Below are 72089 nucleotides of genomic sequence, written 5' to 3'. Positions count from 1 at the left end.
TAGTGTCTCTATGAGGTGAACTACTGTAACAGTTCTGTGTGTTATAGTGTCTCTAGGAGATGTACTACTGTAACAGTTCAGTGTGTTATAGTGTCTCTATGAGGTGAACTACTGTAACAGTTCTGTGTGTTATAGTGTCTCTAGGAGATGTACTACTGTAACAGTTCAGTGTGTTCTAGTGTCTCTCTCTATGTAGTGAACTACTGTAACAGTTCAGTGTGTTCTAGTGTCTCTCTCTATGTAGTGAACTACTGTAACAGTTCAGTGTGTTCTAGTGTCTCTCTCTATGTAGTGAACTACTGTAACAGTTCAGTGTGTTCTAGTGTCTCTCTCTATGTAGTGAACTACTGTAACAGTACAGTGTGTTATAGTGTCACTAGGAGGTGAAACACTGTAACAGTTCAGTGTGTTATAGTGTCTCTAGGAGATGTACTACTGTAACAGTTCAGTGTGTTCTAGTGTCTCTCTCTATGTAGTGAACTACTGTAACAGTTCAGTGTGTTCTAGTGTCTCTCTCTATGCAGTGAACTACTGTAACAGTTCAGCGTGTTATAGTTTATCTAGTAGGTGAAATACTGTAACAGTTCAGTGTATTATACTGTCTCTAGGAGGTGAACTACTGTAACATTTCAGTGTGTTAAAGTGTCTCTATCCTGTTGGTGAACTACTGTAAAAGTTCAGTGTGTTATAGTGTCTCTATCCTGTTGGTGAACTAATGTAACAGTTCAATATGTTAAAGTGTCTCTATCCTGTTGGTGAACTACTGTAACAGTTCAGTGTGTTATAGTGTCTCTAGGAGGTGAACTACTGTAACAGTTATGTGTGTTGTAGTGTCTCAATGAGGTCAACAACTGTAACAGTTCAGTGTGTTTTTGTGTCACTGGGAGGTGAACTACTGCAACAGTTCAGTGTGTTATAGTGTCACTAGGAGGTGAACTACTGTAACAGTTCAGTGTGTTATAGTGTCTCTAGGAGGTGAACTACTGTAACAGTTCAGTGTGTTTTAGTGTCTCTAGAAGGTGAACTACTGAAACAGTTCAGTGTGTTATAGTGTCTCTTGGAGGTGAACTACTGAAAAGTTCAGTGTGTTATAGTGTCACTAGGAGGTGAACTACTGTTACAGTTAAGTGTGTTATAGTGTCACCATCCAGGAGGTGAACTACTGTAACAGCTGTGTGTTATATTGTCTCTAGGAGGTGAACTACAGTAACAATTCTGTGTGTTATAGTGTCTCTATCCTGTTGGTGAACTACTGTAACAGTACAGTGTGTTATAGTGTCACTAGGAGGTGAAACACTGTAACAGTTCAGTGTGTTATAGTGTCTCTAGGAGGTGAACTACTGTAACAGTTCAGTGTGTTATAGTGTCTCTATGCGGTGAACTACTGTAACAGTTCAGTGTGTTATAGTGTCTCTAGGAGATGTACTACTGTAACAGTTCAGTGTGTTCTAGTGTCTCTCTCTATGTAGTGAACTACTGTAACAGTTCAGTGTGTTCTAGTGTCTCTCTCTATGTAGTGAACTACTGTAACAGTTCAGTGTGTTCTAGTGTCTCTCTCTATGTAGTGAACTACTGTAACAGTTCAGTGTGTTATAGTTTATCTAGTAGGTGAAATACCGTAACAGTTCAGTGTGTTAAAGTGGCTCTCTCTTTGATGTGAACTACTGTAACATTTCAGTGTGTTATAGTGTCTTTATCCAAGAGGTGAACGACTGTAACAATTCTGTGTATTACAGTGTCTCTAGGATGTGAACTACTGTAACAGTTCAGTGTGTTATATTGTCTCTATCCTGTTGGTGAACTACTGTAACAGTACAGTGTGTTATAGTGTCACTAGGAGGTGAAACACTGTAACAGTTCAGTGTGTTATAGTGTCTCTAGGAGGTGAACTACTGTAACAGTTCAGTGTGTTATAGTGTCTCTATGCGGTGAATTACTGTAACAGTTCAGTGTGTTATAGTGTCTCTAGGAGATGTACTACTGTAACAGTTCAGTGTGTTCTAGTGTCTCTCTCTATGTAGTGAACTACTGTAACAGTTCAGTGTGTTCTAGTGTCTCTCTCTATGTAGTGAACTACTGTAACAGTTCAGTGTGTTATAGTTTATCTAGTAGGTGAAATACTGTAACAGTTCAGTGTGTTATAGTGTCACTAGGAGGTGAACTACTGTAACAGTTCAGTGTTTTATAGTGTCTCTTGGAGGTGAACTACTGTAACAATTCAGTGTATTATACTGTCTCTAGGAGGTGAACTACTGTAACAGTTCAGTGTGTTATAGTGTATCTTGGAGGTGAACTACTGTAACAGTTCAGTGTGTTATAGTGTCGCTATCTTGGAGGTGAACTACTGTAACAGTTCAGTGTGTTTTAGTGTCTCTAGGAGGTGAACTACTGTATCAGTTCAGTGTGTTATAGTTTCTCTAGGAGGTGAACTACTGTAACAGTTCAGTGTGTTATAGTTTCTCTAGGAGGTGAACTACTCTAACAGTTCAGTGTGTTATAGTGTATCTTGGAGGTGAACTACTGTAACATTTCAGTGTGTTATAGTGTCTCTATCCTGTTGGTGAACTACTGTAACAGTTCAGTGTGTTATAGTGTCTCTAGGAGGTGAACTACTGTAACAGTTCAGTTTGTTATAGTGTCTCTTGGAGGTGAACTACTGTAACAGTTCAGTGTGTTATAGTGTCTCTAGGAGATGTACTACTGTAACAGTTCAGTGTGTTCTAGTGTCTCTCTCTATGTAGTGAACTACTGTAACAGTTCAGTGTGTTCTAGTGTCTCTCTCTATGTAGTGAACTACTGTAACAGTTCAGTGTGTTGTAGTTTATCTAGTAGGTGAAATACTGTAACAGTTCAGTGTGTTAAAGTGTCTGTCTCTTTGATGTGAACTACTGTAACAGTTCAGTGTGTTATAGTGTCTCTTAGAGGTGAACTACTGTAACAGCTCAGTGTTTTATAGTGTATCTTGGAGGTGAACTACTGTAACAGTTCAGTGTGCTATAGTGTCGCTATCTTGGAGGTGAACTACTGAAACAGTTCAGTGTGTTATAGTGTCTCTATCCTGTTGGTGAACTACTGTAACAGTTCAGTGTGTTATAGTGTCTCCAGGAAGTGAACTACTGTAACAGTTCAGTGTGTTATAGTGTCTCTAGGAGGTGAACAACTGTAACAGTTCAATGTGTTATCGTGTCTTTATCCAAGAGTTGAACGACTGTAACAATTCTGTGTATTACAGTGTCTCTAGGAGGTGTGTTAAAGTGTCTCTATCGAGTTGGTGAACTACTGTAACAGTTCAGTGTGTTATAGTGTCTCTAGGAGGTGAACTACTGTAACAGATCAGTGTGTTATAGTGTCTCTTGGAGGTGAACTACTGTAACAGTTCAGTGTGTTATAGTGTCTCTAGGAGATGTACTACTGTAACAGTTCAGTGTGTTCTAGTGTCTCTCTCTATGTAGTGAACTACTGTAACAGTTCAGTGTGTTCTAGTGTCTCTCTCTATGTAGTGAGCTACTGTAACAGTTCAGTGTGTTCTAGTGTCTCTCTCTATGTAGTGAACTACTGTAACAGTTCAGTGTGTTCTAGTGTCTCTCTCTATGTAGTGAACTACTGTAACAGTTCAGTGTGTTATAGTTTATCTAGTAGGTGAAATACTGTAACAGTTCAGTGTGTTAAAGTGGCTCTCTCTTTGATGTGAACTACTGTAACATTTCAGTGTGTTATAGTGTCTTTATCCAACAGGTGAACGACTGTAACAATTCTGTGTATTACAGTGTCTCTAGGAGGTGAACTACTGTAACAGTTCAGTGTGTTATAGTGTCTCTATCCTGTTGGTGAACTACTGTAACAGTACAGTGTGTTATTGTGTCACTAGGAGGTGAAACACTGTAACAGTTCAGTGTGTTATAGTGTCTCTAGGAGGTGAACTACTGTAACACTTCAGTGTGTTATAGTGTCTCTATGCGGTGAACTACTGTAACAGTTCAGTGTGTTATAGTGTCTCTAGGAGATGTACTACTGTAACAGTTCAGTGTGTTCTAGTGTCTCTCTCTATGTAGTGAACTACTGTAACAGTTCAGTGTGTTCTAGTGTCTCTCTCTATGTAGTGAACTACTGTAACAGTTCAGTGTGTTCTAGTGTCTCTCTCTATGTAGTGAACTACTGTAACAGTACAGTGTGTTATAGTTTATCTAGTAGGTGAAACACTGTAACAGTTCAGTGTGTTACAGTGCCTCTACCCTTTTGGTGAACTACTGTAACAGTTCAGTGTGTTATAGTGTCGCTATCTTGGAGGTGAACTACTGTAACATTTCAGTGTGTTTTAGTGTCTCTAGGAGGTGAACTACTGTATCAGTTCAGTGTGTTATAGTTTCTCTAGGAGGTCAACTACTGTAACAGTTCAGTGTGTTATAGTTTCTCTAGGAGGTGAACTACTCTAACAGTTCAGTGTGTTATAGTGTATCTTGGAGGTGAACTACTGTAACATTTCAGTGTGTTATAGTCTCTCTATCCTGTTGGTGAACTACTGTAACAGTTCAGTGTGTTATAGTGTCTCTATCCTGTTGGTGAACTACTGTAACAGTTCAGTGTGTTAAAGTGTCTCTATCCTGTTGGTGAACTTCTGTAACAGTTCAGTGTGTTATAGTGTCTCTAGGAGGTGAACTACTGTAACAGTTCAGTGTGTTATAGTGTCACTAGGAGGTGAACTACTGTAACAGTTCAGTGTGTAATAGTGTCTCTAGGAGGTGAACTACTGTAACAGTTCAGTGTGTTATAGTGTCTCTTGGAGGTGAACTACTGTAACAGTTCAGTGTGTTATAGTGTCTCCAGGACATGAAATACTGTAACAGTTCAGTGTATTATAGTGTCTCTTGGAGGTGAACTACTGAAAAGTTCAGTGTGTTATAGTGTCTCTATCTAGGAGGTGAACTACTGTAACAGTTCAGTGTGTTATAGTGTCACTGGGAGGTGAACTACTGTAACAGTTCAGTGTGTTATTGTGTCTCAATTAGGTCAACTACTGTAACAGTTCAGTGTGTTATAGTTTCTCTAGGAGGTGAACTACTCTAACAGTTCAGTGTGTTATAGTGTATCTTGGAGGTGAACTACTGTAACTGTTCAGTGTGTTATAGTGTCACTATCTTGGAGGTGAACTACTGAAACAGTTCAGTGTGTTATAGTGTCTCTATCCTGTTGGTGAACTAATGTAACAGTCCAGTGTGTTATAGTGTCTCTAGGAAGTGAACTACTGTAACAGTTCAGTGTGTTATAGTGTCTCTAGGAGGTGAACAACTGTAACAGATCAGTGTGTTATCGTGTCTTTATCCAAGAGGTGAACGACTGTAACAATTCTGTGTATTACAGTGTCTCTAGGAGGTGAACTACTGTAACAGTTCAGTGTGTTATAGTGTCTCTATCCTTTTGGTGAACTACTGTAACAATACAGTGTGTTATAGTGTCACTAGGAGGTGAAACACTGTAACAGTTCAGTGTGTTATAGTGTCTCTAGGAGGTGAACTACTGTAACAGTTCAGTGTTTTATAGTGTCTCTAGGAGATGTACTACTGAACAGTTCAGTGTGTTCTAGTGTCTCTCTCTATGTAGTGAACTACTGTAACAGTTCAGTGTGTTCTAGTGTCTCTCTCTATGTAGTGAACTACTGTAACAGTACAGTGTGTTATAGTTTATCTAGTAGGTGAAACACTGTAACAGTTCAGTGTGTTACAGTGCCTCTACCCTTTTGGTGAAATACTGTAACATTTCAGTGTTTTATAGTGTCTCTTGGAGGTGAACTACTGTAACAGTTCAGTGTATTATAGTGTCTCTAAAAGGTGAACTACTGTAACAGTTCAGTGTGTTATAGTGTATCTTGGAGGTGAACTACTGTAACAGTTCAGTGTGTTATAGTGTCGCTATCTTGGAGGTGAACTACTGTAACAGTTCAGTGTGTTTTAGTGTCTCTAGGAGGTGAACTACTGTATCAGTTCAGTGTGTTATAGTTTCTCTAGGAGGTGATCTACTGTAACAGTTCAGTGTGTTATAGTTTCTCTAGGAGGTGAACTACTCTAACAGTTCAATGTGTTATAGTGTATCTTGGAGGTGAACTACTGTAACATTTCAGTGTGTTATAGTGTCTCTATCCTGTTGGTGAACTACTGTAACAGTTCAGTGTGTTATAGTGTCTCTATCCTGTTGGTGAACTACTGTAACAGTTCAGTGTGTTAAAGTGTCTCTATCCTGTTGGTGAACTTCTGTAACAGTTCAGTGTGTTATAGTGTCTCTAGGAGGTGAACTACTGTAACAGTTCAGTGTGTTATAGTGTCTCTTGGAGGTGAACTACTGTAACAGTTCCGTGTGTTATAGTGTCTCTAGGAGGTGAACTACTGTAACAGTTCAGTGTGTTATAGTGTCTCTTGGAGGTGAACTACTGTAACAGTTCAGTGTGTTATAGTGTCACTAGGAGGTGAACTACTGTAACAGTTCAGTGTGTAGTAGTGTCTCTAGGAGGTGAACTACTGTAACAGTTCAGTGTGTTATAGTGTCTCTAGGAGGTGAACTACTGTAACAGTTCAGTGTGTTATAGTGTCTCTTGGAGGTGAACTACTGTAACAGTTCAGTGTGTTATAGTGTCTCCAGGACATGAAATACTGTAACAGTTCAGTGTATTATAGTGTCTCTTGGAGGTGAACTACTGAAAAGTTCAGTGTGTTATAGTGTCTCTATCTAGGAGGTGAACTACTGTAACAGTTCAGTGTGTTATAGTGTCACTGGGAGGTGAACTACTGTAACAGTTCAGTGTGTTATAGTGTCGCTATCTTGGAGGTGAACTACTGTAACAGTTCAGTGTGTTTTAGTGTCTCTAGGAGGTGAACTACTGTATCAGTTCAGTGTGTTATAGTTTCTCTAGGAGGTGAACTACTGTAACAGTTCAGTGTGTTATAGTTTCTCTAGGAGGTGAACTACTCTAACAGTTCAGTGTGTTATAGTGTATCTTGGAGGTGAACTACTGTAACATTTCAGTGTGTTATAGTGTCTCTATCCTGTTGGTGAACTACTGTAACAGTTCAGTGTGTTATAGTGTCTCTAGGAGGTGAACTACTGTAACAGTTCAGTTTGTTATAGTGTCTCTTGGAGGTGAACTACTGTAACAGTTCAGTGTGTTATAGTGTCTCTAGGAGATGTACTACTGTAACAGTTCAGTGTGTTCTAGTGTCTCTCTCTATGTAGTGAACTACTGTAACAGTTCAGTGTGTTCTAGTGTCTCTCTCTATGTAGTGAACTACTGTAACAGTTCAGTGTGTTGTAGTTTATCTAGTAGGTGAAATACTGTAACAGTTCAGTGTGTTAAAGTGTCTGTCTCTTTGATGTGAACTACTGTAACAGTTCAGTGTGTTATAGTGTCTCTTAGAGGTGAACTACTGTAACAGCTCAGTGTTTTATAGTGTATCTTGGAGGTGAACTACTGTAACAGTTCAGTGTGCTATAGTGTCGCTATCTTGGAGGTGAACTACTGAAACAGTTCAGTGTGTTATAGTGTCTCTATCCTGTTGGTGAACTACTGTAACAGTTCAGTGTGTTATAGTGTCTCCAGGAAGTGAACTACTGTAACAGTTCAGTGTGTTATAGTGTCTCTAGGAGGTGAACAACTGTAACAGTTCAATGTGTTATCGTGTCTTTATCCAAGAGTTGAACGACTGTAACAATTCTGTGTATTACAGTGTCTCTAGGAGGTGTGTTAAAGTGTCTCTATCGAGTTGGTGAACTACTGTAACAGTTCAGTGTGTTATAGTGTCTCTAGGAGGTGAACTACTGTAACAGATCAGTGTGTTATAGTGTCTCTTGGAGGTGAACTACTGTAACAGTTCAGTGTGTTATAGTGTCTCTAGGAGATGTACTACTGTAACAGTTCAGTGTGTTCTAGTGTCTCTCTCTATGTAGTGAACTACTGTAACAGTTCAGTGTGTTCTAGTGTCTCTCTCTATGTAGTGAGCTACTGTAACAGTTCAGTGTGTTCTAGTGTCTCTCTCTATGTAGTGAACTACTGTAACAGTTCAGTGTGTTCTAGTGTCTCTCTCTATGTAGTGAACTACTGTAACAGTTCAGTGTGTTATAGTTTATCTAGTAGGTGAAATACTGTAACAGTTCAGTGTGTTAAAGTGGCTCTCTCTTTGATGTGAACTACTGTAACATTTCAGTGTGTTATAGTGTCTTTATCCAACAGGTGAACGACTGTAACAATTCTGTGTATTACAGTGTCTCTAGGAGGTGAACTACTGTAACAGTTCAGTGTGTTATAGTGTCTCTATCCTGTTGGTGAACTACTGTAACAGTACAGTGTGTTATTGTGTCACTAGGAGGTGAAACACTGTAACAGTTCAGTGTGTTATAGTGTCTCTAGGAGGTGAACTACTGTAACACTTCAGTGTGTTATAGTGTCTCTATGCGGTGAACTACTGTAACAGTTCAGTGTGTTATAGTGTCTCTAGGAGATGTACTACTGTAACAGTTCAGTGTGTTCTAGTGTCTCTCTCTATGTAGTGAACTACTGTAACAGTTCAGTGTGTTCTAGTGTCTCTCTCTATGTAGTGAACTACTGTAACAGTTCAGTGTGTTCTAGTGTCTCTCTCTATGTAGTGAACTACTGTAACAGTACAGTGTGTTATAGTTTATCTAGTAGGTGAAACACTGTAACAGTTCAGTGTGTTACAGTGCCTCTACCCTTTTGGTGAACTACTGTAACAGTTCAGTGTGTTATAGTGTCGCTATCTTGGAGGTGAACTACTGTAACAGTTCAGTGTGTTTTAGTGTCTCTAGGAGGTGAACTACTGTATCAGTTCAGTGTGTTATAGTTTCTCTAGGAGGTCAACTACTGTAACAGTTCAGTGTGTTATAGTTTCTCTAGGAGGTGAACTACTCTAACAGTTCAGTGTGTTATAGTGTATCTTGGAGGTGAACTACTGTAACATTTCAGTGTGTTATAGTCTCTCTATCCTGTTGGTGAACTACTGTAACAGTTCAGTGTGTTATAGTGTCTCTATCCTGTTGGTGAACTACTGTAACAGTTCAGTGTGTTAAAGTGTCTCTATCCTGTTGGTGAACTTCTGTAACAGTTCAGTGTGTTATAGTGTCTCTAGGAGGTGAACTACTGTAACAGTTCAGTGTGTTATAGTGTCACTAGGAGGTGAACTACTGTAACAGTTCAGTGTGTAATAGTGTCTCTAGGAGGTGAACTACTGTAACAGTTCAGTGTGTTATAGTGTCTCTTGGAGGTGAACTACTGTAACAGTTCAGTGTGTTATAGTGTCTCCAGGACATGAAATACTGTAACAGTTCAGTGTATTATAGTGTCTCTTGGAGGTGAACTACTGAAAAGTTCAGTGTGTTATAGTGTCTCTATCTAGGAGGTGAACTACTGTAACAGTTCAGTGTGTTATAGTGTCACTGGGAGGTGAACTACTGTAACAGTTCAGTGTGTTATAGTGTCTCAATTAGGTCAACTACTGTAACAGTTCAGTGTGTTATAGTTTCTCTAGGAGGTGAACTACTCTAACAGTTCAGTGTGTTATAGTGTATCTTGGAGGTGAACTACTGTAACTGTTCAGTGTGTTATAGTGTCACTATCTTGGAGGTGAACTACTGAAACAGTTCAGTGTGTTATAGTGTCTCTATCCTGTTGGTGAACTACTGTAACAGTCCAGTGTGTTATAGTGTCTCTAGGAAGTGAACTACTGTAACAGTTCAGTGTGTTATAGTGTCTCTAGGAGGTGAACAACTGTAACAGATCAGTGTGTTATCGTGTCTTTATCCAAGAGGTGAACGACTGTAACAATTCTGTGTATTACAGTGTCTCTAGGAGGTGAACTACTGTAACAGTTCAGTGTGTTATAGTGTCTCTATCCTTTTGGTGAACTACTGTAACAATACAGTGTGTTATAGTGTCACTAGGAGGTGAAACACTGTAACAGTTCAGTGTGTTATAGTGTCTCTAGGAGGTGAACTACTGTAACAGTTCAGTGTTTTATAGTGTCTCTAGGAGATGTACTACTGAACAGTTCAGTGTGTTCTAGTGTCTCTCTCTATGTAGTGAACTACTGTAACAGTTCAGTGTGTTCTAGTGTCTCTCTCTATGTAGTGAACTACTGTAACAGTACAGTGTGTTATAGTTTATCTAGTAGGTGAAACACTGTAACAGTTCAGTGTGTTACAGTGCCTCTACCCTTTTGGTGAAATACTGTAACATTTCAGTGTTTTATAGTGTCTCTTGGAGGTGAACTACTGTAACAGTTCAGTGTATTATAGTGTCTCTAAAAGGTGAACTACTGTAACAGTTCAGTGTGTTATAGTGTATCTTGGAGGTGAACTACTGTAACAGTTCAGTGTGTTATAGTGTCGCTATCTTGGAGGTGAACTACTGTAACAGTTCAGTGTGTTTTAGTGTCTCTAGGAGGTGAACTACTGTATCAGTTCAGTGTGTTATAGTTTCTCTAGGAGGTGAACTACTGTAACAGTTCAGTGTGTTATAGTTTCTCTAGGAGGTGAACTACTCTAACAGTTCAATGTGTTATAGTGTATCTTGGAGGTGAACTACTGTAACATTTCAGTGTGTTATAGTGTCTCTATCCTGTTGGTGAACTACTGTAACAGTTCAGTGTGTTATAGTGTCTCTATCCTGTTGGTGAACTACTGTAACAGTTCAGTGTGTTAAAGTGTCTCTATCCTGTTGGTGAACTTCTGTAACAGTTCAGTGTGTTATAGTGTCTCTAGGAGGTGAACTACTGTAACAGTTCAGTGTGTTATAGTGTCTCTTGGAGGTGAACTACTGTAACAGTTCCGTGTGTTATAGTGTCTCTAGGAGGTGAACTACTGTAACAGTTCAGTGTGTTATAGTGTCTCTTGGAGGTGAACTACTGTAACAGTTCAGTGTGTTATAGTGTCACTAGGAGGTGAACTACTGTAACAGTTCAGTGTGTAGTAGTGTCTCTAGGAGGTGAACTACTGTAACAGTTCAGTGTGTTATAGTGTCTCTAGGAGGTGAACTACTGTAACAGTTCAGTGTGTTATAGTGTCTCTTGGAGGTGAACTACTGTAACAGTTCAGTGTGTTATAGTGTCTCCAGGACATGAAATACTGTAACAGTTCAGTGTATTATAGTGTCTCTTGGAGGTGAACTACTGAAAAGTTCAGTGTGTTATAGTGTCTCTATCTAGGAGGTGAACTACTGTAACAGTTCAGTGTGTTATAGTGTCACTGGGAGGTGAACTACTGTAACAGTTCAGTGTGTTATAGTGTATCTTGGAGGTGAACTACTGTAACATTTCAGTGTGTTATAGTGTCTCTATCCTGTTGGTGAACTACTGTAACTGTTCAGTGTGTTATAGTGTCTCTATCCTGTTGGTGAACTACTGTAACAGTTCAGTGTGTTAAAGTGTCTCTATCCTGTTGGTGAACTTCTGTAACAGTTCAGTGTGTTATAGTGTCTCTAGGAGGTGAACTACTGTAACAGTTCAGTGTGTTATAGTGTCTCTTGGAGGTGAACTACTGTAACAGTTCAGTGTGTAATAGTGTCTCTAGGAGGTGAACTACTGTAACAGTTCAGTGTGTTATAGTTTCACTAGGAGGTGAACTACTCTAACAGTTCAGTGTGTTATAGTGTATCTTGGAGGTGAACTACTGTAACATTTCAGTGTGTTATAGTGTCTCTATCCTGTTGGTGAACTACTGTATCAGTTCAGTGTGTTATAGTGTCTCTATCCTGTTGGTGAACTACTGTAACAGTTCAGTGTGTTAAAGTGTCTCTATCCAGTTGGTGAACTTCTGTAACAGTTCAGTGTGTTATAGTGTCTCTAGGAGGTGAACTACTGTAACAGTTCAGTGTGTTATAGTGTCTCTTGGAGGTGAACTACTGTAACAGTTCAGTGTGTTATAGTGTCTCTAGGAGGTGAACTACTGTAACAGTTCAGTGTGTTATAGTGTCTCTTGGAGGTGAACTACTGTAACAGTTCACTGTGTTATAGTGTCTCTAGGAGGTGAACTACTGTATCAGTTCAGTGTGTTATAGTTTCTCTAGGAGGTGAACTACTGTAACAGTTCAGTGTGTTATAGTTTCTCTAGGAGGTGAACTACTCTAACAGTTCAATGTGTTATAGTGTATCTTGGAGGTGAACTACTGTAACATTTCAGTGTGGTATAGTGTCTCTATCCTGTTGGTGAACTACTGTAACAGTTCAGTGTGTTATAGTGTCTCTATCCTGTTGGTGAACTACTGTAACAGTTCAGTGTGTTAAAGTGTCTCTATCCTGTTGGTGAACTTCTGTAACAGTTCAGTGTGTTATAGTGTCTCTAGGAGGTGAACTACTGTAACAGTTCAGTGTGTTATAGTGTCTCTTGGAGGTGAACTACTGTAACAGTTCAGTGTGTTATAGTGTCTCTAGGAGGTGAACTACTGTAACAGTTCAGTGTGTTATAGTGTCTCTTGGAGGTGAACTACTGTAACAGTTCAGTGTGTTATAGTGTCACTAGGAGGTGAACTACTGTAACAGTTCAGTGTGTAGTAGTGTCTCTAGGAGGTGAACTACTGTAACAGTTCAGTGTGTTATAGTGTCTCTAGGAGGTGAACTACTGTAACAGTTCAGTGTGTTATAGTGTCTCTTGGAGGTGAACTACTGTAACAGTTCAGTGTGTTATAGTGTCTCCAGGACATGAAATACTGTAACAGTTCAGTGTATTATAGTGTCTCTTGGAGGTGAACTACTGAAAAGTTCAGTGTGTTATAGTGTCTCTATCTAGGAGGTGAAGTACTGTAACAGTTCAGTGTGTTATAGTGTCACTGGGAGGTGAACTACTGTAACAGTTCAGTGTGTTATAGTGTATCTTGGAGGTGAACTACTGTAACATTTCAGTGTGTTATAGTGTCTCTATCCTGTTGGTGAACTACTGTAACTGTTCAGTGTGTTATAGTGTCTCTATCCTGTTGGTGAACTACTGTAACAGTTCAGTGTGTTATAGTGTCTCTAGGAGGTGAACTACTGTAACAGTTCAGTGTGTTATAGTGTCTCTTGGAGGTGAACTACTGTAACAGTTCAGTGTATTATAGTGTCTCTAGGAGGTGAACTACTGTAACAGTTCAGTGTGTTATAGTGTCTCTTGGAGGTGAACTACTGTAACAGTTCAGTGTGTTATAGTGTCACTAGGAGGTGAACTACTGTAACAGTTCAGTGTGTAATAGTGTCTCTAGGAGGTGAACTACTGTAACAGTTCACTGTGTTATAGTTTCTCTAGGAGGTGAACTACTCTAACAGTTCAGTGTGTTATAGTGTATCTTGGAGGTGAACTACTGTAACATTTCAGTGTGTTATAGTGTCTCTATCCTGTTGGTGAACTACTGTATCAGTTCAGTGTGTTATAGTGTCTCTATCCTGTTGGTGAACTACTGTAACAGTTCAGTGTGTTAAAGTGTCTCTATCCAGTTGGTGAACTACTGTAACAGTTCAGTGTGTTATAGTGTCTCTAGGAGGTGAACTACTGTAACAGTTCAGTGTGTTATAGTGTCTCTTGGAGGTGAACTACTGTAACAGTTCACTGTGTTATAGTGTCACTAGGAGGTGAACTACTGTAACATTTCAGTCCTGTTGGTGAACTTCTGTAACAGTTCAGTGTGTTATAGTGTCTCTAGGAGGTGAACTACTGTAACAGTTCAGTGTGTTATAGTGTCTCTTGGAGGTGAACTACTGTAACAGTTCAGTGTATTATAGTGTCTCTAGGAGGTGAACTACTGTAACAGTTCAGTGTGTTATAGTGTCTCTTGGAGGTGAACTACTGTAACAGTTCAGTGTGTTATAGTGTCACTAGGAGGTGAACTACTGTAACAGTTCAGTGTGTAGTAACAGTTCAGTGTGTTATAGTGTCTCTTGGAGGTGAACTACTGTAACAGTTCAGTGTATTATAGTGTCTCTAGGAGGTGAACTACTGTAACAGTTCAGTGTGTTATAGTGTCTCTTGGAGGTGAACTACTGTAACAGTTCAGTGTGTTATAGTGTCACTAGGAGGTGAACTACTGTAACAGTTCAGTGTGTAATAGTGTCTCTAGGAGGTGAACTACTGTAACAGTTCAGTGTGTTATAGTTTCTCTAGGAGGTGAACTACTCTAACAGTTCAGTGTGTTATAGTGTATCTTGGAGGTGACCTACTGTAACATTTCAGTGTGTTATAGTGTCTCTATCCTGTTGGTGAACTACTGTATCAGTTCAGTGTGTTATAGTGTCTCTATCCTGTTGGTGAACTACTGTAACAGTTCAGTGTGTTAAAGTGTCTCTATCCAGTTGGTGAACTTCTGTAACAGTTCAGTGTGTTATAGTGTCTCTAGGAGGTGAACTACTGTAACAGTTCAGTGTGTTATAGTGTCTCTTGGAGGTGAACTACTGTAACAGTTCAGTGTGTTATAGTGTCTCTAGGAGGTGAACTACTGTAACAGTTCAGTGTGTTATAGTGTCTCTTGGAGGTGAACTACTGTAACAGTTCACTGTGTTATAGTGTCACTAGGAGGTGAACTACTGTAACAGTTCAGTGTGTATAAGTTTCTCTAGGAGGTGAACTACTGTAACAGTTCAGTGTGTTATAGTGTCTCTAGGAGGTGAACTACTGTAACAGTTCAGTGTGTTATAGTGTCTCTTGGAGGTGAACTACTGTAACAGTTCAGTGTGTTATAGTGTCTCCAGGACATGAAATACTGTAACAGTTCAGTGTATTATAGTGTCTCTTGGAGGTGAACTACTGAAAAGTTCAGTGTGTTATAGTGTCTCTATCTAGGAGGTGAACTACTGTAACAGTTCAGTGTGTTATAGTGTCACTGGGAGGTGAACTACTGTAACAGTTCAGTGTGTTAAAGTGTCTCTATCCTGTTGGTGAACTTCTGTAACAGTTCAGTGTGTTATAGTGTCTCTAGGAGGTGAACTACTGTAACAGTTCAGTGTGTTATAGTGTCTCTTGGAGGTGAACTACTGTAACAGTTCAGTGTGTTATAGTGTCTCTAGGAGGTGAACTACTGTAACAGTTCAGTGTGTTATAGTGTCTCTTGGAGGTGAACTACTGTAACAGTTCAGTGTGTTATAGTGTCACTAGGAGGTGAACTACTGTAACAGTTCAGTGTGTAATAGTGTCTCTAGGAGGTGAACTACTGAAACAGTTCAGTGTGTTATAGTGTCTCTAGGAGGTGAACTACTGTAACAGTTCAGTGTGTTATAGTGTCTCTTGGAGGTGAACTACTGTAACAGTTCAGTGTGTTATAGTGTCTCCAGGACATGAAATACTGTAACAGTTCAGTGTATTATAGTGTCTCTTGGAGGTGAACTACTGAAAAGTTCAGTGTGTTATAGTGTCTCTATCTAGGAGGTGAACTACTGTAACAGTTCAGTGTGTTATAGTGTCACTGGGAGGTGAACTACTGTAACAGTTCAGTGTGTTATAGTGTCTCAATTAGGTCAACAACTGTAACAGTTCAGTGTGTTTTTGTGTCACTAGGAGGTGAACTACTGTAACAGTTCAGTGTATTATCGTGTCTTTATCTAGGAGGTGAACTACTGTAACAGTTGAGTTTGTTATAGTGTCACTATCTAGGAGTTGAACTAATGTAAAAATTCTGTGTGTTAAAGTGGCTCTCGGAGGTGAACTACTGTAACAGTTCAGTGTGTTTTAGTGTCACTATCTAGGATGTGAACTACAGTAACAATTCTGTGTGTTAAAGTGGCTCTCGGAGGTGAACTACTGTAACAGTTCAGTGTGTTTTAGTGTCAGTAGGAGGTGAAATTCTCTCACAGTTCAGTGTGTTATAGTGTCTCTATCTAGGAGGTGAACTACAGTAACAATTATGTGTGTTAAAGTGGCTCTCGGAGGTGAACTACAGTAACAGTTGAGTTTGTTATAGTGTCACTAGGAGGTGAACTACTGTAAGAGTTCAGTGTGTTATAGTGTCTCTATGAGGTGAACAACTGTAACAGTTCAGTGTGTAATAGTGTCTCTCTCTAGGAGGTAAGAAACTGTAACGGTTCAGTGTGTTAAAGTGTCTCTAGGAGGTGAACTACTGTAACAGCTCAGTGTGTTTTAGTGACACTAGGAGGTGAACCACTGTAACAGTTCAGTGTGTTTTAGTGTCACGAGGAGGTGAACTACTGTAACAGTTCAGTGTGTTAAAGTGTCTCTATCTAGGAGGTGAACTACTGTAACAGCTCAGTGTGTTATAGTGTCACTAGGAGGTGAACTACTGTAACAGTTCAGTTTGTTAAAGTGTCTCTTTCTAGGAGTTGAACTGCAGTAATAGTTCAGTGTGTTATAGTGTCTCTAGGAGTTGAACTACTGCAACAGTTCAGTGTGTTATTGTGTCACTTGGAGGTGAACTACTGTAACAGTTCAGTGTGTTGCCGTGTAACTAGGAGGTGAACTACTGTAACAGTTCAGAGTGTAATCGTGTGTCTATCTAGGATTTGAACTACTGTAACTGTTCAGTGTGCGATAGTGTCTCTCTCTAGGAGGTGAACAACTGTAACAGTTCAGTGTGTTATAGTGTCTCTATGAGGTGAACTACTTTAACAGTTCAGTGTGTTATATTGTCTCTATGCGGTGAACTACTGTAACAGTTCAGTGTGTTATAGTGTCTCTAGGAGATGTACTACTGTAACAGTTCAGTGTGTTCTAGTGTCTCTCTCTATGTAGTGAACTACTGTAACAGTTCAGTGTGTTCTAGTGTCTCTCTCTATGTAGTGAACTACTATAACAGTTCAGTGTGTTATAGTTTATCTAGTAGGTGAAATACTGTAACAGTTCAGTGTGTTACAGTGCCTCTACCCTTTTGGTGAAATACTGTAACATTTCAGTGTTTTATAGTGTCTCTTGGAGGTGAACTACTGTAACAGTTCAGTGTATTATAGTGTCTCTAAAAGGTGAACTACTGTAACAGTTCAGTGTGTTATAGTGTATCTTGGAGGTGAACTACTGTAACAGTTCAGTGTGTTATAGTGTCGCTATCTTGGAGGTGAACTACTGTAACAGTTCAGTGTGTTTTAGTGTCTCTAGGAGGTGAACTACTGTAACAGTTCAGTGTGTTATAGTTTCTCTAGGAGGTGATCTACTGTAACAGTTGAGTGTGTTATAGTTTCTCTAGGAGGTGAACTACTCTAACAGTTCAGTGTGTTATATTGTATCTTGGAGGTGAACTACTGTAACATTTCAGTGTGTTATAGTGTCTCTATCCTGTTGGTGAACTACTGTAACAGTTCAGTGTGTTATAGTGTCTCTATCCTGTTGGTGAACTACTGTAACAGTTCAGTGTGTTAAAGTGTCTCTATCCTGTTGGTGAACTTCTGTAACAGTTCAGTGTGTTATAGTGTCTCTAGGAGGTGAACTACTGTAACAGTTCAGTGTGTTATAGTGTCTCTTGTAGGTGAACTACTGTAACAGTTCAGTGTGTTATAGTGTCTCTAGGAGGTGAACTACTGTAACAGTTCAGTGTGTTATAGTGTCTCTTGGAGGTGAACTACTGTAACAGTTCAGTGTGTTATAGTGTCACTAGGAGGTGAACTACTGTAACAGTTCAGTGTGTAATAGTGTCTCTAGGAGGTGAACTACTGTAACAGTTCAGTGTGTTATAGTGTCTCTAGGAGGTGAACTACTGTAACAGTTCAGTGTGTTATAGTGTCTCTTGGAGGTGAACTACTGTAACAGTTCAGTGTGTTATAGTGTCTCCAGGACATGAAATACTGTAACAGTTCAGTGTATTATAGTGTCTCTTGGAGGTGAACTACTGAAAAGTTCAGTGTGTTATAGTGTCACTAGGAGGTGAACTACTGTAACAGTTCAGTGTGTTATAGTGTCTCTATCTAGGAGGTGAACTACTGTAACAGTTCAGTGTGTTTTTGTGTCACTAGGAGGTGAACTACTGTAACAGTTCAATGTGTTATAGTGTCTTTATCTAGGAGGTGAACTACTGTAACAGTTGAGTTTGTTATAGTGTCACTATCTAGGAGTTGAACAAATGTAACAATTCTGTGTGTTAAAGTGGCTCTCGGAGGTGAACTACTGTAACAGTTTAGTGTGTTTTAGTGTCACTATCTAGGAGGTGAACTACAGTAACAATTCTGTGTGTTAAAGTGGCTCTCGGAGGTGAACTACTGTAACAGTTCAGTGTGTTTTAGTGTCACTAGGAGGTGAAATTCTCTCACAGTTCAGTGTGTTATAGTGTCTCTATCTAGGAGGTGAACTACAGTAACAATTATGTGTGTTAAAGTGGCTCTCGGAGGTGAACTACAGTAACAGTTCAGTTTGTTATAGTGTCACTAGGAGGTGAACTACTGTAAGAGTTCAGTGTGTTATAGTGTCTCTATGAGGTGAACAACTGTAACAGTTCAGTGTGTTATAGTGTCACCAGGAGGTGAACTACCGTAACTGTTCAGTGTGTTATAGTGTCTTTAGGAGGTGAACTACTGAAACAGTTCAGTGTGTAATAGTGTCTCTATCTAGGAGGTAAGAAACTGTAACGGTTCAGTGTGTTAAAGTGTCTCTAGGAGGTGAACTACTGTAACAGCTCAGTGTGTTTTAGTGACACTAGGAGGTGAACCACTGTAACAGTTCAGTGTGTTATAGTGTCACGAGGAGGTGAACTACTGTAACAGTTCAGTGTATTAAAGTGTCTCTATCTAGGAGGTGAACTACTGTAACAGCTCAGTGTGTTATAGTGTCACTAGGAGGTGAAATACTGTAACAGTTCAGTTTGTTAAAGTGTCTCTTTCAAGGAGTTGAACTGCAGTAATAGTTCAGTGTGTTATAGTGTCTCTAGGAGGTGAACTACTGCAACAGTTCAGTGTGTTATTGTGTCACTTGGAGGTGAACTACTGTAACAGTTCAGTGTGTTGCCGTGTAACGAGGAGGTGAACTACTGTAACAGTTCAGAGTGTAATCGTGTGTCTATCTAGGATTTGAACTACTTAAACTGTTCAGTGTGCGATAGTGTCTCTCTCTAAGAGGTGAACAACTGTAACAGTTCAGTGTGTTATAGTGTCTCTATGAGGTGAACTACTTTAACAGTTCAGTGTGTTATAGTGTCTCTATGCGGTGAACTACTGTAACAGTTCAGTGTGTTATAGTGTCTCTAGGAGATGTACTACTGTAACAGTTCAGTGTGTTCTAGTGTCTCTCTCTATGTAGTGAACTACTGTAAAAGTTCAGTGTGTTCTAGTGTCTCTCTCTATGTAGTGAACTACTATAACAGTTCAGTGTGTTATAGTTTATCTAGTAGGTGAAATACTGTAACAGTTCAGTGTTTTATAGTGTCTCTTGGAGGTGAACTACTGTAACAGTTCAGTGTATTATAGTGTCTCTAAAAGATGAACTACTGTAACAGTTCAGTGTGTTATAGTGTCGCTATCTTGGAGGTGAACTACTGTAACAGTTCAGTGTGTTTTAGTGTCTCTAGGAGGTGAACTACTGTAAGAGTTCAGTGTGTTATAGTTTCTCTAGGAGGTGAACTACTGTAACAGTTCAGTGTGTTATAGTTTCTCTAGGAGGTGAACTACTCTAACAGTTCAGTGTGTTATAGTGTATCTTGGAGGTGAACTACTGTAACATTTCAGTGTGTTATAGTGTCTCTATCCTGTTGGTGAACTACTGTAACAGTTCAGTGTGTTATAGTGTCTCTATCCTGTTGGTGAACTACTGTAACAGTTCAGTGTGTTAATGTGTCTCTATCCTGTTGGTGACCTTCTGTAACAGTTCAGTGTGTTATAGTGTCTCTAGGAGGTGAACTACTGTAACAGTTCAGTGTGTTATAGTGTCTCTTGGAGGTGAACTACTGTAACAGTTCAGTGTGTTATAGTGTCTCTAGGAGGTGAACTACTGTAACAGTTCAGTGTGTTATAGTGTCTCTTGGAGGTGAACTACTGTAACAGTTCAGTGTGTTATAGTGTCACTAGGAGGTGAACTACTGTAACAGTTCAGTGTGTAATAGTGTCTCTAGGAGGTGAACTACTGTAACAGTTCAGTGTGTTATAGTGTCTCTAGGAGGTGAACTACTGTAACAGTTCAGTGTGTTATAGTGTCTCTAGGAGGTGAACTACTGTAACAGTTCAGTGTGTTATAGTGTCTCCAGGACATGAAATACTGTAACAGTTCAGTGTATTATAGTGTCTCTTGGAGGTGAACTACTGAAAAGTTCAGTGTGTTATAGTGTCTCTAGGAGGTGAACTACTGTAACAGTTCAGTGTGTTATAGTGTCTAAATCTAGGAGGTGAACTACTGTAACAGTTCAGTGTGTTATAGTGTCACTGGGAGGTGAACTACTGTAACAGTTCAATGTGTTATAGTGTCTCAATGAGGTCAACAACTGTAACAGTTCAGTGTGTTTTTGTGTCACTAGGAGGTGAACTACTGTAACAGTTCAGTGTGTTATCGTGTCTTTATCTAGGAGGTGAACTACTGTAACAGTTGAGTTTGTTATAGTGTCACTATCTAGGAGTTGAACTAATGTAACAATTCTGTGTGTTAAAGTGGCTCTCGGAGGTGAACTACTGTAACAGTTCAGTGTGTTTTAGTGTCACTATCTAGGAGGTGAACTACAGTAACAATTCTGTGTGTTAAAATGGCTCTCGGAGGTGAACTACTGTAACAGTTCAGTGTGTTTTAGTGTCACTAGGAGGTGAAATTCTCTCACAGTTCAGTGTGTTATAGTGTCTCTATCTAGGAGGTGAACTACAGTAACAATTATGTGTGTTAAAGTGGCTCTCGGAGGTGAACTACAGTAACAGTTCAGTTTGTTATAGTGTCACTAGGAGGTGAACTACTGTAAGAGTTCAGTGTGTTATAGTGTCTCTATGAGGTGAACAACTGTAACAGTTCAGTGTGTTATAGTGTCACCAGGAGGTGAACTACCCTAACTGTTCAGTGTGTTATAGTGTCTTTAGGAGGTGAACTACTGTAACAGTTCAGTGTGTAATAGTGTCTCTCTAGGAGGTAAGAAACTGTAACGGTTCAGTGTGTTAAAGTGTCTCTAGGAGGTGAACTACTGTAACAGCTCAGTGTGTTTTAGTGACACTAGGAGGTGAACCACTGTAACAGTTCAGTGTGTTATAGTGTCACGAGGAGGTGAACTACTGTAACAGTTCAGTGTGTTAAAGTGTCTCTATCTAGGAGGTGAACTACTGTAACAGCTCAGTGTGTTATAGTGTCACTAGGAGGTGAACTACTGTAACAGTTCAGTTTGTTAAAGTGTCTCTTTCTAGGAGTTGAACTGCAGTAATAGTTCAGTGTGTTATAGTGTCTCTAGGAGGTGAACTACTGTAACAGTTCAGTGTGTTATAGTGTTACTTGGAGGTGAACTACTGCAACAGTTCAGTGTTATTGTGTCACTTGGAGGTGAACTACTGTAACAGTTCAGTGTGTTGCCGTGTAACTAGGAGGTGAACTACTGTAACAGTTCAGAGTGTAATCGTGTGTCTATCTAGGATTTGAACTACTGTAACTGTTCAGTGTGCGATAGTGTCTCTCTCTAGGAGGTGAACAACTGTAACAGTTCAGTGTGTTATAGTGTCTCTATGAGGTGAACTACTTTAACAGTTCAGTGTGTTATAGTGTCTCTATGCGGTGAACTACTGTAACAGTTCAGTGTGTTATAGTGTCTCTAGGAGATGTAATACTGTAACAGTTCAGTGTGTTCTAGTGTCTCTCTCTATGTAGTGAACTACTGTAACTGTTCAGTGTGTTCTAGTGTCTCTCTCTATGTAGTGAACTACTATAACAGTTCAGTGTGTTATAGTTTATCTAGTAGGTGAAATACTGTAACAGTTCAGTGTGTTACAGTGCCTCTACCCTTTTGGTGAAATACTGTAACATTTCAGTGTTTTATGTTGTCTCTTGGTGGTGAATTAATGTAACCGTTCAGTGTATTATAGTGTCTCTAAAAGGTGAACTACTGTAACAGTTCAGTGTGTTATAGTGTATCTTGGAGGTGAACTACTGTAACAGTTCAGTGTGTTATAGTGTCGCTATCTTGGAGGTGAACTACTGTAACAGTTCAGTGTGTTTTAGTGTCTCTAGGAGGTGAACTACTGTAACAGTTCAGTGTGTTAAAGTGGCTCTCGGAGGTGAACTACTGTAACAGTTCAGTGTGTTTTAGTGTCACTATCTAGGATGTGAACTACAGTAACAATTCTGTGTGTTAAAGTGGCTCTCGGAGGTGAACTACTGTAACAGTTCAGTGTGTTTTAGTGTCACTAGGAGGTGAAATTCTCTCACAGTTCAGTGTGTTATAGTGTCTCTATCTAGGAGGTGAACTACAGTAACAATTATGTGTGTTAAAGTGGCTCTCGGAGGTGAACTACAGTAACAGTTCAGTTTGTTATAGTGTCACTAGGAGGTGAACTACTGTAAGAGTTCAGTGTGTTATAGTGTCTCTATGAGGTGAACAACTGTAACAGTTCAGTGTGTTATAGTGTCACCTGGAGGTGAACTACCGTAACTGTTCAGTGTGTTATAGTGTCTTTAGGAGGTGAACTACTGTAACAGTTCAGTGTGTAATAGTGTCTCTCTCTAGGAGGTAAGAAACTGTAACGGTTCAGTGTGTTAAAGTGTCTCTAGGAGGTGAACTACTGTAACAGCTCAGTGTGTTTTAGTGACACTAGGAGGTGAACCACTGTAACAGTTCAGTGTGTTATAGTGTCACGAGGAGGTGAACTACTGTAACAGTTCAGTGTGTTAAAGTGTCTCTATCTAGGAGGTGAACTACTGTAACAGCTCAGTGTGTTATAGTGTCACTAGGAGGTGAACTACTGTAACAGTTCAGTTTGTTAAAGTGTCTCTTTCTAGGAGTTGAACTGCAGTAATAGTTTAGTGTGTTATAGTGTCTCTAGGAGGTGAACTACTGCAACAGTTCAGTGTGCTATTGTGTCACTTGGAGGTGAACTACTGTAACAGTTCAGTGTGTTGCCGTGTAACTAGGAGGTGAACTACTGTAACAGTTCAGAGTGTAATCGTGTGTCTATCTAGGATTTGATCTACTGTAACTGTTCAGTGTGCGATAGTGTCTCTCTCTAGGAGGTGAACAACTGTAACAGTTCAGTATGTTATAGTGTCTCTATGAGGTGAACTACTTTAACAGTTCAGTGTGTTATAGTGTCTCTATGCGGTGAACTACTGTAACAGTTCAGTGTGTTATAGTGTCTCTAGGAGATGTACTACTGTAACAGTTCAGTGTGTTCTAGTGTCTCTCTCTATGTAGTGAACTACTGTAACAGTTCAGTGTGTTCTAGTGTCTCTCTCTATGTAGTGAACTACTATAACAGTTCAGTGTGTTATAGTTTATCTAGTAGGTGAAATACTGTAACAGTTCAGTGTGTTACAGTGCCTCTACCCTTTTGGTGAAATACTGTAACATTTCAGTGTTTTATAGTGTCTCTTGGAGGTGAACTACTGTAACAGTTCAGTGTATTATAGTGTCTCTAAAAGGTGAACTACTGTAACAGTTCAGTGTGTTATAGTGTATCTTGGAGGTGAACTACTGTAACAGTTCAGTGTGTTATAGTGTCGCTATCTTGGAGGTGAACGACTGTAACAGTTCAGTGTGTTTTAGTGTCTCTAGGAGGTGAACTACTGTAACAGTTCAGTGTGTTATAGTTTCTCTAGGAGGTGAACAACTGTAACAGTTCAGTGTGTTATAGTTTCTCTAGGAGGTGAACTACTCTAACAGTTCAGTGTGTTATAGTGTATCTTGGAGGTGAACTACTGTAACATTTCAGTGTGTTATAGTGTCTCTATCCTGTTGGTGAACTACTGTAACAGTTCAGTGTGTTATAGTGTCTCTATCCTGTTGGTGAACTACTGTAACAGTTCAGTGTGTTAAAGTGTCTCTATCCTGTTGGTGAACTTCTGTAACAGTTCAGTGTGTTATAGTGTCTCTAGGAGGTGAACTACTGTAACAGTTCAGTGTGTTATAGTGTCTCTTGGAGGTGAACTACTGTAACAGTTCAGTGTGTTATAGTGTCTCTAGGAGGTGAACTACTGTAACAGTTCAGTGTGTTATAGTGTCTCTTGGAGGTGAACTACTGTAACAGTTCAGTGTGTTATAGTGTCACTAGGAGGTGAACTACTGTAACAGTTCAGTGTGTAATAGTGTCTCTAGGAGGTGAACTACTGTAACAGTTCAGTGTGTTATAGTGTCTCTAGGAGGTGAACTACTGTAACAGTTCAGTGTGTTATAGTGTCTCTTAGGAGGTGAACTACTGTAACAGTTCAGTGTGTAATAGTGTCTCTCTCTAGGAGGTAAGAACGACTGTAACGGTTCAGTGTGTTATAGTGTCTCTAGGAGGTGAACTACTGTAACAGCTCAGTGTGTTATCAGTGACACTACGAGGTGAACCACTGTAACAGTTCAGTGTGTTATAGTGTCACGAGGAGGTGAACTACTGTAACAGTTCAGTGTGTTAAAGTGTCTCTATCTAGGAGGTGAGCTACTGTAACAGCTCAGTGTGTTATAGTGTCACTAGGAGGTGAACTACTGTAACAGTTCAGTTTGTTAAAGTGTCTCTTTCTAGGAGTTGAACTGCAGTAATAGTTCAGTGTGTTATAGTGTCTCTAGGAGGTTAACTACTGCAACAGTTCAGTGTGCTATTGTGTCACTTGGAGGTGAACTACTGTAACAGTTCAGTGTGTTGCCGTGTAACTAGGAGGTGAACTACTGTAACAGTTCAGAGTGTAATCGTGTGTCTATCTAGGATTTGAACTACTGTAACTGTTCAGTGTGCGATAGTGTCTCTCTCTAGGAGGTGAACAACTGTAACAGTTCAGTGTGTTATAGTGTCTCTATGAGGTGAACTACTTTAACAGTTCAGTGTGTTATAGTGTCTCTATGCGGTGAACTACTGTAACAGTTCAGTGTGTTATAGTGTCTCTAGGAGATGTACTACTGTAACAGTTCAGTGTGTTCTAGTGTCTCTCTCTATGTAGTGAACTACTGTAACAGTTCAGTGTGTTCTAGTGTCTCTCTCTATGTAGTGAACTACTATAACAGTTCAGTGTGTTATAGTTTATCTAGTAGGTGAAATACTGTAACAGTTCAGTGTGTTACAGTGCCTCTACCCTTTTGGTGAAATACTGTAACATTTCAGTGTTTTTTAGTGTCTCTTGGAGGTGAACTACTGTAACAGTTCAGTGTATTATAGTGTCTCTAAAAGGTGAACTACTGTAACAGTTCAGTGTGTTATAGTGTATCTTGGAGGTGAACTACTGTAACAGTTCAGTGTGTTATAGTGTCGCTATCTTGGAGGTGAACTACTGTAACAGTTCAGTGTGTTTTAGTGTCTCTAGGAGGTGAACTACTGTATCAGTTCAGTGTGTTATAGTTTCTCTAGGAGGTGAACTACTGTAACAGTTCAGTGTGTTATAGTTTCTCTAGGAGGTGAACTACTGTAACAGTTCAGTGTGTTATAGTGTCTCTAGGAGGTGAACTACTGTAACAGTTCAGTGTGTTATAGTGTCTCTTGGAGGTGAACTACTGTAACAGTTCAGTGTGTTATAGTGTCACTAGGAGGTGAACTACTGTAACAGTTCAGTGTGTTATAGTGTCTCTAGGAGATGTACTACTGTAACAGTTCAGTGTGTTCTAGTGTCTCTATGTAGTGAACTACTGTAACAGTTCAGTGTGTTCTAGTGTCTCTCTCTATGTAGTGAACTACTATAACAGTTCAGTGTGTTGTAGTTTATCTTGGAGGTGAACTACTGTAACAGTTCAGTGTGTTATAGTGTCGCTATCTTGGAGGTGAACGACTGTAACAGTTCAGTGTGTTTTAGTGTCTCTAGGAGGTGAACTACTGTAACAGTTCAGTGTGTTATAGTTTCACTAGGAGGTGAACTACTGTAACAGTTCAGTGTGTTATAGTTTCTCTAGGAGGTGAACCACTCTAACAGTTCAGTGTGTTATAGTGTATCTTGGAGGTGAACTACTGTAACATTTCAGTGTGTTATAGTGTCTCTATCCTGTTGGTGAACTACTGTAACAGTTCAGTGTGTTATAGTGTCTCTATCCTGTTGGTGAACTACTGTAACAGCTCAGTGTGTTTTAGTGACACTACGAGGTGAACCACTGTAACAGTTCAGTGTGTTATAGTGTCACGAGGAGGTGAACTACTGTAACAGTTCAGTGTGTTAAAGTGTCTCTATCTAGGAGGTGAACTACTGTAACAGCTCAGTGTGTTATAGTGTCACTAGGAGGTGAACTACTGTAACAGTTCAGTTTGTTAAAGTGTCTCTTTCTAGGAGTTGAACTGCAGTAATAGTTCAGTGTGTTATAGTGTCTCTAGGAGGTTAACTACTGCAACAGTTCAGTGTGCTATTGTGTCACTTGGAGGTGAACTACTGTAACAGTTCAGTGTGTTGCCGTGTAACTAGGAGGTGAACTACTGTAACAGTTCAGAGTGTAATCGTGTGTCTATCTAGGATTTGAACTACTGTAACTGTTCAGTGTGCGATAGTGTCTCTCTCTAGGAGGTGAACAACTGTAACAGTTCAGTGTGTTATAGTGTCTCTATGAGGTGAACTACTTTAACAGTTCAGTGTGTTATAGTGTCTCTATGCGGTGAACTACTGTAACAGTTCAGTGTGTTATAGTGTCTCTAGGAGATGTACTACTGTAACAGTTCAGTGTGTTCTAGTGTCTCTCTCTATGTAGTGAACTACTGTAACAGTTCAGTGTGTTCTAGTGTCTCTCTCTATGTAGTGAACTACTATAACAGTTCAGTGTGTTATAGTTTATCTAGTTGGTGAAATACTGTAACAGTTCAGTGTGTTACAGTGCATCTACCCTTTTGGTGAAATACTGTAACATTTCAGTGTTTTATAGTGTCTCTTGGAGGTGAACTACTGTAACAGTTCAGTGTATTATAGTGTCTCTAAAAGGTGAACTACTGTAACAGTTCAGTGTGTTATAGTGTATCTTGGAGGTGAACTACTGTAACAGTTCAGTGTGTTATAGTGTCGCTATCTTGGAGGTGAACTACCGTAACAGTTCAGTGTGTTTTAGTGTCTCTAGGAGGTGAACTACTGTATCAGTTCAGTGTGTTATAGTTTCTCTAGGAGGTGAACTACTGTAACAGTTCAGTGTGTTATAGTGTCTCTTGGAGGTGAACTACTGTAACAGTTCAGTGTGTTATAGTGTCTCTAGGAGGTGAACTACTGTAACAGTTCAGTGTGTTATAGTGTCTCTTGGAGGTGAACTACTGTAACAGTTCAGTGTGTTATAGTGTCACTAGGAGGTGAACTACTGTAACAGTTCAGTGTGTTATAGTGTCTCTAGGAGATGTACTACTGTAACAGTTCAGTGTGTTCTAGTGTCTCTATGTAGTGAACTACTGTAACAGTTCAGTGTGTTCTAGTGTCTCTCTCTATGTAGTGAACTACTATAACAGTTCAGTGTGTTGTAGTTTATCTTGGAGGTGAACTACTGTAACAGTTCAGTGTGTTATAGTGTCGCTATCTTGGAGGTGAACGACTGTAACAGTTCAGTGTGTTTTAGTGTCTCTAGGAGGTGAACTACTGTAACAGTTCAGTGTGTTATAGTTTCTCTAGGAGGTGAACTACTGTAACAGTTCAGTGTGTTATAGTTTCTCTAGGAGGTTAACTACTCTAACAGTTCAGTGTGTTATAGTGTATCTTGGAGGTGAACTACTGTAACATTTCAGTGTGTTATAGTGTCTCTATCCTGTTGGTGAACTACTGTAACAGTTCAGTGTGTTATAGTGTCTCTATCCTGTTGGTGAACTACTGTAACAGTTCAGTGTGTTAAAGTGTCTCTATCCTGTTGGTGAACTTCTGTAACAGTTCAGTGTGTTATAGTGTCTCTAGGAGGTGAACTACTGTAACAGTTCAGTGTGTTATAGTGTCTCTTGGAGGTGAACTACTGTAACAGTTCAGTGTGTTATAGTGTCTCTAGGAGGTGAACTACTGTAACAGTTCAGTGTGTTATAGTGTCTCTTGGAGGTGAACTACTGTAACAGTTCAGTGTGTTTTAGTGTCACTAGGAGGTGAACTACTGTAACAGTTCAGTGTGTAATAGTGTCTCTAGGAGGTGAACTACTGTAACAGTTCAGTGTGTTATAGTGTCTCTAGGAGGTGAACTACTGTAACAGTTCAGTGTGTTATAGTGTCTCTTGGAGGTGAACTACTGTAACAGTTCAGTGTGTTATAGTGTCTCCAGGACATGAAATACTGTAACAGTTCAGTGTATTATAGTGTCTCTTGGAGGTGAACTACTGAAAAGTTCAGTGTGTTATAGTGTCTCTATCTAGGAGGTGAACTACTGTAACAGTTCAGTGTGTTATAGTGTCACTGGGAGGTGAACTACTGTAACAGTTCAGTGTGTTATAGTGTCTCAATTAGGTCAACAACTGTAACAGTTCAGTGTGTTTTTGTGTCACTAGGAGGTGAACTACTGTAACAGTTCAGTGTATTATCGTGTCTTTATCTAGGAGGTGAACTACTGTAACAGTTGAGTTTGTTATAGTGTCACTATCTAGGAGTTGAACTAATGTAACAATTCTGTGTGTTAAAGTGGCTCTCGGAGGTGAACTACTATAACAGTTCAGTGTGTTATAGTGTCTCTATCTAGGAGGTGAACTACAGTAACAATTATGTGTGTTAAAGTGGCTCTCGGAGGTGAACTACAGTAACAGTTGAGTTTGTTATAGTGTCACTAGGAGGTGAACTACTGTAAGAGTTCAGTGTGTTATAGTGTCTCTATGAGGTGAACAACTGTAACAGTTCAGTGTGTTATAGTGTCACCAGGAGGTGAACTACCGTAACTGTTCAGTGTGTTATAGTGTCTTTAGGAGGTGAACTACTGTAACAGTTCAGTGTGTAATAGTGTCTCTCTCTAGGAGGTAAGAAACTGTAACGGTTCAGTGTGTTAAAGTGTCTCTAGGAGGTGAACTACTGTAACAGCTCAGTGTGTTTTAGTGACACTAGGAGGTGAACCACTGTAACAGTTCAGTGTGTTATAGTGTCACGAGGAGGTGAACTACTGTAACAGTTAAGTGTGTTAAAGTGTCTCTATCTAGGAGGTGAACTACTGTAACAGCTCAGTGTGTTATAGTGTCACTAGGAGGTGAACTACTTTAACAGTTCAGTGTGTTATAGTGTCTCTATGCGGTGAACTACTGTAACAGTTCAGTGTGTTATAGTGTCTCTAGGAGATGTACTACTGTAACAGTTCAGTGTGTTCTAGTGTCTCTCTCTATGTAGTGAACTACTGTAACAGTTCAGTGTGTTCTAGTGTCTCTCTCTATGTAGTGAACTACTATAACAGTTCAGTGTGTTATAGTTTATCTAGTAGGTGAAATACTGTAACAGTTCAGTGTGTTACAGTGCCTCTACCCTTTTGGTGAAATACTGTAACATTTCAGTGTTTTATAGTGTCTCTTGGAGGTGAACTACTGTAACAGTTCAGTTTGTTATAGTGTCACTAGGAGGTGAACTACTGTAAGAGTTCAGTGTGTTATAGTGTCTCTATGAGGTGAACAACTGTAACAGTTCAGTGTGTTATAGTGTCACCTGGAGGTGAACTACCGTAACTGTTCAGTGTGTTATAGTGTCTTTAGGAGGTGAACTACTGTAACAGTTCAGTGTGTAATAGTGTCTCTCTCTAGGAGGTAAGAAACTGTAACGGTTCAGTGTGTTAAAGTGTCTCTAGGAGGTGAACTACTGTAACAGCTCAGTGTGTTTTAGTGACACTAGGAGGTGAACCACTGTAACAGTTCAGTGTGTTATAGTGTCACGAGGAGGTGAACTACTGTAACAGTTCAGTGTGTTAAAGTGTCTCTATCTAGGAGGTGAACTACTGTAACAGCTCAGTGTGTTATAGTGTCACTAGGAGGTGAACTACTGTAACAGTTCAGTTTGTTAAAGTGTCTCTTTCTAGGAGTTGAACTGCAGTAATAGTTTAGTGTGTTATAGTGTCTCTAGGAGGTGAACTACTGCAACAGTTCAGTGTGCTATTGTGTCACTTGGAGGTGAACTACTGTAACAGTTCAGTGTGTTGCCGTGTAACTAGGAGGTGAACTACTGTAACAGTTCAGAGTGTAATCGTGTGTCTATCTAGGATTTGATCTACTGTAACTGTTCAGTGTGCGATAGTGTCTCTCTCTAGGAGGTGAACAACTGTAACAGTTCAGTATGTTATAGTGTCTCTATGAGGTGAACTACTTTAACAGTTCAGTGTGTTATAGTGTCTCTATGCGGTGAACTACTGTAACAGTTCAGTGTGTTATAGTGTCTCTAGGAGATGTACTACTGTAACAGTTCAGTGTGTTCTAGTGTCTCTCTCTATGTAGTGAACTACTGTAACAGTTCAGTGTGTTCTAGTGTCTCTCTCTATGTAGTGAACTACTATAACAGTTCAGTGTGTTATAGTTTATCTAGTAGGTGAAATACTGTAACAGTTCAGTGTGTTACAGTGCCTCTACCCTTTTGGTGAAATACTGTAACATTTCAGTGTTTTATAGTGTCTCTTGGAGGTGAACTACTGTAACAGTTCAGTGTATTATAGTGTCTCTAAAAGGTGAACTACTGTAACAGTTCAGTGTGTTATAGTGTATCTTGGAGGTGAACTACTGTAACAGTTCAGTGTGTTATAGTGTCGCTATCTTGGAGGTGAACTACTGTAACAGTTCAGTGTGTTTTAGTGTCTCTAGGAGGTGAACTACTGTAACAGTTCAGTGTGTTATAGTTTCTCTAGGAGGTGAACTACTGTAACAGTTCAGTGTGTTATAGTTTCTCTAGGAGGTGAACTACTCTAACAGTTCAGTGTGTTATAGTGTATCTTGGAGGTGAACTACTGTAACATTTCAGTGTGTTATAGTGTCTCTATCCTGTTGGTGAACTACTGTAACAGTTCAGTGTGTTATAGTGTCTCTATCCTGTTGGTGAACTACTGTAACAGTTCAGTGTGTTAAAGTGTCTCTATCCTGTTGGTGAACTTCTGTAACAGTTCAGTGTGTTATAGTGTCTCTAGGAGGTGAACTACTGTAACAGTTCAGTGTGTTATAGTGTCTCTTGGAGGTGAACTACTGTAACAGTTCAGTGTGTTATAGTGTCTCTAGGAGGTGAACTACTGTAACAGTTCAGTGTGTTATAGTGTCTCTTGGAGGTGAACTACTGTAACAGTTCAGTGTGTTATAGTGTCACTAGGATGTGAACTACTGTAACAGTTCAGTGTGTAATAGTGTCTCTAGGAGGTGAACTACTGTAACAGTTCAGTGTGTTATAGTGTCTCTAGGAGGTGAACTACTGTAACAGTTCAGTGTGTTATAGTGTCTCTTGGAGGTGAACTACTGTAACAGTTCAGTGTGTTATAGTGTCTCTCTCTAGGAGGTAAGAAACTGTAACGGTTCAGTGTGTTAAAGTGTCTCTAGGAGGTGAACTACTGTAACAGCTCAGTGTGTTTTAGTGACACTACGAGGTGAACCACTGTAACAGTTCAGTGTGTTCTAGTGTCTCTCTCTATGTAGTGAACTACTGTAACAGTTCAGTGTGTTCTAGTGTCTCTCTCTATGTAGTGAACTACTATAACAGTTCAGTGTGTTATAGTTTATCTAGTAGGTGAAATACTGTAACAGTTCAGTGTGTTACAGTGCCTCTACCCTTTTGGTGAAATACTGTAACATTTCAGTGTTTTTTAGTGTCTCTTGGAGGTGAACTACTGTAACAGTTCAGTGTATTATAGTGTCTCTAGGAGGTGAACTACTGTAACAGTTCAGTGTGTTATAGTGTATCTTGGAGGTGAACTACTGTAACAGTTCAGTGTGTTATAGTGTCTCTATCTTGGAGGTGAACTACTGTAACAGTTCAGTGTGTTATAGTGTCTCTAGGAGGTGAACTACTGTAACAGTTCAGTGTGTTATAGTGTCTCTAGGAGGTGAACTACTGTAACAGTTCAGTGTGTTATAGTGTCTCTTGGAGGTGAACTACTGTAACAGTTCAGTGTGTTATAGTGTCTCTAGGAGGTGAACTACTGTAACAGTTCAGTGTGTTATAGTGTCTCTTGGAGGTGAACTACTGTAACAGTTCAGTGTGTTATAGTGTCACTAGGAGGTGAACTACTGTAACAGTTCAGTGTGTTATAGTGTCTCTAGGAGATGTACTACTGTAACAGTTCAGTGTGTTCTAGTGTCTCTATGTAGTGAACTACTGTAACAGTTCAGTGTGTTCTAGTGTCTCTCTCTATGTAGTGAACTACTATAACAGTTCAGTGTGTTGTAGTTTATCTTGGAGGTGAACTACTGTAACAGTTCAGTGTGTTATAGTGTCGCTATCTTGGAGGTGAACGACTGTAACAGTTCAGTGTGTTTTAGTGTCTCTAGGAGGTGAACTACTGTAACAGTTCAGTGTGTTATAGTGTCACTAGGAGGTGAACTACTGTAACAGTTCAGTGTGTTATAGTGTTCTCTAGGAGGTGAACTACTGTAACAGTTCAGTGTGTTATAGTGTCTCTTGGAGGTGAACTACTGTAACAGTTCAGTGTGTTATAGTGTCTCTATCCTGGAGGTGAACTACTGTAACAGTTCAGTGTGTTATAGTGTCTCTATCCTGTTGGTGAACTACTGTAACAGCTCAGTGTGTTTTAGTGTCACTAGGAGGTGAACCACTGTAACAGTTCAGTGTGTTATAGTGTCACTAGGAGGTGAACTACTGTAACAGTTCAGTGTGTTAAAGTGTCTCTATCTAGGAGGTGAACTACTGTAACAGTTCAGTGTGTTATAGTGTCACTAGGAGGTGAACTACTGTAACAGTTCAGTTTGTTAAAGTGTCTCTTTCTAGGAGTTGAACTGCAGTAATAGTTCAGTGTGTTATAGTGTCTCTAGGAGGTTAACTACTGCAACAGTTCAGTGTGTTATAGTGTCTCTTGGAGGTGAACTACTGTAACAGTTCAGTGTGTTATAGTGTCACTAGGAGGTGAACTACTGTAACAGTTCAGAGTGTAATCGTGTGTCTATCTAGGATTTGAACTACTGTAACTGTTCAGTGTGCGATAGTGTCTCTCTCTAGGAGGTGAACTACTGTAACAGTTCAGTGTGTTATAGTGTCTCTAGGAGGTGAACTACTGTAACAGTTCAGTGTGTTATAGTGTCTCTTGGAGGTGAACTACTGTAACAGTTCAGTGTGTTATAGTGTCTCCAGGACATGAAATACTGTAACAGTTCAGTGTGTTCTAGTGTCTCTCTCTATGTAGTGAACTACTGTAACAGTTCAGTGTGTTCTAGTGTCTCTCTCTATGTAGTGAACTACTATAACAGTTCAGTGTGTTATAGTTTATCTAGTTGGTGAAATACTGTAACAGTTCAGTGTGTTACAGTGCATCTACCCTTTTGGTGAAATACTGTAACATTTCAGTGTTTTATAGTGTCTCTTGGAGGTGAACTACTGTAACAGTTCAGTGTATTATAGTGTCTCTAAAAGGTGAACTACTGTAACAGTTCAGTGTGTTATAGTGTATCTTGGAGGTGAACTACTGTAACAGTTCAGTGTGTTATAGTGTCGCTATCTTGGAGGTGAACTACCGTAACAGTTCAGTGTGTTTTAGTGTCTCTAGGAGGTGAACTACTGTATCAGTTCAGTGTGTTATAGTTTCTCTAGGAGGTGAACTACTGTAACAGTTCAGTGTGTTATAGTGTCTCTTGGAGGTGAACTACTGTAACAGTTCAGTGTGTTATAGTGTCTCTAGGAGGTGAACTACTGTAACAGTTCAGTGTGTTGTAGTGTCTCTTGGAGGTGAACTACTGTAACAGTTCAGTGTGTTATAGTGTCACTAGGAGGTGAACTACTGTAACAGTTCAGTGTGTTATAGTGTCTCTAGGAGATGTACTACTGTAACAGTTCAGTGTGTTCTAGTGTCTCTATGTAGTGAACTACTGTAACAGTTCAGTGTGTTCTAGTGTCTCTCTCTATGTAGTGAACTACTATAACAGTTCAGTGTGTTGTAGTTTATCTTGGAGGTGAACTACTGTAACAGTTCAGTGTGTTATAGTGTCGCTATCTTGGAGGTGAACGACTGTAACAGTTCAGTGTGTTTTAGTGTCTCTAGGAGGTGAACTACTGTAACAGTTCAGTGTGTTATAGTTTCTCTAGGAGGTGAACTACTGTAACAGTTCAGTGTGTTATAGTTTCTCTAGGAGGTTAACTACTCTAACAGTTCAGTGTGTTATAGTGTATCTTGGAGGTGAACTACTGTAACATTTCAGTGTGTTATAGTGTCTCTATCCTGTTGGTGAACTACTGTAACAGTTCAGTGTGTTATAGTGTCTCTATCCTGTTGGTGAACTACTGTAACAGTTCAGTGTGTTAAAGTGTCTCTATCCTGTTGGTGAACTTCTGTAACAGTTCAGTGTGTTATAGTGTCTCTAGGAGGTGAACTACTGTAACAGTTCAGTGTGTTATAGTGTCTCTTGGAGGTGAACTACTGTAACAGTTCAGTGTGTTATAGTGTCTCTAGGAGGTGAACTACTGTAACAGTTCAGTGTGTTATAGTGTCTCTTGGAGGTGAACTACTGTAACAGTTCAGTGTGTTATAGTGTCTCTTGGAGGTGAACTACTGTAACAGTTCAGTGTGTTTTAGTGTCACTAGGAGGTGAACTACTGTAACAGTTCAGTGTGTAATAGTGTCTCTAGGAGGTGAACTACTGTAACAGTTCAGTGTGTTATAGTGTCTCTAGGAGGTGAACTACTGTAACAGTTCAGTGTGTTATAGTGTCTCTTGGAGGTGAACTACTGTAACAGTTCAGTGTGTTATAGTGTCTCCAGGACATGAAATACTGTAACAGTTCAGTGTATTATAGTGTCTCTTGGAGGTGAACTACTGAAAAGTTCAGTGTGTTATAGTGTCTCTACCTAGGAGGTGAACTACTGTAACAGTTCAGTGTGTTATAGTGTCACTGGGAGGTGAACTACTGTAACAGTTCAGTGTGTTATAGTGTCTCAATTAGGTCAACAACTGTAACAGTTCAGTGTGTTTTTGTGTCACTAGGAGGTGAACTACTGTAACAGTTCAGTGTATTATCGTGTCTTTATCTAGGAGGTGAACTACTGTAACAGTTGAGTTTGTTATAGTGTCACTATCTAGGAGTTGAACTAATGTAACAATTCTGTGTGTTAAAGTGGCTCTCGGAGGTGAACTACTATAACAGTTCAGTGTGTTATAGTGTCTCTATCTAGGAGGTGAACTACAGTAACAATTATGTGTGTTAAAGTGGCTCTCGGAGGTGAACTACAGTAACAGTTGAGTTTGTTATAGTGTCACTAGGAGGTGAACTACTGTAAGAGTTCAGTGTGTTATAGTGTCTCTATGAGGTGAACAACTGTAACAGTTCAGTGTGTTATAGTGTCACCAGGAGGTGAACTACCGTAACTGTTCAGTGTGTTATAGTGTCTTTAGGAGGTGAACTACTGTAACAGTTCAGTGTGTAATAGTGTCTCTCTCTAGGAGGTAAGAAACTGTAACGGTTCAGTGTGTTAAAGTGTCTCTAGGAGGTGAACTACTGTAACAGCTCAGTGTGTTTTAGTGACACTAGGAGGTGAACCACTGTAACAGTTCAGTGTGTTATAGTGTCACGAGGAGGTGAACTACTGTAACAGTTAAGTGTGTTAAAGTGTCTCTATCTAGGAGGTGAACTACTGTAACAGCTCAGTGTGTTATAGTGTCACTAGGAGGTGAACTACTTTAACAGTTCAGTGTGTTATAGTGTCTCTATGCGGTGAACTACTGTAACAGTTCAGTGTGTTATAGTGTCTCTAGGAGATGTACTACTGTAACAGTTCAGTGTGTTCTAGTGTCTCTCTCTATGTAGTGAACTACTGTAACAGTTCAGTGTGTTCTAGTGTCTCTATGTAGTGAACTACTATAACAGTTCAGTGTGTTATAGTTTATCTAGTATGTGAAATACTGTAACAGTTCAGTGTGTTACAGTGCCTCTACCCTTTTGGTGAAATACTGTAACATTTCAGTGTTTTATAGTGTCTCTTGGAGGTGAACTACTGTAACAGTTCAGTGTATTATAGTGTCTCTAAAAGGTGAACTACTGTAACAGTTCAGTGTGTTATAGTGTATCTTGGAGGTGAACTACTGTAACAGTTCAGTGTGTTATAGTGTCGCTATCTTGGAGGTGAACTACTGTAACAGTTCAGTGTGTTTTAGTGTCTCTAGGAGGTGAACTACTGTAACAGTTCAGTGTGTTATAGTGTCGCTATCTTGGAGGTGAACTACTGTAACAGTTCAGTGTGTTTTAGTGTCTCTAGGAGGTGAACTACTGTAACAGTTCAGTGTGTTATAGTGTCTCTAGGAGGTGAACTACTGTAACAGTTCAGTGTGTTTTAGTGTCTCTAGGAGGTGAAATACTGTAACAGTTCAGTGTGTTATAGTTTCTCTAGGAGGTGATCTACTGTAACAGTTCAGTGTGTTATAGTTTCTCTAGGAGGTGAACTACTCTAACAGTTCAGTGTGTTATAGTGTATCTTGGAGGTGAACTACTGTAACATTTCAGTGTGTTATAGTGTCTCTATCCTGTTGGTGAACTACTGTAACAGTTCAGTGTGTTATAGTGTCTCTATCCTGTTGGTGAACTACTGTAACAGTTCAGTGTGTTAAAGTGTCTCTATCCTGTTGGTGAACTTCTGTAACAGTTCAGTGTGTTATAGTGTCTCTAGGAGGTGAACTACTGTAACAGTTCAGTGTGTTATAGTGTCTCTTGGAGGTGAACTACTGTAACAGTTCAGTGTGTTATAGTGTCTCTAGGAGGTGAACTACTGTAACAGTTCAGTGTGTTATAGTGTCTCTTGGAGGTGAACTACTGTAACAGTTCAGTGTGTTATAGTGTCACTAGGATGTGAACTACTGTAACAGTTCAGTGTGTAATAGTGTCTCTAGGAGGTGAACTACTGTAACAGTTCAGTGTGTTATAGTGTCTCTAGGAGGTGAACTACTGTAACAGTTCAGTGTGTTATAGTGTCTCTTGGAGGTGAACTACTGTAACAGTTCAGTGTGTTATAGTGTCTCCAGGACATGAAATACTGTAACAGTTCAGTGTATTATAGTGTCTCTTGGAGGTGAACTACTGAAAAGTTCAGTGTGTTATAGTGTCTCTAGGAGGTGAAGTACTGTAACAGTTCAGTGTGTTATAGTGTCTCTATCTAGGAGGTGAACTACTGTAACAGTTCAGTGTGTTATAGTGTCACTGGGAGGTGAACTACTGTAACAGTTCAATGTGTTATAGTGTCTCAATGAGGTCAACAACTGTAACAGTTCAGTGTGTTTTTGTGTCACTAGGAGGTGAACTACTGTAACAGTTCAGTGTGTTATCGTGTCTTTATCTAGGAGGTGAACTACTGTAACAGTTGAGTTTGTTATAGTGTCACTATCTAGGAGTTGAACTAATGTAACAATTCTGTGTGTTAAAGTGGCTCTCGGAGGTGAACTACTGTAACAGTTCAGTGTGTTTTAGTGTCACTATCTAGGAGGTGAACTACAGTAACAATTCTGTGTGTTAAAGTGGCTCTCGGAGGTGAACTACTGTAACAGTTCAGTGTGTTTTAGTGTCACTAGGAGGTGAAATTCTCTCACAGTTCAGTGTGTTATAGTGTCTCTATCTAGGAGGTGAACTACAGTAACAATTATGTGTGTTAAAGTGGCTCTCGGAGGTGAACTACAGTAACAGTTCAGTTTGTTATAGTGTCACTAGGAGGTGAACTACTGTAAGAGTTCAGTGTGTTATAGTGTCTCTATGAGGTGAACAACTGTAACAGTTCAGTGTGTTATAGTGTCACCAGGAGGTGAACTACCGTAACTGTTCAGTGTGTTATAGTGTCTTTAGGAGGTGAACTACTGTAACAGTTCAGTGTGTAATAGTGTCTCTCTCTAGGAGGTAAGAAACTGTAACAGTTCAGTGTGTTATAGTGTCACGAGGAGGTGAACTACTGTAACAGTTCAGTGTGTTAAAGTGTCTCTATCTAGGAGGTGAACTACTGTAACAGCTCAGTGTGTTATAGTGTCACTAGGAGGTGAACTACTGTAACAGTTCAGTTTGTTAAAGTGTCTCTTTCTAGGAGTTGAACTGCAGTAATAGTTCAGTGTGTTATAGTGTCTCTAGGAGGTGAACTACTGCAACAGTTCAGTGTGTTATTGTGTCACTTGGAGGTGAACTACTGTAACAGTTCAGTGTGTTGCCGTGTAACTAGGAGGTGAACTACTGTAACAGTTCAGAGTGTAATCGTGTGTCTATCTAGGATTTGAACTACTGTAACTGTTCAGTGTGCGATAGTGTCTCTCTCTAGGAGGTGAACAACTGTAACAGTTCAGTGTGTTATAGTGTCTCTATGAGATGTACTACTGTAACAGTTCAGTGTGTTCTAGTGTCTCTCTCTATGTAGTGAACTACTGTAACAGTTCAGTGTGTTCTAGTGTCTCTCTCTATGTGGTGAACTACTATAACAGTTCAGTGTGTTAGAGTTTATCTAGGAGGTGAACTACTGTAACAGCTCAGTGTGTTATAGTGTCACTAGGAGGTGAACTACTGTAACAGTTCAGTTTGTTAAAGTGTCTCTTTCTAGGAGTTGAACTGCAGTAATAGTTCAGTGTGTTATAGTGTCTCTAGGAGGTGAACTGCTGTAACAGTTCAGTGTGTTATAGTGTCACTTGGAGGTGAACTACTGCAACAGTTCAGTGTGTTATTGTGTCACTTGGAGGTGAACTACTGTAACAGTTCAGTGTGTTGCCGTGTAACTAGGAGGTGAACTACTGTAACAGTTCAGTGTGTAATCGTGTGTCTATCTAGGATTTGAACTACTGTAACTGTTCAGTGTGCGATAGTGTCTCTCTCTAGGAGGTGAACAACTGTAACAGTTCAGTGTGTTATAGTGTCTCTATGAGGTGAACTACTTTAACAGTTCAGTGTGTTATAGTGTCACTAGGAGGTGAACTACTGTAACAGTTCAGTGTGTTGTAGAGTCTGCAGGAGGTGAACTACTGTAACAGTTCAATGTGTACATGGACTGGGCCTTATTTACATTTTGTGTTATTATGGAATGTTATGATATTATGTAATGTTATTGAAATCATGGCATCCTGATTTTGACCTTCTTGATCTGGGATCGTAGCCTATGTGGATTAAGGGCTGTGCATGACTGGTTGTTGTATTTATTTAACTAGGAGCCCAGTTTTCCTTGAATTCTTGGTGTAATTGATCAATCATATCTCTGATTGGTCAGAGTCCGTATCCCTGGCCCAGGGTCTTGTTCACTCAGAACTAAAAGGAAGCAAACTGGCCAAAACGTGGATTTGCCTGATTTTGTCCAATAAGAAAGTTTACTACTGTGTGCACTAATGAATACAACCCAGGTGTCCCAGTTCTCTGAGTCTCAGAAAGTGAAGACCAGCAGTACTTCATCTCTTGAGGATCGGTAGTTGAGTCTAGCAGAGAGTCTACTGCCCAGGTTGGAACTGACCTGCAGTCCTTTTGTCTGGAGGGGAGAGGGAGACAGGGGAAGAGAGGGTGAGGGGGAAAGAAAGAGTGTGAAAGTGGTGGGGAAGCAGTTCTATCAGTGCCGTCACCTCTGACTGAGTGAGTAGGTGTGCGTGCGTGAGAGACAGAGAGAGACAGATTGAGTTTGGAAAGCTCCCCTCCCTGTACTCCTCCTCCCCTCCTCTTCTCCCAGCTCCTCCCCTCCTCATCTCCCAGCTCCTCCCCACCTCCCTCCCCTCCTCTTTTCCCTCCGCCTCTCCTCCCCTCCTCCGATCCTACCCTCCTGCCTCCCTCCCCTCGTCTCTCTGACATCTCCCAGCTCATCCTGGACTGACTGTGAGCTCAGACAGCCTGTCGCTCTGTCACTCTCCCTCCTCCTCCCTCCATCACTCCTTCCCTCCATCCCTCTCTCATTTTAGCCTTCTCTCTCTCTGTATCTTGCTCTCCTCTCTTAACATGTCCATCTTTCAATCTCTCACCCTGCCTGGCCGTCTACCCCTCCCACTTCCCTTTTAGTACCCTCTCTTTTTCTGTCTTCCCTTGGCATCCTTCTCTTTCCCTCTCTCACTCTGCCTGCCTCAATCTGTCTCCCCCACGCCTCCTCTCTCCTTTCAGCCCTCTCTGTTTGTCTCTTTTAGACATCTTTCCTTCTCACTCTCTCCATACATCTTTCTTGTGTTCTATCAATGTCATATGTAGCTGCTATACCCTTCTCCCTCGCACTCTTCTCTCTCTCCCTTCCAGTCCCTCCACTTTCTCCTGCTTCTCTTCCATCTCTCTCGCATTTACCACTCTGACACCAATCTTCTCTCGTTCCCTTTCTCCTTTCCCCCTATTACATGGTCATTATGTACCCTTTTCTTCTCTTCTCTTCTCTTTCTCCCTCTCTTCTCTTCTCTCTCTCCCTCTCATTTTCACACAGACACAGACACACACACACACACACACACTGTACATACAGTACACACAAGTCTGTAACCCAATAATTTATGCACTGTGCAAATGTCATAGTCCAAGATTAGCTGTTGAATAGTGAGAGGATTGTGGGTACTGTAGTAAATAAGTAATTATCATTCTCCTAACTCATACTCGACTCCTATGGATCAGACTACACACATGTGACATAATTCTGTCATGAGCTCCATTGCCGTGGGTGAAAATAATCAGATTTTCTGTATATTAAATTTCATAAAAGAACGACATCAATACTACAGCATAGTACTGTATGTCGTAATCTAACCTCACTGTACCACACAGTTTATCATGGGAAATATACATGCATAAATAGTGGCTTCTAACCATAAGCTAAAAGACATAAACACGTTTGGAGTGTGAGATCATGCCTATATCACACAGTTCTCATTAACAGAACTAGAGATGTCATGCTTTGTTAGATTTAGCCTTTGGTTTTAATTATGTCATTAAAGAACATTATTATGTCATTAAACCTTCATTTGTGCCAAAGATAATCCATTGACATGCATGGCAGTATGGCACACAATATGTCCATACGTAGATATACAGTATGTCTCCTGTGTCTATATGTCTATTTCTATAGAGCTTAAATGACAGAATGAACAGAGAATAACCTTCACCACCTCCCTTTTCTTTCACTTCCTCTATATTATCAATCTCCCTTTTCCTTTGACATGAGAAAGCTCTCTCTCTTTCTCTCTCTCCCTCTCTTCCACTAGTTCTCTACCTTAATCATCATCACTCCCCATCTTTCTCTCTCCCTCTCTCTCCCCCTCTTCCACTAGTTCTCTACCTTAATCATCATCACTCCCCATCTTTCTCTCTCCTCTCTCTCTCTCCCCCTCTTCCACTAGTTCTCTACCTTAATCATCATCACTCCCCATCTTTCTCTCTCCTCTCTCTCTCTCCCCCTCTTCCACTAGTTCTCTACCTTAATCATCATCACTCCCCATCTTTCTCTCTCCATCTCTCTCTCCCCCTCTTCTACTAGTTCTCTACCTTAATCATCATCACTCCCCATCTTTCTCTCTCCTCTCTCTCCCCCCCCCTCTTCCACTAGTTCTCTACCTTAATCATCATCACTCCCCATCTTTCTCTCTCCCTCTCTCTCCCCCTCTTCCACTAGTTCTCTACCTTAATCATCATCACTCCCCATCTTTCTCTCTCCATCTCTCTCTCCCCCTCTTCCACTAGTTCTCTACCTTAATCATCATCACTCCCCATCTTTCTCTCTCCTCTCTCTCTCCCCCCTCTTCCACTAGTTCTCTACCTTAATCATCATCACTCCCCATCTTTCTCTCTCCCTCCCTCTCTCCCCCTCTTCCACTAGTTCTCTACCTTAATCATCATCACTCCCCATCTTTCTCTCTCTCTCCCTCTCTCCCCCTCTTCCACTAGTTCTCTACCTTAATCATCATCACTCCCCATCTTTCTCTCTCTCTCCCTCTCTCCCCCTCTTCCACTAGTTCTCTACCTTAATCATCATCACTCCCCATCTTTCTCTCTCCCTCTCTCTCCCCCTCTTCCACTAGTTCTCTACCTTAATCATCATCACTCCCCATCTTTCTCTCTCCTCTCTCTCTCTCCCCCTCTTCCACTAGTTCTCTACCTTAATCATCATCACTCCCCATCTTTCTATCTCCTCTCTCTCTCTCCCCCTCTTCCACTAGTTCTCTACCTTAATCATCATCACTCCCCATCTTTCTCTCTCCCTCTCTCTCCCCCTCTTCCACTAGTTCTCTACCTTAATCATCATCACTCCCCATCTTTCTCTCTCTCTCCCTCTCTCTCTCCCCCTCTTCCTCTAGTTCTCTACCTTAATCATCATCACTCCCCATCTTTCTCTCTCCATCTCTCTCTCCCCCTCTTCTACTAGTTCTCTACCTTAATCATCATCACTCCCCATCTTTCTCTCTCCTCTCTCTCTCCCCCCCTCTTCCACTAGTTCTCTACCTTAATCATCATCACTCCCCATCTTTCTCTCTCCCTCTCTCTCCCCCTCTTCCACTAGTTCTCTACCTTAATCATCATCACTCCCCATCTTTCTCTCTCCTCTCTCTCTCTCCCCCTCTTCCACTAGTTCTCTACCTTAATCATCATCACTCCCCATCTTTCTCTCTCCTCTCTCTCTCTCCCCCTCTTCCACTAGTTCTCTACCTTAATCATCATCACTCCCCATCTTTCTCTCTCGCATACCTTTTTCTCTCACTCTCTCTCATCCCTTTCTCTCTCTTTCTGTTGTCCTTCAGTTTCTGCAGCCAGCTGTGTCTCTGGGTCATTAGTTCCCTGTCCTCCCCTACATTTTCTCAACACCGATTCCCTCCGCAGTCTCTCTCTCCCCCTTCCCCCAGCCATCCTCCCTCCCGCTCTCCTCCCTCTCTCCTCTCTTCCCTCTCTCCTCTCCTCCCTCTCTCCTCTCCTTCTCCCATTGCTCCCTCTGTCCCAAGACTGGCGAGGCTCCATTGTCACGGCAACTGCTGATAATAATCCAGTCAGAGGTCCACTACTCTTTTCCTCCACTGCACCAAAATGACTGGCCAGACACTCAGTCACACAGCAGAACACAGACACTCAGTCACACAGCAGAACACAGACACTCAGTCACACAGCAGAACACAGACACTCAGTCACACAGCAGAACACAGACACTGAGTCACACAGCAGAACACAGACACTCAGTCACACAGCAGAACACAGACACTCAGTCACACAGCAGAACACAGACACTCAGTCACACAGCAGAACACAGACACTCAGTCACACAGCAGAACACAGACACTCAGTCACACAGCAGAACACAGACACTCAGTCACACAGCAGAACACAGACACTCAGTCACACAGCGGAACACAGACACTCAGTCACACAGCAGAACACAGACACTCAGTCACACAGCAGAACACAGACACTCAGTCACACAGCAGAACACAGATACTCAGTCACACACCAGAACACAGACACTCAGTCACACACCAGAACACAGACACTCAGTCACACACCGGAACACAGACACTCAGTCACACACCAGAACACAGACACTCAGTCACACAGCAGAACACAGACACTCAGTCACACAGCGGAACACAGACACTCAGTCACACAATAGAACACAGACACTCAGTCACACAGCGGAACACAGACACTCAGTCACACAGCGGAACACAGACACTCAGTCACACAGCAGAACACAGACACTCAGGCACACAACAGCACACAGACACTCAGTCACACACCAGAACACAGACACTCAGTCACACAGCGGAACACAGACACTCAGGCACACAACAGCACACAGACACTCAGTCACACACCAGAACACAGACACTCAGTCACACAGTGGAACACAGACACTCAGTCACACAGCGGAACACAGACACTCAGTCACACACCAGAACACAGACACTCAGTCACACAGCGGAACACAGACACTCAGTCACACAGCAGAACACAGACACTCAGTCACACAACAGAACACAGACACTGAGTCACACAGCGGAACACAGACACTCAGGCACACAACAGCACACAGACACTCAGTCACACACCAGAACACAGACACTCAGTCACACAGTGGAACACAGACACTCAGTCACACAGCGGAACACAGACACTCAGTCACACACCAGAACACAGACACTCAGTCACACAGCGGAACACAGACACTCAGTCACACAGCAGAACACAGACACTCAGTCACACAACAGAACACAGACACAGGTGCATAAACGAATACAGAGACAAACACACACAGAAAAAGACGCAGATACATGCACACACACACACATACACACACACACACACACACACACACACACACACACACACACACACACACACACACACACACACACACACACACACACCTCTCTCTCTCTCGCTCTCAATTTCAATTTCAATTTCAATTCAAGGGGCTTTATTGGCATGGGAAACATATGTTTACATTGCCAAAGCAAGTGAAGTAGATAATCAACAAAAGTGAAATAAACACAAATGAATTAACAGTAAACATTACACTCACAAAAGTAATTGATACATTTCAAATGTCATATTATGTCTATATACAGTGTTGTAATGATGTGCATATAGTTAAAGTACAAAAGGGAAAATAAATAAACATAAATATGGGTTGTATTTACAATGGTGTTTGTTCTTCACTGGTTGTCCTTTTCTAGTGGCAACAGATCACATGTCTTGCTGCTGTGATGGCACACTGTGGTATTTCACCCAGTAGATATCGGAGTTTATAAAAATTGGATTTGTTTTCAAATTCTTTGTGGATCTGTGTAATCTGAGGGAAATATGTGTCTCTAATATGTTCATACATTTGCTAGGAGGTTAGGAAATGCAGCTCAGTTTCCACCTCATTTTGTGGGCAGTGTGCACATAGCCTGTCTTCTATTGAGAGTCAGGTCTGCCTACGGAGGCCTTTCTCAATAGCAAGGCTATGCTCACTGAGTCTGTACATAGTCAAAGCTTTCCTTAAGTTTGGGTCAGTCACAGTGGTCAGGTATTCTGCCACTGTGTACTCTCTGTTTAGGGCCAAATAGCATTCTAGTTTGCTCTGGGTTTATTTTTTATTCTTTACAATGTGTCAAGTAATTATCTTTTTGTTTTCTCATGATTTGGTTGGGTCTAATTGTGTTGCTGTCCTGGGGCTCTGTGGGGTCTGTTGTGTTTGTGAACAGAACCCCAGGACCAGCTTGCTTAGGGGACTCTTCTCCAGGTTCATCTCTCTGTAGGTGATGGCTTTGTTATGGAAGGTTTTCGAATCGCTTCCTTTTAGGATGTAGAATTTAACGGCTCTTTTCTGGATTTTGATAATTAGCGGGTATTGGCCTAATTCTGCTCTGCATGCATTATTTTGGTTTTTATGTTGTACACTGAGGATATTTTTGCATAATTCTGCATGCGGAGTCTCAATTTGGTGTTTGTCCCATTTTTGGAATTCTTGGTTGGTGAGCAGACCCCAGACCTCACAACCATAAAGGGCAATGGGTTCTATAACTGATTCAAGTATGTTTTAGCCAAATCCTAATATGTATGTCGAATTTTATGTTCCCTTTGATGGCATAGAAGGCTGTTCTTGCCATGTCTCTCAGCTCGTTCACAACTCGTTCACAGCTTGTGGGAGTTACCTGTGCCACTGATGTTTAGGCCGAGGTATGTATTGTTTTTTGTGTGCTGTAGTGCAACGGTGTTTAGATGGAATTTGTATTTGTAGTCCTGACAACTGGACCTTTTTTGGAACACCACTATTTTTGCCTTACTGAGATTTACTGTCAGGGCCCAGGTCTGAAATAATCTGTGCAGAAGATTTAGGTGCTGCTGTAGGCCCTCCGTGGTTGGGTACAGAAGCACCAGATCATCTGCAAACAGTAGACATTTGACTTCAGATTCTAGTAGGGTGCTGCAGACTGTTCAAGTGCCCTCGCCAATTCGTTGATATATATGTTGAAGAGGGTGGGGCTTAAGATGCATCCCTGTCTCACCCCACGGCCCTGTGGAAAGAAATGTTTGGCCAATTTTAACCGCACACGTGTTGTTTGTATACATGGATTTTAAAATGTTGTATGTTTTTTCCCCCAACACCACTTTCCATCATATTTGTATTTCAGACCCTCATGCTAAATTGAGTCTCAACTTTTTTGAAATCAACAAAGTTTGTTTTGGTTTGTTTGTTTCTCAATTAGGTTGTGCAGGGTGAATACATGGTCTGTGTTATGGTAATTTGGTAAAAAGCCAATTTGACATTTGCTCAGTACATTGTTTTCACTGAGGAAATGTAAGAGTCTGCTGTTAATGATAATGCAGAAGATTTTTCCAAGGTTGCTGTTGAAGTATATCCCATGGTAGTTATTGGGGCTAAATTTGTCTCCACTTTTGTGGATTGGGGTGATCAGACCTTGGTTCCAAATATTGGTGAAGATGTGTCACCGAATGTCGTACTCTTCGGCGAATATGTCGTATGTGAGAGAGAAGGACCAAGGCGCAGCGGGATTGTGGATGCTCATGTTTTAATAAAAAAAAGGAGTAAAGCATCCACTGGAAAAACAATGCACACGACAGGAACAGTCTTACAGGCATACAAAAACGCAGTACAAGAACAATTCCCCACCACCCCAAAGACAAACACACACACCTATATAGGACTTCCAATCAAAGGCAACTATACACACCTGCCTTCAATTGGAAGTCCCAATCACCAACACAACATTCAACAAACACAAACCACCTGCTACATCCTGACCAAGACTAAGCAATACGCCCTCTGCTGGTCAGGACGTGACAAGATGCCAGAGCCAAGGATTATGTTAACGAGTTTAAGTATAGCCAATTGGAATTTGTGGTCTGTATATTTTATCATTTTATTGAGGATTCCATCAACACCACATGCCTTTTTGAATTGGAGGGTTTGTATTTTGTCCTGTAGTTCATTCAATGTAATTGGAGAATCCAGTGGGTTCTGGTAGTCTTTAATAGTTGATTCTAAGATTTGTATTTGATCATGTATATGTTTTTGCTGTTTGTTCTTTGCTATAGAGCCAAAAAGATTTGAGAAGTGGTTTACCCATACATCTCCATTTTGGATAGGTAACTCTTCGTGTTGTTGTTTGTTTCTCTGTCTTGTTCTCTCTCGCTCTCTCTCTTTATCTCTCTCTCTCTTTCTCCCTCTCTCTCTCTCTCTTTATCTCTCTCTCTCAATTCAATTCAATTCAAAGGGCTTTATTGGCATAGGAAACATATGTTTACATTGCCGAAGCAAGTGAAATATATTATAAACAAAAGTGAAATAAACAATAAAAAATGTACAGTCAAATTTACACTCACAAATGTACCAAAGGAATAGTAATTTCAAATGTCATATTATGTATATATATACCATGTTGTAACGATGTGTAAATAGTTAAAGTACAAAAGGGAAAATAAATAAACATAAATATGGGTTGTATTTACAATGATGTTTGTTCTTCACTGGTTGCACACTAAGATATTTCACCCAATAGATATGGGAGTTCATCAAAATTGGATTTGTTTTCAAATTCTTTGTGGGTCTGTGTAATCTCTCTCTCTCTCTCTCTCTCTCTAATTCTCTCCCTTTCTCTCTTTTTCTCTCCCTCTCTCTTCCTCTCTACCTCTCTCTCTCTTTCTCACTGTGCTGTACCTGCTTGTGTTTGTTTACTAAACAAGATGACTAATGTGGTATTGTGCTGGTGGCCTGAATATTCACACACCTCCAAATGACCAGAATATTTCACTGTATCTTCATTGTAATAGGATTTAACTCATTAGAAACCTTACTGACTGTTGTATGACGGAGAGTCAGGGCTGGGCAATAAGGCCTGAGGAAGTGTGGTATACGGCTGTTCTTACGCACGACACAATGCAGAGTGCCTGGATACAGCCCTTAGCCGTGCTATATTTGCCACATATCACAAACCCCCGAGGTGCCTTATTGCTATTAAACTGTTTACCAACGTAATTAGAGCAGTAAAAATAAAAGTTTGTCATACCCGTGGTATACGGTCTGATATACCACGGCTATCAGCCAATCAGCATTCAGGGCTCGAACCACCCAGTTTATAATGTATCATATTTGTCTGGGAGGCTGCGGCCCTAATGGCACCCTATTCCCTACAGTAGAGTGCATATAGAAAAGAGTCCTCTATGGGCCCTGGTCAAAAGTAGTGCACTACAAAGGGAAATAAATAACATTCCAAACATATAAAAAAAAATATCAAATATAAAACACATACTGCTCAGCACTACAAAGGGAATGGAGCCATTTGTGATGTAGTATTGGACCAGCTATAGAGGGTTATGCTAGAGAAAGGACAGCCCAGGAAAGGCTGTTGGATAGTAAATAATGTGACTATTGAAAGGACATGTAGTTATATTAGTTATATTACATACAGGCCACTCTTCTCTCTCTTTCTATTTCTCTTTTACTCTCTATGTGTGTCTGTATGTGTATGTCTGTGAATGTGTCAGTGCGTGTGTGTGCGTGTGCGCCTGCGCGTGTGTGTGTGTGCGAGTGCGCACATGCGTGTGTGTGTGTGTGTGTGTGTGTGTGTGTGTGTGTGTGTGTGTGTGTGTGTGTGTGTGTGTGTGTGTGTGTGTGTGTGTGTGTGTGTGTGTGTGTGTGTGTGTATGGGGGGATGTCAGTGCTGCTCTAACAACTTCACTTTCACACACAAGCACTAGAACATTCTCTATCCATTTTAGAACACCTCTTCTCCCTCCATTCTGTCCAGGAGTGATAAAAAATGGCCTGATTGTCCATCATTTGCATCACTGTAGTGTGATCTAACACCCTCTCTTCCCCTCCTCCCTATTCCTCCATCCATCTTTCTCTCTCTCTGCTTCTCCCTCCCTCCGTCCCTCCCTCTCTCCCAGTCTATACTTCCCTCGCTCCCTTCCATGCCCTCCCTCTCCCTCGCTTTCTCCCTCACTCCCTCACTTCCTCCCACTCTCCCTTTCTCTCTCCCTCCCTCCCTTCACTCCCTCCCAACCTCCCCATCCCTCCCTCCCTCCCTCCCTCTCACCACTCCATTGATTAAAACACTTGATTTTCTGTCGTTGCACAATGACACCGTCATACTTGAATATGGAGATGAGGTAATGAGGCTGTTGTTGTCATAGTGACTTAGCCTGGCAAGCACTCTACTGCCACACACACCCTGATGGAGACAGGAGGAAGGGTGAGGGAGAGGAGGGAGCGCTGTTTGTGTTGTGTGTGTGTGTGTGTGTGTGTGTGTGTGTGTGTGTGTGTGTGTGTGTGTGTGTGTGTGTGTGTGTGTGTGTGTGTGTGTGTGTGTGTGTGTGTGTTTCTGTATGCATGTGTGTGTGTAAACAAAACTCTCCATGGCACGAGGGTCTTGCAGGGCAGCTATGACCTCACTACCCTTGGGTGTGTGAGGGGGCATGCAGTAGAACTACTCACCCTCCCTCGACCTCCCCAAGCTCTTTAAAGAATGTCTCCTCTCCTCTCTTTATTTCTCTCTCTCCCGCCCTCCCTTCCTCCCACTGTCTCTCTCTTCCTATCACATTTACGGCCCCTAATCACACTGACAGTAGAAAAGCACTCAGTCTGGCTTCCGCCATCGGACAGACATACACACAGTGCTCTCTCCCTCTCTCTCTCTCTCTCTCCCTCTCTCTCGCTCTCGCTCTCTTTCTCTCCCTCTCCCTCTCTCTCTCGCCCTCTCTCTCTCTCTCGCCCTCTCTCTCTCTCTCTCTCTCTCTCTCTCTCTCTCTCTCTCTCTCTCTCTCTCTCTCTCCCTCTCTCTCTCTCTCTATTTCTCTCTCTGTCCCTCCAGTATTGCAAGGGAGCTGAATGTCATTTTGATCACAGTCTGTCCCTGTTTTATCCCCAGAGGGTTGTTTTCTGGGTCTCTAGGCTATCGCACAGCCCTGTTCTGCATGTGAGTTTGTGTCAGTGTGTGTGTGTGTGTGTGTGTCGTGTGTGTGTGTGTGTGTGTGTGTGTGTGTGTGTGTGTGTGTGTGTGTGTGTGTGTGTGTGTGTGTGTGTGTGTGTGTGTGTGTGTGTGTGTGTGTGTGTGTGTGTGTGTGTGTGTGTGTGCGTGTTCATGTTCGTGTGGTCAGGTAAATCAGGTGTTTAGTATGTGGTCAGGTAAATCAGGTGTTTAGTATGTAGTCAGGTAAATCAGGTGTTTAGTATGTGGTCAGGTAAATCAGGTGTTTAGTGTGTGGTCAGGTAAATCAGGTGTTTAGTACGTGGTCAGGTAAATCAGGTGTTTAGGATGTGGTCAGGTAAATCAGGTGTTTAGTATGTAGTCAGGTAAATCAGGTGTTTAGTATGTAGTCAGGTAAATCAGGTGTTTAGTATGTGGTCAGGTAAATCAGGTGTTTAGTATGTGGTCAGGTAAATCAGGTGTTTAGTATGTGGTCAGGTAAATCAAGTGTTTAGTATGTAGTCAGGTAAATCAGGTGTTTAGTATGTGGTCACGTAAATCAGGTGTTTAGTATGTGGTCAGGTAAATCAGGTGTTTAGTATATAGTCAGGTAAATCAGGTGTTTAGTATGTGGTCAGGTAAATCAGGTGTTTAGTATGTGGTCAGGTAAATCAGGTGTTTAGTATGTGGTCAGGTAAATCAGGTGTTTAGTATGTGGTCAGGTAAATCAGGTGTTTAGTATGTAGTCAGGTAAATCAGGTGTTTAGTATGTGGTCAGGTAAATCAGGTGTTTAGTATGTGGTCAGGTAAATCAGGTGTTTAGTATGTAGTCAGGTAAATCAGGTGTTTAGTATATAGTCAGGTAAATCAGGTGTTTAGTATGTGGTCAGGTAAATCAGGTGTTTAGTATGTAGTCAGGTAAATCAGGTGTTTAGTATGTGGTCAGGTAAATCAGGTGTTTAGTGTGTGGTCAGGTAAATCAGGTGTTTAGTATGTAGTCAGGTAAATCAGGTGTTTAGTATGTGGTCAGGTAAATCAGGTGTTTAGTGTGTGGTCAGGTAAATCAGGTGTTTAGTATATAGTCAGGTAAATCAGGTGTTTAGTATGTGGTCAGGTAAATCAGGTGTTTAGTATGTAGTCAGGTAAATCAGGTGTTTAGTGTGTGGTCAGGTAAATCAGGTGTTTAGTATGTAGTCAGGTAAATCAGGTGTTTAGTGTGTGGTCAGGTAAATCAGGTGTTTAGTATGTGGTCAGGTAAATCAGGTGTTTAGTATGTGGTCAGGTAAATCAGGTGTTTAGTGTGTGGTCAGGTAAATCAGGTGTTTAGTGTGTGGTCAGGTAAATCAGGTGTTTAGTATGTAGTCAGGTAAATCAGGTGTTTAGTATGTGGTCAGGTAAATCAGGTGTTTAGTGTGTGGTCAGGTAAATCAGGTGTTTAGTGTGTGGTCAGGTAAATCAGGTGTTTAGTGTGTGGTCAGGTGTGTCTCATGGTTAGGAGATGACAGTGCAGTGATTTGGCCTCCGGGTACATATCTTATCACCACACCCACACACACAGACAGACACACACACAGACAGACACACACACACACACACACACACACACACACACACACACACACACACACACACACACACACACACACCCAACAACGTATACATACACACACACACACACCACGCACGCACAAACACACACACACACACAACAACAACGCACACATACACAAACACACACACACCACGCACGCACGCACGCACAAACACACACACACACACAACAACAACGCACACATACACAAACACACACACACCACGCACGCACGCACAAACACACACACACACACACACAGGCATGCACATTCATATGCAAAAACACGCACAAACGCATGCTCACACTCATACTGTCATACACATACACACACATACACATGCACATACACATGCACATACACATACCAACACATAAACTGTCACAAACCCACGTCTGTGTCCCTACCTCCCCCTCCTCTCCTCTGAGAGAAATGTCATTATTCTACTCATCAGTGAGTAGATTCACCTGTCTCAATGTCTACTAGCTATTGTAGTCTAGTGTACATGCTAGATTTAGGAAGAGGAGGATGAAGGATGGAGGGGGTCTGAGTAGAAGGAGAGGTTGAGGAAGAGGGGGTGAGGTCAGGGGGAAGTGGTGAAAATGATTATCCAGGGCTGTTCAGAGTCCCTCCACAACCAGATACTAACCTGATTCATACCTCACATAACAGATTGGCTCACTAACATAGAAGTCTAGCTCTCTTCTCCAACATCTTCATAAAAGTGTTTTCAGTGTTCTCTTCTATAGCATGTAGATGTGGCACCAAGAGGAGAGTAGAGGGAGATTTAAATGATTGCTGGCATCTAAAAGCATTCCATGCTTACGAGATCATGTCCCTATTGATCTAGTTGGATGTTAAGGGCTGTATAGACTATAGAGAACATCCTCCCTCTGTCTCCCTCCTCTCTCCCACTGCCTCCTTCCTTCCTCCCCCCCATGGCTCCCTACTTCCTCCCCCTGCCTCCCTCCTTCCTCCCCCTCTTTCCCCCCCCGCCTCGCTCCTTCCTCCCCTCTCTCCCCCTGCTTCCCTTCTTCCTGTCTCCCCCCGCCTCCCTCCTTACTCCCCACTCCCTCCCTCCTTCCTCCCCTGTCTCCCCCTACCTTCCTTCTCCTTCTGTTGCAAGAGCGACTATCACTGCTGGGTGGTAAATGAAAGATCAGACCACTGTCAACGTCAGACTCCCCTCTTCTTTCATTCTCTCTCTCAATGTTTTTCTCCTTTTCTCTCCACCCCAATCTCTCTCATCCCTCTGTACATCTCTCTTCCTTATCTCTCTCTCTGTTTCGCTCTCTCTCTCATTCAATCCATGTCCTTTCCCTTCTCTTCCTTTTTCTCTCTCTCTCTTGTTCTTTCCCCCTGTCTCTCTCTCAGAGACACAGAGGGAGGGGGAAGGGGAAGACAGTCTGGCTGAGGGAGATGAGAGGGGAGATGAGAGGGGAGATGGGGCTGTGTGGAGAGGATAGATAGACAGATGCATTGTTAAGAACTGCACATTCTACAGCATTCACACTGCATGAACAATCCCTATCTCTCTCTCTCTCTCTCTCTCTCTCTCTCTCTCTCTCTCTCTCTCTCTCTCTCTCTCTCTCTCTCTCTCTGGCTCTCAATTCAATTACATTCAAAGGGCTTTATTGGAATGGGAAACATATGTTAACATTGCCAAAGCAAGTAAAATAGATAATAAACAAAAGTGAAAATGTAAACATTTCAAATGTCATCTTATGGCTACATAGACTACATACAGTGTTCAAAAAGGACACACACACACACACACACTCTCTCTCTCACTCTCAATTTCTATTTCAATTTCAATTCAAGGGGCTTTATTGGCATGGGAAACATATGTTTACATTGCCAAAGCAAGTGAGGTAGATAATCAACAAAAGTGAAATAAACACAAATGAATTAACAGTAAACATTACACTCACAAAAGTAATTGATACATTTCAAATGTCATATTATGTATATATACAGTGTTGTAATGATGTGCATATAGTTAAAGTACAAAAGGCACACTGTGGTATTTTACCCAATAGATATGGTTATAGTTTATACTTCATCAAAATTGGATTTGTTTTTGAATTATTTGTGGATCTGTGTAATCTGAGGGAAATATGTGTCTCTAATATGGTCATACATTTGGTAGGAGGTTAGGAAGTACAGCTCAGTTTCCACCTCATTTTGTGGGCAGTGTGCACATAGCCTGTCTTCTATTGAGAGCCAGGTCTGCCTACGGCGGCCTTTCTCAATAGCAAGGCTATTCTCACTGAGTCTGTACATAGTCAAAGCTTTCCTTCATTCTGGGTCAGTCACAGTGGTCAGGTATTCTGCCACTGTGTACTCTCTGTTCAGGGCCAAAAAGCATTCTAGTTGTGTGTCTAGTTGGCTCAGTTGTTTTGTTAATTCTTTCCCATGTGTCCAGTAATTATCTTTTTGTTTTCTCATGGTTTGGTTGGGTCTAATTGTACTGGTCGCTCTCTATTTTACTCTCACTCTCTCTCTTTCTCTCACTCTCTCTCTTTATTTCTCTCTCTTTCTCTCACTCTCTCTCTTTATTTCTCTCTCTCTCTATCTATCTCTCTCAATGAGGAGGGGGTCTTGGTTCAAACTTTTTAGGTCTGTCACAATGAAGTAAAGTTTGTTATTTAAATTATGTAACAATTGGGCCACTAAAGGTATTTAAAATGTTAACTCTCACACTCTCTCTCTCTCCACACACTCACTCTCTCTCTCTCTCTCACACACACACACACACACACACACACACACACACACACACACACACACACACACACACACACACACACACACACACACACACACACACACACACACACACACACACACACTATTCTGAACTGACTGAAATCATTCTGAGGAGGAAGAGAGAGGGAGGGAGAAATGAAGAGAGAGAGAGATCTGATATATATACTGTAGGTCTCTCTCTCTTAAAAATCTAACAGCCCAATTACCGTATTTTATTTGTCACATGCTTTATAAACAACAGGTGTAGACTAACAGTGAAATGCTTACAGGCCCTTCCCAACAATGCAGACAGAAAGAACAGAAATAATAGAAAAGTAAAATGTAAAAATAAAGTACTAATAGATACATAATGGGTAATGACAACCTGACTATATACAAGGAGTACCAGTTCCTAGGGAACGCACAGGGGTACGAGGTAATAACCTGACTATATACAAGGAGTACCAGTACCTAGGGAACGCGCAGGGGTACGAGGTAAAAACCTGGCTATATACAAGGAGTACCAGTACCTAGGGAACGCGCAGGGGTACGAGGTAATAACCTGGCTATATAAAAGGAGTACCAGTACCTAGGGAACGCGCAGGGGTACGAGGTAATAACCTGACTATATACAAGGAGTACCAGTACCTAGGGAACGCGCAGGGTACGAGGTAATAACCTGACTATATACAAGGAGTACCAGTACCTAGGGAACGCGCAGGGTACGAGGTAATAACCTGACTATATACAAGGAGTACCAGTACCTAGGGGATGCACAGGGGTACGAGGTAATAACCTGGCTATATACAAGGAGTACCAGTACCTAGGGGACGCGCAGGGGTACGAGGTAATAACCTGACTATATACAAGGAGTACCAGTACCTAGGGGACGCGCAGGGTACGAGGTAATAACCTGGCTATATACAAGGAGTACCAGTACCTAGGGAACGCGCAGGGGTACGAGGTAATAACCTGACTATATACAAGGAGTACCAGTACCTAGGGAACACGCAGGGGTACGAGGTAATAACCTGACTATATACAAGGAGTACCAGTACCTAGGGAACACGCAGGGGTACGAGGTAAAAACCTGGCTATATACAAGGAGTACCAGTACCTAGGGGACGCGCAGGGGTACGAGATAATAACCTGGCTATATACAAGGAGTACCAGTACCTAGGGAACGCGCAGGGGTACGAGGTAATAACCTGACTATATACAAGGAGTACCAGTACCTAGGGAACACGCAGGGGTACGAGGTAAAAACCTGGCTATATACAAGGAGTACCAGTACCTAGGGGACGCGCAGGGGTACGAGATAATAACCTGGCTATATACAAGGAGTACCAGTACCTAGGGGACTTGTAGGGGTACGAGGTCATTGAGGTAGATGTGTACAACTAAGAATAGACTGACAGATAGTAAACAGTAGCAGCAGCGTATGTGGTGAGTCAAACAAGTACGAGGTAATAACCTGACTATATACAAGGAGTACCAGTACCTAGGGAACACGCAGGGTACGAGGTAATAACCTGACTATATACAAGGAGTACCAGTACCTAGGGAACACGCAGGGGTACGAGGTAATAACCTGACTATATACAAGGAGTACCAGTACCTAGGGAACACGCAGGGTACGAGGTAATAACCTGACTATATACAAGGAGTACCAGTACCTAGGGGATGCACAGGGGTACGAGGTAATAACCTGGCTATATACAAGGAGTACCAGTACCTAGGGAACGCGCAGGGGTACGAGGTAAAAACCGGACTATATACAAGGAGTACCAGTACCTAGGGAACGCGCAGGGGTACGAGGTAATAACCTGACTATATACAAGGAGTACCAGTACCTAGGGAACGCGCAGGGGTACGAGGTAATAACCTGACTATATACAAGGAGTACCAGTACCTAGGGGATGCAGCAGGGGTACGAGGTAATAACCTGGCTATATACAAGGAGTACCAGTACCTAGGGAACGCGCAGGGGTACGAGGTAATAACCTGGCTATATACAAGGAGTACCAGTACCTAGGGAACACGCAGGGGTACGAGGTAATAACCTGGCTATATACAAGGAGTACCAGTACCTAGGGAACGCGCAGGGGTACGAGGTAATAACCTGACTATATACAAGGAGTACCAGTACCTAGGGAACGCGCAGGGGTACGAGGTAATAACCTGGCTATATACAAGGAGTACCAGTACCTAGGGAACGCGCAGGGGTACGAGGTAATAACCTGACTATATACAAGGAGTACCAGTACCTAGGGGATGCACAGGGGTACGAGGTAATAACCTGACTATATACAAGGAGTACCAGTACCTAGGGAACACGCAGGGTACGAGGTAATAACCTGGCTATATACAAGGACTACCAGTACCTAGGGGACGCGCAGGGGTACGAGGTAATAACCTGGCTATATACAAGGAGTACCAGTACCTAGGGAACACGCAGGGGTACGAGGTAATAACCTGACTATATACAAGGAGTACCAGTACCTAGGGAACACGCAGGGTACGAGGTAATAACCTGACTATATACAAGGAGTACCAGTACCTAGGGGACGCGCAGGGGTACGAGGTAATAACCTGGCTATATACAAGGAGTACCAGTACCTAGGGAACACGCAGGGGTACGAGGTAATAACCTGACTATATACAAGGAGTACCAGTACCTAGGGAACACGCAGGGGTACGAGGTAATAACCTGACTATATACAAGGAGTACCAGTACCTAGGGGACGCGCAGGGGTACGAGGTAATAACCTGGCTATATACAAGGAGTACCAGTACCTAGGGAACACGCAGGGGTACGAGGTAATAACCTGACTATATACAAGGAGTACCAGTACCTAGGGAACACGCAGGGGTACGAGGTAATAACCTGACTATATACAAGGAGTACCAGTACCTAGGGAACACGCAGGGGTACGAGGTAAAAACCTGGCTATATACAAGGAGTACCAGTACCTAGGGGACGCGCAGGGGTACGAGATAATAACCTGGCTATATACAAGGAGTACCAGTACCTAGGGAACGCGCAGGGGTACGAGGTATAACCTGACTATATACAAGGAGTACCAGTACCTAGGGAACACGCAGGGGTACGAGGTAAAAACCTGGCTATATACAAGGAGTACCAGTACCTAGGGACGCGCAGGGGTACGAGATAATAACCTGGCTATATACAAGGAGTACCAGTACCTAGGGGACTTGTAGGGGTACGAGGTCATTGAGGTAGATGTGTACAACTAAGAATAGACTGACAGATAGTAAACAGTAGCAGCAGCGTATGTGGTGAGTCAAACAAGTTAGTGCAAGATGCAGATGCAGTCCGGGTAGCTATTGTTTAACTATTTATCTAACTATTTAGCAGTATTGGGGGTAGAAGCTCTTCAGGGTCCTGTTGGTTCCAGAATTGGTGCATTGGTACCGCTTGCCGTGAAGGTAGCAGAAAGAACAGTCTATGACTTGGGTGGTTGGAACCTTTGACTATTTTTAGGGCCTTCCTCTGACACCACCTGGTATAGAGGTCCTGGATGGCAAGGAACTCGTTCCCAATGATGCACTGGGCCGTCCTCGCTACTCTCTGTCGCGCTTTGCGGTCGGATGCCAGGCAGTCAAGATGTTCTCAGTGGTGCAGCTACAGAACTTTTTGAGGATTTGAGGTCCCATGCCAAATCTTTTCAGGTTCCTGTCTTCACGACTGTGTTGGTGTGTTTGGAGCATGATAAATCCTTAGTGATGTGGACACCGAGGAACATGAAGCTCTCGACCCGTTCCACTTCAGAGCGGTCAATCTGAATAGGGGTGTGTTCGGCCCTCCGTTTCCTGTAGTCGACGATCAGCTCCTTTGTCTTGCACTGAGCCAGGTCTCTGACCTCCTCTCTGTAGGCGGTCTCATTGTCATCAGTGATCAAGCCTACCACCACCGTGTCATCGGCAAACTTAATGATGGTGTTGAAGCTGTGCACAACCACGCAGTCGGGGTGAACAGGGAGTACAGGGGGGGACTAACGGGCCCCCGTGTTGAGGGTCAGAAATAGCAGAATTGGTCAGGAGCCCATAAAACAGCCGCTATACAGTCCAGAGAGAAAGAGAGAGACAGAGAAGAGAGAGACAGAGAAGAGAGAGATAGACAGAGAGACACAGAGAGACACAGAGAGACACAGAGAGAGAGAGAGAGAGAGAGAGAGAGCAGAGGACTAACTATGCAGAGGACTGGGTGAACCACTGGATTAGAGGTTTAACTGGCTGCCATGAAATCCCCTTTTCCTCTCCACTCAACAAAAGGAGATAAAGGATATTGGCCACATTCTAGAAAAAAGAGAGATTCTCCTGTCATAGTGGTCTGTCTCCCTTGTTGTTGTCTCAAGTAAGATGCCTCTGACATCACATTGGTGAATGTGTTGTTTTTCTCTGTTGTGAGAGAAAGGGGGTGCGTCCCAAATGTATTTTATAGTGCAATATTTTTGATCATAGCCTAGAAAAGTGACACCGGCCTGGCATTGGAATCTGCCATTGTCTTGTCTCCAGGACAGCCGGGGGAGAACAGAGACAGAGAGGGAGACAGAAAAAGAGAGAGAGAAAGAGAGGTTGCTATGGTTACCTTCCCAGGAGATGGGAGCGCACTTGTTTATCTGTTGGCCAGTGAGCGGCTGGCGGGCTCCCGAGCAGATGTGGTGTGTGTGTGTGTGTGTGTGTGTTCTCACCACCTCCTTCTCCAGAGGAGGAACCAACCAGCCACCACTGACCTGACGCCAGCTCTACTCTCTCTGTTTTTACCACGGCAACCGCCAAACAAACACTACTGTCTACCACTGTGCTCAAAATGCCTAACACATAAACATAGACTCTACCTTGCAGACACACACATACTGTTGTGTTGAGGAAGCCTCCACCAGGGCAGATCTCAGAGGAAGAGAAACAAGGAATTCTAGGTTGTGTAATTAGCAAACCACAAACCGAGATCTACTGGAACTAACAACAGGGCACACATGCTGATAACGTAGGATGACAGACAGACAGAAAGACGCAAAACAATGAGGAGATACAGAGAGAGAGAGAGAGAGAGAGAGGGAGAGGGAGAGAGAGGGAGAGAGAGGGGGAGAGTGAGAGAGAGAGAGAGATCGAGCCAGAACGAGAGAGAGAGAGAGAGAGAGGGAGACAGAGAGAGACAGAGACAGAGAGAGAGAGAGAGAGAGAGAGATAGATACACATGGCAAGAACAGCCTTCTCTGCATTCAAAAGGAACATAAAATACGACATACCAATTAGGATCTGGCTAAAACATACTTGAATCAGTTATAGAACCCTATAGAACCCAACCATTGCCCTTTATGGTTGTGAGGTCTGGGGTCTGCTCACCAACCAAGAATTCCAAATTGAGACTCCGCATGCAGAATTATGCTAAAATATCCTCAGCGTACAACGTAAAACCCCAAATAATGTATGCAGAGCAGAATTAGGCCAATACCCGCTAATTATCAAAATCCAGAAAAGAGCTGTTAAATTCTACATCCTAAAAGGAAGCGATTCCCAAACCTTCCATAACAAAGCCATCACCTACAGAGAGGTGAACCTGGAGAAGAGTCCCCTAAGCAAGCTGGTCCTGGGGCTCTATTCACAAATAGACCCCACAGAGCCCCAGGGCAGCAACACAATTAGACCCAACCAAATCATGAGAAAACAAAAAGATAATTACTTGACACATTGGAAAGAATTAACAAAAAAACAGAGCAAACTAGAATGCTATTTGGCCCTAAACAGAAAGTACACAGTGGCAGAATACCTGACCACTGTGACTGACCCAAACTTAAGGAAAGCTTTGACTATGTACAGACTCATTGAGCATAGCCTTGCTATTGAGAAAGGCCTCCGTAGGCAGACCTGGCTCTCAAAAGAAGACAGGCTATGTGCACACTGCCCAGAAAATGAGGTGGAAACTGAGCTGCACTTCCTAACCTCCTGCCAAATGTATGACCATATTAGAGACATATTTCCCTCAGATTACACAGTCCCCCAAAGAATTTGAAAACAAATCCAATTTTGATGAACTCCCATATCTATTGGGTAAAATACCACAGTGTGCCATCAGAGCAGCAAGACTTGTGATATTTTGCTACATTTATCTTCCCTTTTGTGCTTAAACTATTTATACATAATATTACATTTGAAATGTTTTCTTTTTTAACTTTTGTGAGGGTACTGTTTACTGTTCCATTTTATTGTTTATTTCACTTTTGTTTATCATCTACTTCACTTGCTTTGGCAATGTTAACATATGTTTCCCCTGCCAATAAAGCCCTTAAATTGAATTTAATTGGAGAGAGAGAGAGAGAGAGAGAGAGAGAGAGACATAAAAAGACAGGACTATCCAAAGAGGAGCGTATTTGTGGTCACTGCACGACAGGGGAGGTAGAGACAGAGACACACTTCCTCCTTTACGATGAGAAATATTTCTCACCAAGTGAACAATTATTCACAGAAATGACTTTTCTTCTTAAACCCAGAGGAAAAACAAACCATACTTATGGCCGGAGGACTAACGGCTCCTCTTGCAGCCAAATATGCCTGAGGGACACTTAAAAATAGCATCTGCATAGTAAGCAGTAAATTACTTATTATTAGTATTATTGTTATTATTTGTATTATTGTTGTGATTATTATTCCAAACAGTAGTGGTACGTGTAGTAGGGGTGATGGTAATGGTAGTAGTTTAATGGTGGTAGTCATGGTGGTAGTAGTAGTAACAATTATGGTAGTTGTTGAACCTATGCAGTGGTGAGGATGACAGTTAGTTCTAACTTAGCTATAGTTTTAGTAGGTAGAGATATAAATACTACTAGTGGTAATGGTAGTAGTAGGGATATCAGAGGTAGAAATACTACTAGTGGTAATGGTAGTAGTAGGGATATCAGAGGTAGAAATACTACTAGTGGTAATGGTAGTAGTAGGGATATCAGAGGTAGAAATACTACTAGTGGTAATGGTAGTAGTAGGGATATCAGAGGTAGAAATACTACTAGTGGTAATGGTAGTAGTAGGGATATCAGAGGTAGAAATACTACTAGTGGTAATGGTAGTAGTAGGGATATCAGAGATAGAAATACTACTAGTGGTAATGGTAGTAGTAGGGATATCAGAGGTAGAAATACTACTAGTGGTAATGGTAGTAGTAGGGATATCAGAGGTAGAAATACTACTAGTGGTAATGGTAGTAGTAGGGATATCAGAGATAGAAATACTACTAGTGGTAATGGTAGTAATAGGGATAGTTGTAGTATTAGTGTTAATAATAGTGGTGGTAGAATTCATATTAGTAGTAATAATAGTAGCATGTTAATTTTCCTGTTTCGCTTTTTATTGTTCATATTATTTACTATATTTCTACTATTGACTGTTCCCATTTTGTTGCTGTTATTTGTATTATTTATTTATTTATTTGTATTATTACTTCCTACCATTTTATATCATTTTTCTTCATTATTTTACTACAATGTATATTGTATACATTGATGCTTTGGCAATATTGATGCAATGTTTTTCAAGCCAATAAAGCAGCTTGAATTTGAGAGGGAGAGAGATGACTGTAGTCGGCTCCTGCTGCCATGGCGTGTAGGGCTGTGGGCGATGGACTGGAGACGGTATATGTCAGGTGTCACAGTGTGTAAGTCTCTGAGTTGACCAAGAACCCCCCATATACACACACTCACACCAGCACAGATCCACACAGAGCACAGAGCCCTCTCATAGCACGCCCCACCCAGGGATATGCTTGCTCTGGTCTGGTCTGTTCTCTGCTCCAGGACTGGACACTGGCCTGAGATGTCATTCTGATGACAAGGATCTGGATGTAGAGGTTGACCTGTGAAAAATATGCTTCTCATTGGTTGTTATTGCTTCTTATTGGTCCTTATTGGTCCTTATTGGTTCTTATTGCTTTTTATTGCTTCTTATTGGTCCTTATTGCTTCTTATTGGTCCTTATTGGTCCTTATTGGTCCTTATTGCTTATTATTGGTCCTTATTGGTCCTTATTGGTCTTTATTGCTTCTTATTGGTCCTTATTGCTTCTTATTGGTCCTTATTGGTTCTTATTGGTTCTTATTGCTTCTTATTCCTTCGTATTCCTTCTTATTGGTCCTTATTGGTCCTTATTGGTTCTTATTGGTCCTTATTGGTCCTTATTGGTCCTTATTGGTTCTTATTGGTCCTTATTGGTCCTTATTGGTTCTTATTGGTTCTTATTGGTCCTTATTGGTTCTTATTGGTCCTTATTGGTTCTTATTGGTCAGTTTGGTTTGGAGAATGGTGTGTGGGTTTGATTCCTGCACAAGTCAGATATACTGACTATATTAAGTGTTATCCACTAAGTCCATTTGGATAGAAAAGTCTGTTAAATGACCAGAACATATTATTGAACATTCAGGTCACTACAGAGGGTTTGTAACATTTCTTCTTCTCAGATAATTCCATCATAATGTCTACATCCCTAATGGCACCCTATACCCTACATAGTGCACTACTTTTGAGCAGGGCCCATAGGGAATATGGTGCCATTTGAGAAACAATATATACATGTGCTGTTGATATCACCTAATTACCTGGCTGATAAACTAAATAGACCACTCTGTACTTGTTAACACTGTAACATAGACTGTGATGAATTACCTGTGTCGGAAGCTAGGTGAGGGAGGACGATGTGTGTTCCTGTTTCTGTTCCTGTTTTAAACTGGGAGGAGAGTTAGAGTACACCCTCAGAGTCACCCTCCTAAAAATAACAGAAGGGTCGTCCCTCAGGACCCCACTGAGCCGTCCTGCTCGCAGCCTGATCCTTAGTGCCCTATTTCACAGGCCCTCTCTCTTGGTCTCATTATCTCTCTCTCTCTCTCTCTCTCTCTCTCTCTCTCTCTCTCTCTCTCTCTCTCTCTCTCTCTCTCTCCTCTCTCTCTCTCTCTCTCTCTCTCTCTCTCTCTCTCTCTCAGCTGCTTTAATAAGTAGCCTACTGCCTACTCTCCTATGTGCCTTACAGGGATTTGTGCTGATCCGTAGACACACACAGCCAGGGAGGGTGTAGTGATGAACAGAGAGAGGGAGGGAGGTGCAGAGACGGAGGGAGGTGTTTTAGCCTGCATAGAAGCGAGGGAGGGAGACGGGGGAGGGAGCCTGCATGTGAAAAGGGAGCGAGGGAGTAGAGAAGAGAAGAGAAGAGAAGAGAGAGAAGAGAAGAGAAGAGAAGAGAAGAGAAGAGAAGAGAAGAGAAGAGAAGAGAAGAGAAGAGAAGAGAAGAGAAGAGAAGAGAAGAAGGGAGTGAGGGGGAGATGAGAGGAAAGGAAAAGAGAAGGGGGAGGGAGGGAGGCGAAGAGAGGAGATGAGAAGAGGGGAGGAAGAGAGATCAGAAGTGTTTAGGATGGGTGGTAATGACGAGAGGAGAGGTGGAGCAAGGGAGGGAGGGAGGGAGGGAGGGAGGGAGTGATGTGCCCAGGCAGAGTGTGCCATGCTGTCCATGTTGGCATGGTCTCTATCAGGCAGTCTCAGGCCTGGGCTAACCATACAACACTGAGGGAAATGCATCAGATATTACACGCCCACACACACACACTCACACATACAAAGTACACACACAGACAGACACACAGAGACACACACATGAACACACATAAACACACTTTCTCTCACAAACACACAAACAGAGAGAGACACACAAACTCAGCCAGACGGCTACACTCAGACACACTCAGACAACGGCACGTGTCACCCCCACACACACACACACACATTCAGACACAGCAACACACACTGCCCCTTTCCTCATCACTCTCTATCACACACAGACAAACACTGTGGGGCTGGCTGTGTGTGTGTGTGTGTGTGTGTGTGTGTGTGTGTGTGTGTGTGTGTGTGTGTGTGTGTGTGTGTGTGTGTGTGTGTGTGTGTGTGTGTGTGTGTGTGTGTGTGTGTGTGTGTGTGTGTGTGTGTGTGTCACTGATCATGCTAGCGGTGCCAGAGCACTTAGAGCAGAGCAGATGAGGGATGAAGTCCCAGTGCTGAAACTGCTGTTGCTAATAACAAGCAGACGTCTGACTGGCTGGTTGGAGCTGGAGGTGAGACAGACAGACAGACAGACAGACAGACAGACAGACAGACAGACAGACAGACAGACAGACAGACAGACAGACAGACAGACAGACAGACAGACAGACAGACAGACAGACAGACAGACAGACAGACAGACAGACAGACAGACAGACAGACAGACAGACAGACAGACAGACAGACAGACAGCAGGATGCTCCTCCTCCTTCCATCCTCTTCTGCATCCTTCTGTCCCTCGGCCATTGCTGTATCTCTCCATCCCTCCCTCAGTCCTCTATCTCTCCATCCCTCAGTCTTTATCTTTCATCTTTCACTCCCTCTACTGAATCCCTGTCCATTCATCTCTCCATCCCTCCCTCTGTACCGAATTCTCTCGTCTTCTCTTCTTTCATCCAGCCCCCTTATCCCTCACTCCATCTCACCCACCCCCACACCCCTGCCCCTTTCTGTCACTCTCTCAAATCTCTCCCCCTTTCACACCCCCATCTCTACCCCACACTCTCTCACCTCTCCCCCTCTCCTCCACACAGGAGATGGCTCCCACACATGATTACACACCCCTCCAGAGTGTGCTGTGTGTGTGTGTGTGTGTGTGTGTGTGTGTGTGTGTGTGTGTGTGTGTGTGTGTGTGTGTGTGTGTGTGTGTGTGTGTGTGTGTGTGTGTGTGTGTGTGTGTGTGTGTGTGTGTGTGTGTGTGTGTGTGTGTCCAGCGGTGGGAGGGTAGAGGTTGTTATTCCCAGTGTGGTGCAGGACCCTTTCAGATGGACTGAGAGATCAAAGACAAATGGACAGAGGGAGGAAGGGCCACATCCATCTCTCCTTTCTTCTCTTCTCTTCTCCTCCCTCTATTTCTATCTCTCAATCTCTCCTTTCTTCTCTTCTCCTCCCTCTATTTCTATCTCTCAATCTCTCCTTTCAAAGATATCTCTCTTCCACAGTATTCCAATGTCTGTGCTGTGTCCACAGAGTTGTGTGCTTTGTACAGAACATGTTAGAGACATGCGTGTCACAACCTCTGAGTGTGTTAATATGCATGTAGGTTTGTGTGTGTATCTCTCTAGTGTGTGTGTGTGTGGGGCGTAGGGGTGCCCTGTACTTCCTGGAGGTGTAGTGTAGAGTAGAATAGTGTAGAGCAGAATAGAGTAGAACAGAGTAGAGTAGAATAGAGTAGACTAGAGCTGTAGCCCGGCCGCCCTGCAGGGGAGAATGGAGGCTTCACAGCCAATCAATGCCATTCAACTGAGGGGTTGCAGTGGAGTGCAATTCAGCCATGGCAACAACAACGCCATGGCAACAATACTGCCACAGCAACAACACCAACATGGCAACAATGCCATGGCAACAATGCAGCCATGGCAACAACAACACCATGGCAACAACACCACCATAGCAACAACACTGCCACGGCAACACAGACCAGACCAGCTGCAGGGGTTGGGGGAGTGACGGAAGCAACCTTTTCCTCTGTCATCTGTCCTCTGTCCTCCCTCCTCTGTCCTCTGTTCTCTGTCCTCTGTCCTCTGTCCTCTGACCTCTGACCTCTGTTCTCTGTTCTCTGTCCTCTGTCCTCTGTCCTCTGTCCTCTGACCTCTGTTCTCTGTTCTCTGTCCTCTGTCCTCTGACCTCTGACCTCTGACCTCTGTTCTCTGTCCTCTGTCATCTGTCCTCTGTTCTCTGTCCTCCCTCCTCTGTCCTCTGTCCTCTGACCTCTGACCTCGGTTCTCTGTTCTCTGTCCTCTGTTCTCTGTCCTCTGTCCTCTGTCCTCTGTCCTCCCTCCTCTGTCTTCTGTTCTCTGTCCTCTGTCCTCTGTCCTCTGACCTCTGTCCTCTGTCCTCTGTCCTCTGTTCTCTGTCCTCTGTCCTCTGTCCTCTGTCCTCTGTCCTCTGTCCTCGGTCCTCGGTCCTCGGTCCTCTGTCCTCTGTTCTCTGTCCTCTGTCCACTGACCTCTGTTCCCTGTCCTCTCTCCTCTATCCTCTCTCCTCTGTCCTCTGTCCTCTGTCCTCCCTCCCTTGTCCTCTGTCCTCTGTCCTCGCTCCCCTGTCCTCTGTTCTCTACTCCCTCCTCTGTCCTCTGTCCTTTCGCCCTTGTCCTTTATCCTCTCTCCTCTGTCCTCTGTCCTCTGTCCTCTGTCCTCTGTCCTCTGTCCTCCCTCCCTTGTCCTCTGTCCTCTGTCCTCGCTCCCTTGTCCTCTGTCCTCTCTCCTCCTCTTTCCTCTGTCCTCTCTGCTCTGTTCTCTGTCCTCTGTCCTCCCTCCTCTCTCTTTCTCCTCTCTCCTCTGTCCTCTGTCTTCTCTCTCAACTCTCCTCTCTCTCTGTCCTCTCTCGTCTCTCTCTGACCTCTGTCTCTCTGACCTTCTGTCCTCTCTCCTCTCTCGCTCCTCTCTCTCTCTACGCTCTCCTCTCTCCTCTTTCCTCTCTCCTCTCTACTCTCTCCTCTCTTCTCTCTCCTCTGTCCTCCCTCTCTCTCTTCTCTCGTCTCTCTCTCTCCTCTGTCCTCTCTCCTCTCTCCACTGTTTTCTCCCTCTGTCCTCTCTCCTCTGTCCTCTCTCCTCTGTCCTCTCTCCTCTCTCCTCTGTCCTCTCTCCTCTGTCCTCCCTCTCTCTCTTCTCTCATCTCTCTCTTTCCTCTGTCCTCTCTCCTCTGTCCTCTCTCTCATCACCTCCTCTTTTCTTTCCTTTCAGAGTGAGGCAGAGAGTAGATGGTAATAGGGCCTTCACAGGATCTCTCTGAGGTGTGAACCGAAGGGAGAGAACAGAGAGAAAGAGAGGGCAGAGAGAGAGAAAGATAGAACGGGGGAGGGGGAGAGAGAAAACCTGTGAAAGGGCCTTCTCTTCCTTTTCATCAGTAAATGTCTGCATATCTCCTCTTCTCTCTTCCCCTCATCTCCTCTCCCCTCCTCTCTTCAAATCCCCTTTTCTCTTCCCCTCATATGTATGCAAATCAGGCATCCTATGCAAATGAGCCTGGTTGGGAGAGGAAGGGCTGAGAATGAAGAAGGGGTGAGAACGAGGGGAAAGGGGAGAGGGAGAGAAGACAGGGAGGTGAGAGAGACAGGGAGGAGAGGAATGGGAAGATAGGAAGGGGAAGAGAGGAAGGGGAGGAGAGGAATGTAGGAGAGGAGAGGAAGGGGAAGAGAGGAAGAGGAGGAGAGGACGGTAGGAGAGGAGAGAAAGGGGGAGGAGGTGGAGGTAAGATGAGCTGAGATGAGAGAGGGGGAGGTACCCACTGTCAATCATTGACTCAGACTGCTTCTGGTTTCCACACACACACACACACACACACACACACACACACACACACACACACTAACCCTGATGTGAGCCCACACTGTTTCTCTCTGCACTCCTCTCGTCGTCCCATCCTCCCACCTGTCTGAATGAGGCTGAGGTCGGTGGTTGTGGATGCTTGGTTACTCCTGCACTGCATGTCATTTACAGTGACGTCCTTCCCTTTACCCTTCCCTCTCCTTCAACTTATCTGAGATGACTAGCTCTTCCTGTCCGCCATTTTGCTTTCAACCATCCTGTGGGGTCAAGGAAGGAAATGCAGCCCCGTTCCACGGATACGAGACGGATAAAAGCATCAGCCTCACTGTCATGGTAGTCACTGCTACCATGGTTACAGTCGTTGTCTGTGCTGGGCATTGGGTAGCACTGGCGAGATATATGTGTGTGTGTGTGTGTGTGTGTGTGTGTGTGTGTGTGTGTGTGTGTGTGTGTGTGTGTGTGTGTGTGTGTGTGTGTGTGTGTGTGTGTGTGTGTGTGTGTGTGTGTGTGTGTGTGTGTGTGTGTGTGTGTGTGTGATGCCTCCCTCTCCAACACGGCTGTTTGGGCCTTCTGCTAAGGGACTCAGAGAGGCAACACCATCATTCACTTTCACGCTTCACTGAAAGTGTGGGTGTGTTTTTGTCTAAACACAAACACACACAGGCATGCACACACACACACACACACACACACACACACACACACACACACACACACACACACACACACACACACACACACACACACACACACACACACACACACGCTCCCCATCACGTGCAGCAGATACTGATCTATCCTTTCTAGAGACAGATGGATTTAATGTAGGAGTGTGTGTTTGGGGGGGGTAGATCAGCTTTAATACTGCAGATAGATTGTGGGTTCTGTCAATGTAGTTATCTGCATCCTTTCCAATCCCCCACATATATTTTTTTGTAAATATATTATTTTAAATATAGATATTTTCCCCCTAACCCTACCACCCCTCCCCTAATTGGAGTAAACAAATGAATAATATTTTTCTTCTTTACTATTTTAACCTTACACCCCCCCCCCCCCCCCCCCGGTGCCATATATTTTTCTACTGTGCTGAATGTTTGCTTATGTGTGTTTCTAGAAAGATCAGATGAAACTGTGGGATCTTAATTTGATCACCCTGTTGCAGCAGAATGAATACCTAAACGTATGAGTGAGAGCTTGTTGGTGCCCTGACACACACACACACACCACTGCCACTGCCAGCATCTCACAGAAAAGGAGCTTAATGCCAGGAGATGTTACCTGCTTAGGCGTGTACACGCTTTAATGGATTGTATTTGTGCTGCTTCTGTGACACTAGATAATCATAATGTATGTAGGTATTCCCAGAAAGCACATGACAGCCGTGGAGGCTCGGGAGGTGTGTGAGGGTTAGCTTCAAGTTAGCGTTGGTGGTTCATGAAGGACCATCGACCAATGGACTGGTGCCACAGCTAAACCACACTTAAAATGGTGTGAGCACATCATTCAGTCTGGTTTAACCAGGCTATAGCTCCGCACCAGAGTACAACAGCACTATAGACTGAAAACAAGAACTACTAAGATTGCACATGCTAGCCTGGGTAGTGTTCAGTAAGGAAAACCGTAGCAATACATTTCACAACAAATAACAAAAAGCTGTGTTCTTATTGGACCAGTCCAGGTATTGCTGCTCCGTTTCACTCCTTTTAAAAATGTTTTCTCCCTTCTGAACAAAACCCTGCAGCCAGATCTTAATTGTTAGTGAACAACTTCCAATTTCAGCCACCGTTGCTCATGTGGTATAACGAGATCAAGAAGGTATAGGGGGCTCAAACACAATCCAAGTTCATCACTGTTATACCGTGTAGCTCAGAAGACTAGTGACATTTGACATAACTGCAGGCAACAGACTTATTCTCTCTCTCTTTCTCTCTCTCTCTCTCTCTCTCTCCCTCAATTTTAATTCAATTCAATTGAAGGGCTTTATTGGCATGGGAAACATATATTTACATTGCCAAAGCAAATGAAATAGATAATAAACAAGGGTGGGGGGAAACAGTAAACATAACACTGACAAAAGTTCCAAAATAATAAAGACATTTCAAATGTCATATTATGTCTATTTACAGTGTTGTGACGATGTGCAAATAGTTACAATTCAAAAGGGAAAATAAATAAACATAAATATGGGTTGTATTTACAATGGTGTTTGTGCTTCACTGGTTGTCCTTTTCTTGAGGCAACAGGTCACATGTCTTGCTGCTGTGATTGCACACTGTGGTATTTTACCCAATAGATATGGGAGTTCATCAAAATTGGATTTGTTTTCAAATTCTTTGTGGATCTGTGTAATCTGAGGGAAATAGGTGTCTCTAATATGGTCATACATTTGGCAGGAGGTTTGGAAGTACAGCTCAGTTTGCACCTTATTTTGTGGGCAGTGTGCACATAGCCTGTTTTCTCTTGAGAGCCAGGTCTACATTTGGCGGCCTTTCTCAATCTCTCTCTCTCTCTCTCTCTCTCTCTCTCTCTCTCTCTCTCTCTCTCTCTCTCTCTCTCTCTCTCTCTCTCTCTCTCTCTCTTTCTCTCTCCTCTTTCTCTGTCTCTCTCTTTTTCTCTCTCTCTCTCGTTCGCTTGCTTTCCCTCATTCAGACAGGCAGGTAGTGTCGAGACAGCAGCCTTAGGGAGCATTAGGCCCCAGAGCTGATATCCCAGGCACACACTCACATTCTCTCTCACACACACATCGACACACACTAAGTGTGTTCCCAGTGAATTCTTGTAGGAAGGGCTTGCATAAGCCTCAGCTCATCCAATGCCCCTGTACCCCTACCTAATCAGTCAAACATGCACAAATGGGCGCTGCACCCCCTTGCCAGCCCCCCACACTCCTAAACACCTGACCAGGTGCCCAGCCAGACATGCTACCCACATCCCTCAACCCACTGTCCAGTCCTGAGAAATCACACATAGGAACATCTCCTCGCCACCCCCCACCCACACCAACCCTCAAATCCTTGACTCACCCACACCAACCCTTCTAGTCAGGGATGACAGGGACATCCCCCAACACCCACCCTTCTAGTCTGCAGTTAGATGTAGACACACCCCCTTACCTTGTTGACAAGGACATGGCTGGAGATCACTCTGTCATGCTGATTGAGTTCGAATAACAGTCTGGAAGCTTCAAAAGGAGGGTGGTGCTTGGAATCATTGTTCTTCCTCTGTCAATCATGGTAACCTGCAAGGAAACACGTGCCGTCATCATCCCCCAACACCCACCCTTCTACTCAGGGATGACAGGGACATCCCCCAACACCCACCCTTCTAGTCAGGGATGACAGGGACATCCCCCAACACCCACCCTTCTAGTCAGGGATGACAGGGACATCCCATGCACCTCAGCCACACTCAAGGTCCTAAACGATATCGTAACCGCCATCGATAACAAACAATACTGTGCTGCCGTATTCATTGACCTGGCCAAAGCTTTCGACTCTGTCAATCACCACATCCTCATCGGCAGGCTCAATAGCCTTGGTTTCTCTAATGATTGCCTAGCCTGGTTCACCAACTACTTCTCTGATAGAGTTCAGTGTGTCAAATCGGAGGGCCTGTTGTCCGGACCTCTGGCAGTCTCTATGGGGGTGCCACAGGGTTCAATTCTTGGGCCAACTCTTTTCTCTGTATACATCAATGATGTCGCTCTTGCTGCTGGTGAGTCTCTGATCCACCTCTACGCAGACGACACCATTCTGTATACTTCTGGCCCTTCTTTGGACACTGTGTTAACAACCCTCCAGACGAGCTTCAATGCCATACAACTCTCCTTCCGTGGCCTCCAACTGCTCCTAACTACAAGTAAAACGAAATGCATGCTCTTCAACCGATCGCTGCCTGCACCTGCCCGCCTGTCCTGCATCACTACTCTGGACGGTTCTGACTTAGAATATGTGGACAACTACAAATATCTAGGTGTCTGGCTAGACTGTAAACTCTCCTTCCAGACTCACATCAAACATCTCCAATCCAACACCCACCCCTCTAGTCAGGGATGACAGGAACATCCCCCAACACCCACCCCTCTACTCAGGGATGACAGGCACATCCCCCAACACCCACCCCTCTAGTCAGGGATGACAGGCACATCCCCCAACACCCACCCCTCTACTCAGGGATGACAGGCACATCCCCCAACACCCACCCCTCTACTCAGGGATGACAGGCACATCCCCCAACACCCAACCCTCTACTCAGGGATGACAGGCACATCCCCCAACACCCACCCTTCTAGTCAGGGATGACAGGGACATCCCCCAACACCCACCCTTCTAGTCAGGGATGACAGGGACATCCCCCAACACCCACCCTTCTACTCAGGGATGACAGGGACATCCCCCAACACCCACCCTTCTAGTCAGGGATGACAGGGACATCCCCCAACACCCAACCCTCTACTCAGGGATGACAGCCA

This window comes from Salmo salar, chromosome 06 (assembly GCF_965601325.2).
Source record: "Salmo salar chromosome 06, fSalSal1, whole genome shotgun sequence".
NCBI classification, from domain to species: domain Eukaryota; kingdom Metazoa; phylum Chordata; class Actinopteri; order Salmoniformes; family Salmonidae; genus Salmo; species Salmo salar.
The sequence above is the reverse complement of the archived record's forward strand: the minus strand, read 5'-3'. Positions refer to the sequence as shown.